At 41.8% G+C, this 60,948-nt stretch overlaps 2 protein-coding genes, 2 pseudogenes and 2 gene segments (V, D, J or C); all 6 read left to right on the plus strand.

Annotated features, from left to right (window-relative positions):
- Nucleotides 1–11,438: 11,438 nt before the first annotated feature.
- Nucleotides 11,439–13,248, plus strand: LOC129865125 (Ig kappa-b4 chain C region-like). The segment is given in 2 exon segments: nt 11,439–11,742; nt 12,662–13,248. Coding segments are annotated over 2 exon segments (402 nt in total).
- An 11,817-nt stretch (nt 13,249–25,065) lies between these two features.
- Nucleotides 25,066–27,043, plus strand: LOC129864796 (Ig kappa-b4 chain C region-like). The segment is given in 2 exon segments: nt 25,066–25,176; nt 26,471–27,043. Coding segments are annotated over 2 exon segments (402 nt in total).
- Nucleotides 27,044–30,968: 3,925 nt separating this feature from the next.
- Nucleotides 30,969–32,842, plus strand: LOC129865127 (tetraspanin-7-like). The gene has a single exon (XM_055937621.1). The coding sequence runs from the start codon at nt 31,710–31,712 to the stop codon at nt 32,796–32,798; it is 1,089 nt and encodes a 362-aa protein (XP_055793596.1). The 5' UTR covers nt 30,969–31,709; the 3' UTR covers nt 32,799–32,842.
- A 2,878-nt stretch (nt 32,843–35,720) lies between these two features.
- On the plus strand, nt 35,721–43,349 carry LOC129865126 (protein adenylyltransferase SelO-1, mitochondrial-like; annotated as a pseudogene).
- Nucleotides 43,350–44,129: 780 nt separating this feature from the next.
- On the plus strand, nt 44,130–47,051 carry LOC129864797 (angiopoietin-related protein 5-like). The gene is made up of 7 exons (XM_055937086.1): nt 44,130–44,302; nt 44,930–45,008; nt 45,103–45,130; nt 45,210–45,301; nt 45,517–45,634; nt 45,836–46,021; nt 46,257–47,051. The coding sequence occupies exons 2-7, from the start codon at nt 44,943–44,945 to the stop codon at nt 46,556–46,558; spliced, it is 792 nt and encodes a 263-aa protein (XP_055793061.1). The 5' UTR covers nt 44,130–44,302; nt 44,930–44,942; the 3' UTR covers nt 46,559–47,051.
- Nucleotides 47,052–56,794: 9,743 nt separating this feature from the next.
- Nucleotides 56,795–60,189, plus strand: LOC129864798 (angiopoietin-related protein 5-like; annotated as a pseudogene).
- The last annotated feature ends 759 nt before the right edge of the window (nt 60,190–60,948 follow it).

Genomic DNA, 60,948 nt, shown 5'->3' on the forward strand with positions numbered 1-60,948 from the left:
CATGGGAAGTTGGCTCAGGTCTCCTACCTGACTTAGCCACACTCCCTGTGTACCTCCAAGAAATTTTTGGGGCTGCCTCTCGTCCCAGCCGCACTGCCATGCTGCCTCCTCATACCAACGCCGCTCAACTTTCGCTGCCTCCAGCTCTGCCTTGGGGCGACGATATTCCCCAGCCTGTGCCCAGGGTCCCTTTCCGTCCAGAATCTCCTCCCATGTCCATGAGTCCTGAGATTTCTGCTGCTGCCCGTTATCACGCTGCTTGGTCCTTGGTTGGTGGGTGGTTCTGTAACGACTCTCCTCTTCTTCTGACGAGGAGTAAGATATTTCGGACCAATGTGCAGCGTGGTAAGTGTCCATTTTAATATATAAAACTGAACACTACAAAGATACAAAATAACAAAGTGAATGAACAAACGAAAATCGAAACAGTCCCGTATGGTGCAAACACAGACACAGGAAACAACCACCCACAAAACACAATGAAAAACAGGCTACCTAAATATGGCTCCCAATCAGAGACAACGACTGACACCTGCCTCTGATTGGGAACCATACTAGGCCAAACACATAGAAATATAACCATAGAACAAAACATAGAAAAACATAGAATGCCCACCCCAACTCACGCCCTGACCAAACTAAAATAAAGACATAAAAAGGAACTAAGGTCAGAACGTGACAACTACTATCAGTCACTATCGTATTATACTAGTACTTCAGTACTATCAGTCCCTTTTGTATTATACTAGTACTTCGTCTATAACCACAGTAAAACAAGTCCTATATTGACATAACCTGAAAGGCCGCTCAGCAAGAAAGAAGCCACTGCTCCAAAACCGCCATAAAAAAGCAAGACTACGGTTTGCAACTGCACATGTGGACAAAGATGACCTCCCAATATCAGGTTTCACCTGAGAGAATACATCGTCAATCATAATGGGGAACAATAAAGGACTAATGACACTTCCCTGGGGGTACCATTATCTACCTCATAGCTTTCTGACATAGAGCTCCCCAACCTCATTTGTATTGATCGCCCAAAAAGAAAATCCTTTATCCAGTTAAAAACCTTTCCTCCAACCCCCATGTTATCCAGCTCGATAAGTAGGACCTTGAAGGACTAGTAGGGTCTTTCCCTGGTTTCCGTATTGGCACCACTACCGCCTGCTTCAAAATTCCAGGCGGTTTCTCTTCCTGCCACACCTAATTGTAAAGGCCTAATTCTTTCCCCATTGCAGTGTCACTGAGATGAGCCATCATGATGTAACACATCTCATCCTTCCCAGGAGATGTTACCCCAGCTTTAGCTAATGCTCTCTTCATCTCAGCCAATGTAAAAGGGCCATTCAATGTATCCCCCACCATTTATCTCTGATCCAGGACCCCCGAATGTTCTCCTCTGACCCTCTTTCTCCCACGCTGCCCCTCTTCTGTCAGATTATTTGAGCTGTGCACCTTCACAAATGCCTGGGCTAACATCTCTGCCTTCTCCATATCTCTCACTGCAACAATCTCCACACTTTTCAGCACAGGGAGATCCCAATCTCTTCTGATCACACTCATCCTCTTAATCATCCCCCATACCTCTCCCACAGGAGTGATCCTGCCTATGTTACCACATAGCCGCCACCAATACTCCCTCTTAGCTGTCCCAATGCTCCTCCTTACTACTGCTTGTGCGTGTTTATACTGTATCAGGTGTTGGTAATTATGGAACCTTTTCAACATTCAGAAAGCCCAATTCCTTCTCTTCACTGCTTCTCTGCACTCTTCATTCCACCAGGGGACTGCGTTACCCTTTCTCCCCCTGTACACAAAGGAATCACCTGCCTTGCAGCCCCTACTATTGCTCCTCTTACTCCGTCATTGACTGTTTCTATATCTGAATTGAGATCTACCTGAGACAGCTCCTGTTCTCTCAACTTCTGAAACAGACCCCACTCCGCTTTCCCAAATATCCATCTCCTCAATCCATTTCTTACTGATTTTTTCTCCCTCAATCCTACAGTACACACGACAGGACAGTGACCACCTCCCAACTACATCTGCCTGCCATTGAACTTGAGATTAAAGTAAGATCCAGAGCAGATTCAATTCCAGTTACTGGGTCAATCCGGGTTCCCCGTCCATCATTAAGACTCACAAGCCCTTTCTCATGTAGTAGTTACTTCAACATTTGTCCATTTACATCAGTCCGTAACCCTCCCCAGAGCGCACTATGAGCATTAAAAAAAACAACTACATTACCCATCTCCTATCTTTACCTTCTACATTCCCAACGGCCAGCAACTCTTGTTTCTTACACGGGTTGTAAAATTTCACTATTACCATATTCCCCCCTCCCAACCACACCTCAACCACTACATACTCTGGTTCAACTCCCTCTCCCACAAGCTTATATGGGATCCCCCGCATTATAAAGGTAGCACACCCTCATCCTCCCCCTGCCACCCTATCTCTATGGACTGCAACATAACCCTGTAATGCAAAGGTCAGAGTAGGTTTTAGCCATGTCTCCTGGAGACATATCACACCAGGTTTGGCTGGTAACTCCTCAATAAACTTTTTAAACTCTTATCCATTAGCCATCAGACTTCTGGCATTCCATTGAAGGATTAACACCATTATGAAAATGAACCAATACATTATTCTGTCTGGACTAATTCTCAATCTTATTGAGGTCATCCTGTACATTTTCCCATGTCAGTCCTGTGATCCCATGATACCTCACTGCCTGCTTCACTCTGATCTGTATCTTCTTAGTCTTTGAATGCAATTTTTCTGCGCAATTGATTGCTTCTGTCACAAATGTAACATTTCTCAAATTTACTACCATTCTTGTGTTCTCCCCCATTCTGCTCCTTACTTCACGCCCAACCTGCATCCCAATCTGCCTTGAAATACCTGCTGTATTAGGAGCCTCGATTGTTTCTGTCTGAACTACCTTCACTTCTTCTGCATACAAGATTTTTCGCTCACTCCTCACCTCCCGCACTTCCACCTGTCTTTTCACCACTGAACAACCCCCATATGCCACACCATGGGCTCCCCCACAATTACAGCATATTAACTGGGCCCCGTCTCCACATTCCCCATATGTATGTTCTCCCCTACCTTCTTCCCATCTCGTGTCATCTGGAGGCGCTATGCTATGTTAACAATTTCTGGAACTCCTGTAATAACTCCCTTCACCCACTTTCGTCCAGTTTGATCCGGCATGCTACTATCAACCAAACGTTTACATACCTGCTTGAGTTTGAACGCCTTCTCAAACTGTTTAACATTGAAACACACCACCACCAAACTTCCATCACAAATAACTTTTAGCAGACTCAACCTCTCCTACTTTACTCTCCAAATCCCTAGTCAATGTGATCAGACTCACCGCCGTGACTCCACCTAGGTCCTTACATTTCATCAACACCTTGAACTCCACTTCTCTCAGTACAACACTGAGAACCGAACCTCTCTCATCACTACTGTCGTGGAAATTCTAACACAGGGACACTCAAAGTCAATCTTAAATTAATCATTGTTTATTGTCAGCGCGCTGGAGAGATTCCAACCAACTCAATGCACTGTAGTACTCATGTCAATCAGGAGCTCTTCCTGGGCAGTCCCAACATTTGTCTTATACAGTTGAAGTCGGAAGTTTACATACACCTTAGCCAAATGCATTTAAACTCAGTTTTTCACAATTCCTGACATTTAATCCTAGTAAAAATTCCCTGTCTTGGGTCAGTTAGGATCACCACTTCATTTTAAGAATGTGAAATGTCAGAATAATAGTAGAGAGATTGATTTATTTCAGCTTTTATTTCTTTCGTCACATTCCCAGTCGGTCAGAAGTTTACATACACTCAATTCGTTTTTGGTAGCATTGCCTTTAAAATTGATTACCTTGGGGCAAACGTTTTGGGTAGCCTTCCACAAGCTTCCCACAATACGTTGGGTGAATTTTGGCCAATTCCTCCTGACAGAGCTGGTGTAACTGAGTCAGGTTTGTAGGCCTCCTTGCTAGCGCATGCTTTTTCAGTTCTGCCCACAAATTTTCTGTAGGATTGAGGTCAGGGCTTTGTGATGGCCACTCCAATACCTTGACTTTGTTGTCCTTAAGCCATTTTTCCAGAACTTTGGAAGCATGCTTGGGGTCATTGTCCATTTGGAAGACCCATTTGCAACCAAGCTTTAACTTCCTGACTGATGTCTTGAGATGCTGCTTCAATATATCCACATAACAAGATGATGCTGCCACCCCCGTGCTTCACAGTTGGGATGGTGTTCTTCGACTTGCAACCGACCCCCTTTTTTCTCCAAACAAAATGATGGTCATTATGGCCAAACAGTTCTATTTTTGTTTCATCAGACAAGAAGACATTTCTCCAAAAAAGTACGATCTTTGTGCCCATGTGCAGTTGCAAACTGTAGTCTGGCTTTTATATGGCGGTTTTGGAGCAGTGGCTTCTTCCTTGCTGAGGGGCCTTTCAGGTTATGTCGATATAGGACTCGTTTTACTGTGGATATAGATACTTTGTACCTGTTCCTTGCCAAAACTATAGTTTGTTAACAAGAAACTTGTGGAGTGGTTGAAAAACGAGTTATAATGACAACCTAAGTGTATGTAAACTTCTGACTTCAACTGTATACGGCTATACACAGACAAGTTATATTTGCATGATTTTGCATAATGAATTCATCATTAATGTTTTGTTTAATTCATGTGACCGACCAATACTGGTTCATAACATGTGACAGACCAGTACCTCACTAGGTTTCTTCTCTCTAATCTGAGACCTTGAACCTGAGATATTCTTCCTTCTCGTTTTTAAAACAAGGTCTGGGCATACTGCCAAATTGCAGCTAATGATAGTGAGGATTCATTCAGTCAGCCACTTGCATGAACACAGAAATTGGTTTATAGAACAGCACATAAATAGAACACAGAAATTAGTTTTTGGGAAATTTGTGCCCACGTCTCGGACCGATAGCGACCAACAAAAAATCTTCCTGGTTTGAGTTCATGCAGTCTTTCCATTGGAGAGATCTGTGTGAGCAGCAGCATTTTAAAGGTTGAGGCTGATTGTCCAGCAGCGTTGCAGTTCTTGACACAAAATCCACATCTCAATTGTCTCAAGGCTTAAAAATCCATCTTTAACCTGTGTTAATCTTCACTGATTGAAGTGGATTTAACAAGCGACATCATTAAGGGATCATAGCTTTCACCTGGATTCACCTGGTCAGTTCTATGTCATGGAAAAAGCAGGTGTTCTTAATGTTTAGTATACTCAGTGTGTATACTTGTGTCTGTTGCTTACTGTTCATGGTAATTAGGGTGGCAGGTAGCCTAGCGGTTAAGAGCATTGGGCAGGTAACCAAAAGGTTGGTGGTTTGAATCTCCGAGCTGACTAGGTGAAATAATCTTTTGATGTGCCCTTGAACAAGACACTTAACCATAATTGCTCTAGGGTTGCCCTCAGTAATGGCTGATCCCTGGCTAAGAGTACCATATACAAAAAATATATTTTACGATTCACCTGTGCATAATACACACTTTTACATATGTGAATTAAGACAAATGTAAACACCCACCAAACAATTTAATATTGTAAATACTGGACTGTTGGACTTACACTGTGAGAAGAGGGGCTCCAACGTGCAAGACTAATATTCGGCCATTCCTCTGTTCCTGAGTTCAGCTCCCTCCCTCCTCTTCTGTGTTTCTGATCAGACACACTGGGACTTTGTAGAACATAATTACAATGCATGAAACTCAGCATCTCTTCTACATCTTAAGAATACAATATCTAAATGGTCTGAAGTAAGGATGTCTGTTTTGAAAGATTTTAACCTTTTGGTAGATAAATGGTTAATGGTTCTCCATGAGATACTCAATAAAAAATGAGTACAAATGCAATAAGGAACACATGGGATAATGACTGAATATGACCTAACAGCTTAGAGTTATTAGAACTAGGTATAGTTGTTCAGCTCTACTACACACTGTGTCATTGTACTGGATCATCTCCTCCCCTCAGCACCTGCAGTAGGTCCCAGCTGTAGCAGTACAGTCACTGTGCAGTCTGACTGAGGAAGGTTTTTGTACGGCTCTGTAGCACTGTGTGAACCAGCGAATGCTACCAGGATAGTGTAAACTCTGACAGTAGTAATCTCCTGCATCTTCAGCCTGGACTTCACTGATGGTCAGTGTGAAGTCACTCCCAGATCCACTACCACTGAATCTAGATGGAGTCCCAGACTGAAGCGTTGTAGCAGAGTAAATAAGGAGTTTAGGAGCTCCTCCAGGTTTCTGTTGATACCAGGCTAGATAGTAACCACCATGCACATCACTGCTGGTTTTACAGTCAAGAGTGACTGCCTGTCTTGGGAGAACAGCTTTCACTGTAGGAGTTTGAGTCACAGTGTACTGTCCTCTGGATTCTGAAACAGAGAATAAAAACATTTATATAAATGAAATATTACATTTAGTAATGAATAATTATGAATAGAAATAGTAACATTGATATACATGTTGAGGGTGTAGATTTAATACATTTTCAATAATAAATTCCAAAAACTGTAACCTTGAAAGCAGAAAGCAAGTGTCCAGATGAATATGGTGATAAAAGTCATGGTTGTTGTGGGTTCTGTTGTCATGAAGAACAGCTCTGTCATGAAGTGTTAAACTCACAGGGATATAAACACTCTTAGAGCATTGAAGCATGTGCTGCCAATGCAAAGTGTCCAATCTATGCAAACAGGGGTGTACTCATTCCCGCGACTGTGTTGCAAAACGTTTCTTAAACGGAAACGAACAAAACGAAACAGGGATGGACCTATCTGAATTTTTCCAATTGAAACTCTCATTTTGCTCTGTTTGCTTCCATTTGTCAAACAAAAATACAGGATGTGACCACTACAATACCAATGTCCAAGCAAGGCACAAATTGGGATATCAAGAATAGTTAAATGGTCAATAATAAAATAATAACAAAAACAGACAACTTAAAGAAAAAGTTGAATTAAGAATTATATTATTCACAGTTACACCACATTAGAAATGGACTTGAGTTACATCCATTATGACCTCTAAAGTCCATTTAACAAAGCAATAAAGTATCCGTTTGGTTCTTAAATGGTAAAGGGTTTCTGTAATGAATACACTTCCCCAGAGGTATATTCACTAGGAACCTAACCGGAACCTAACTGTCACGATCGTCTAAGTGAGGAGACCAAAGCGCAGCGTGATGTGAATCCATCTTCCTTTTAATAAACGAAGAACACTTAAACAAACTATACAAAATAACGTGACGCTAATGAAAACGAGTGCAGACATGCAACATCAACATAGAAAATAACCCACAAACTAAACTGGAAAATGGCAACCTAAATAGGATCCCTAATCAGAGACAACGATCAACAGCTGCCTCTGATTGGGAACCAATCTAGGCCACCATAGACCTACATAAGCCTAGACTAACTACACACACCTAGACATACATAAACCCTATACAATACCAAAACCCCATAGATATATAAAAACCCTAGACAAGAAAATAAAACATGCCACCCTCGTCACACCCTGACCTAACCAAAATAATAAAGAAAACAAAGATAACTAAGGTCAGGGCGTGACACTAACGGAAGCAAACAGTAGCAAACGGAACAAAACTGGGAGGGACCTAGCTGAATTTGTCCAATAGAAACTCTTGTATTCATTTCAAATATTTTTCCAATGCAAAAGTTTTGCTACAGCGCACAACTAATAAATACGCCCCAGACTTTCTTAGTCCCACAGAGACAGTGTAATTGAAGAGATCTGTGTGAGCAGGAGCATTTCTAAGCGGTGGGGCTGATTGCCCAGCCAATCATGGCCTTGATTGGTAAACAAGCCTCAGCAGGGCTCAATTAAAGGCTGGGAAGGTGCTGGAATGTTCTAGCAGTGTATGGGACGAGAGACGTTTTGGTTTGACTGCACCACAGGTAATTTCAGGGCAGTGTTTCCCAAAACTATCTTGAAGTCCCCCCAGACAGTCAACTTGGAGTATTTGATGTGTTCCAAAACTATCACAGCGGATTCAAATGGTCCCCTAATCAGCAAGCCCCTCACTAGGAAAAGCAGTTGTAGTATTTCTGGAATAAAATCAAATATGTGGACTTCCTCAAATACTTAAGGAGAAGTTTGGGAAACACTGTGTTAAGGATTAGGGGTTATAATCATGTTATACCTTCTCAATAAATAAAGTAGATTTTTTGCTTGAAATTCACAACCTGACAGAAGAATCTCACAGAGACTGGAGGTTTGATTCTGAAATGTTGTGAGACATTATTAGTGTACATAGATGGATTCCTTTCAACATATTGTGTAACATATTTCAGGTTGTCCATAAGAAAAATGGGAGAACTTTTTATGTAATCTGGACATATGGGTGTTATCACATGATTTAACAGGGAATAAATTGACATTATTGTCAGCATCACCTGTGTATTTACCTCAGTGTATTTTAGTTCACTCTGTGTTTCATGTCACTGTCTCTTCCCCTTCAGCACCCGCAGTAGGTCCCAGCTGTAGTAGTACAGTCACTGTGCAGTCTGACTGAGGGAGGGTTTTGTACAGCTCTCTATCACTGTGTGAACACTCCACCACTGTGTAAACTCTGACAGTAGTAATCTCCTGCAGCTTCAGCCTGGACTCTACTGATGGTCAGAGTGAAGTCTGTAGTTGTAATTATCAGCATATAATCCACTGTAGAATGTAATTATCTTCATTCTACAGTGGATTATACTCATAACCCAGAACTTTCAGTCCATACTGCAATATACTAGTACTTCAGTACTATCAGTCCCTATTGTATTATACTAGTACGTCAGTACTATCAGTCTCAATTGTATTACACTTGTACTTCAGTACTATCAGTCCCTATTGTATTACACTAGTATTTCAGTACTATCAGTCGCTATTGTATTATACTAGTACTTCAGTACTATCAGTCGCTATTGTATTATACTAGTACTTCAGTACTATCAGTCCCTTTTGTATTATACTAGTACTTCAGTACTATCAGTCCCTATTGTATTATACTACTACTTCAGTTCTATCAGTCGCTGTTGTATTATACTAGTACTTCAGTACTATCAGTACTTATTGTATTATGCTAGTACTTTAGTACTATCAGTCCCTATTGTATTATACTAGTACTTCAGTAATATCAGTCGCTATTGTATTATACTAGTACTTCAATACTATCAGTTTCTATTGTATTATACTAGTACGTCAGTACTATCAGTCCCTATTGTATTATACTAGTACTTCAGTACTATCAGGCTGGTAACAGATATGCCACCATGCAATTAATTACAGATAAAATGGGTATAATACTTTATGTAGATACTGTATGTAGTGTAAATGTGTCTTATGTTTGAGTCCAGCATCATGTCTCATTCACAGATCTAACAGTCACTAACCTGCTCATTAAAAGAGTGAATATAATGTTAGAAGATCACATCCATTTAAATCAGACATTTGGTTGAGGTCCAAATGAGGACTTGTTTTGGGGGGCTGAAGTGATTGTAACTTTGAAGTAATGTTGAGGTCATAGCACTTGTTTTACTGTAGATTTTGCTTTGCATATGGACAGGAATTGTGTTTCAACACTTTAAATAACTTTATATACACTTAAAGGCCATGACAAAACTATAAGTCATAACCATGATGATGATGGTCATGTGATCTGAATGATTGCTTTCTAACCATATTGTCACAGTTGACCTCTAGTGACCAGTGTTCCATGTTACTGTCTCTTCCCCCTCAGCACCTGCAGTAGGTCCCAGCTGTAGCAGTACATTTACTGTGCAGTCTGACTGAGGGAGGTTTTTGTACGGCTCTGTATCACTGTGTGAACACATTCCCACTGTGGTAACTCTGACAGTAATAATCTCCTGCATCTTCAGCCTGGACTCCACTGATGGTCAGAGTGAAGTCAGTCCCAGATCCACTGCCACTGAATCTAGATGGCGTACCAGACTGAAGTGTTGTAGTATAGTAAATAAGGAGCTTAAAAGCTCCTCCAGGTTTCTGTTGGTACCAGGCTACACAAGGGGTACTACAAGCAGGAGGTTTGTTAAATCTACATCTTAATGTAACTGTGTCTCCATGATGTAAGGCTTTCATTTCAGGAGTCTGAGTCACAGTTATCTGTCCTCTGGATTCTGAAAAACAGAATACAAATATTTAAATGAATGAAATTGTATATACAGTAATGAATAATTCTGAATATAAATAGTAACATTGATATAGTGGTTGGTATAGATTTTATTATTTTTCAACAATAAATCCTGAAAATGTTACCCTTGAAGCAGAGAGCAAGTGTCCAGATGAAGATGGTGATAAAAGTCATGGTTGTTGTGGGTTCTGTTGTCATGAAGGACAGCTCTCAGTCATGAAGTGTTAAACTCACAGGGCTATAAATACTACCAGAGCACTGAAGCGTGTGCTGTCTATGCAAAGTGTCCAGATCCATTATGCAAATTATTTGTAAAATCTATTTCAATTTCCAAGTCGGTTCCCATCATTACAATATATTTTGTCCTGCATTAGCTATCTTTAATAACATCAAACAGCAACTGTTAACTCTGATAACTGATCCATGGTCATTTTTATGTCACACCACAATTATATTTTGATTCTGATGATGATCAGATATAATGAACTGTCTGTTTACTCATGCTTGGTCTCTCATGTAAGTTCCTCTAATCAGTTAGTGAACACTTCTCTAAACTAAAGCTGGTAGGATTCCTCTGGTAGTGTTGTCTGTCCTCTGTGACTTTACCACCACTGTTAAATGTGAGATCAACATGTTTAATAAAGGAATATACAACATGATCACTATCACTACTGCTGCTGCTGTTGTCTTTTATATGGACAATATGGAGGAATACTAGCAACACTGATCTAATGCTGGACTGTACCTCCAGACTAGGAGAACCTGGTACACAGAGGAAGGAAAACAATACTAATATCTGGATTTAAGACACAATTCATATTTTTATTATCTAGAAATGTTATTATGAAGTGTTTGTTCTACCTGGAAGATGTTAAAGTGTATTTGTGTTGATTATGATTCTGTATCTTCACTGTAACAGCTGCAGCATCACAACACAGAGAGGTTTTTGTACCAGCAGTAATAGGGATTGTATCACTGTGGTGGACTTTTGGTAGCGGCACCAGACTTGATGTTGGAAGTAAGTAAACAAAAAAAATCTACATTTTATTCACCTTTTGATGTTGTGTTTCAAGTTCTCTATTAATTTTGCCTCGATATTGAGGATAAAAATAATAATGCATTTTTTTTTTAATACACAAAGCCTACACGTACTATGGCCAATTTGAATACAAAAGTTATTACATCTAATCAAATTTGACCAATATTTTCTAAAGATGAAAGTGATTAGCCTGCATCTTAGATTAGTTGTATGAATAAACATACTGCACCTTGTAGGAAATATATAGTAAACAGTAGGTTTCTGCTCAATGTTAAGGGAAACGAAATAAAAAACACTTTATATAAAATTGAATAGATTAAATCATTTCTAAAAAGTATTCATACCATAGTAGAGTTAATTATTTGAGCCACAGTCTAAAGAAATTAAGAGTGCCAAACATGCAGGAGGTTTTTGTACGAGCAGCAATAGGGATTTTATCACTGTGGTACACTTTTGGTAGCGGCACCAGACTCGATGTTGGAAGTAAGTAACAAGTTCTTTGATATTTATTTCAGATAATTTTTGGGGGTATTTTTTTTGTGAAACTTCGTCTCTATGAAAATTTTGCTTTATTACATATTTTACTTTAAAAAATATATATTTTTTCTATTACTTTTGACGAAGCCTTCTTTCAAATTAAATGTTATTTAATTAAAACGTTCAAATGTAGGTGTCTAGTTAAATGTGTGGTTTGATGGATTGCAGAGGATAGTTCTAGTATGATATCTATTTAATAATATGGAATATAGTTGTTGCATTGTGTATTGCTGTTTGTGTGCGATTTTTTATTTATATTTTTATTATCTTTAACTCAAATATTTTTGGTTAAATGTAGCTTTTGACTGAGCCTTCTTTCAAATAAATATTTATTGAATCAAAATGATAAATTGTAGGTTTAATTGTATGTCTGAATTGTATAATTGCAGAATATCCCTCCTAATTCTGGTATAATAACTAATAGTATTGTATATAGTATTCATCATTGTTGCATTGTGTTCATGGTAGACTTCATTGTTAGTGTGAAGACAAAGGGTCTCAGTTATGGTTGTAACTGACTTCATAATCCAACATGGATGATATGTGATGAAAATACTATGAATATGAGCAGGCTGTTCTGATCAGATCCATTCCTGAACAATATCTGTATAACATGTATAACTGACACCATATGACTAGTAACTCTAGTTATTTAAACACTTTCTACTTGTTTGGTTCATAAATCTGTTTTGTATCATATTACTTTAGGTTTTTCTCCACATCTTTTAAACAATCTAACTTTTATATTCATATTTAGAGGGCATTTCCAATTTACTTTATTTTGTTGTGTACTTTGCTGAAGAGAATCTCATACTGTAGCTGTACTTGATGTAGTTACTTATTTGATGGGTTCTGTTTGTTCCAGGTAACAGTTCCCCCACCCTCACCGTCCTGCCCCCCTCTAGTGAGGAGCTGTCCAGTACAACAACAGCCACACTGACGTGTCTGGCCAACAACGGTTTCCCCTCAGACTGGACCATGAACTGGAAAGTGGACGGGACCAGCAAGAAGCAGGAGGCTAATCCCGGGGTCCTGGAGAAGGATGGCCTGTACAGCTGGAGCAGCACCCTGACTCTCACTGGCCAGGAGTGGACCAAGGCAGGAGAGGTGACCTGTGAAGCCCAGCAGAAATCCCAGACTCCAGTCAGCAAGACCCTGAGGAGGGCTGACTGTTCTGTGTAGAACCCCTCAGTCACACCCCTGTGGAGAGAGGCTGCTGGTTCCTCTGCTTTGACTCTGTTCTGAGATCAGATGTTCTCTGTCTTATTGATCACTGACATGTAGACTAACAGAGGGCTTTGCTTGAGTTCATGTGTCAATCCTCTCTGTAGACTGAGGTTGTATCAGTGTTAGATGTGATGTGTTCTGTTATATTACTATTAGATACTGTAGGAATGATTGCTTTGATGCTTTGATGAATAGATGAAAATAAAGATTTCCCTTTGGAACACATATTTCTGTTGTCTTTTTTAATAATTAGACTACAGTCTTAAATGTTGTTGAATGGTATAGACATATATTAATAAAGCCTGATTCACAGTTTCTTTGAAAACTATCAGACCTAAATGTCACTGCTTAGTTATTTATGTTCTCACTTGAAACCACATCATCTTCAACCAGCAAATCAAATCAAATGAAATGTTACTAGTCACATGCGCCAAATACAACAGATGTAGACCATACAGAGAAATGCTTACTTACGAGAGCCCTAACCAACAACGCAGTCTAAAGAAAATATGGATAAGAATAAGAGATAAAAACTAACAAGTAATTAAAGAGCAGCAGTAAAACAACAATAGCTAGACTATATACAGGGGGGAACCGATACAGAGTCAATGTGCGGTGGCACCGGTTAGTTGAGGTAATATGTATATGTTGGTAGAGTTATTAAAGTGACTATGCATAGATGACAACAGAGAGTAGTGGTGGTGTAAAGAGGGGGAGAGGGGGGGCAATGCAAATAGTCTGGGTAGCCATTTGACTAGATGTTCAGGAGTCTAATGGCTTGGGGGTAGAAGCTGTTAAGAAGCCTCTTGGACCTAGACTTGGCTCTCCGGTACATCTTGCCATGCGGTAGCAGAGAGAACAGTCTATGACTAGGTTGGCTGGAGTTTTTTAGGGCCTTTTTAGGGCCTTCCTATGACACCACCTGGTATAGAGGTCCTGGATGGCAGAAAGCTTGGCCCCAGACAACAGATGTAGACCTTACAGAGAAATGCTTACTTACGAGAGCCCTAACCAACAACACAGCTTTACAAAATATGGATAAGAATAAGAGATAAAAGTAACAAGTAATTAAAGAGCAGCAGTAAAATAACAATAGTGAGACTATATACAGGGGGGAACCGATACAGAGTCACAAGGGGGAACCGATTCAGACCTTCTCCCTATTGGTTGTCTCGTCATTGTTGGTGATCACTGTTGTGTCGTCGGAAAACTTAATTTATAGTGTTGGAGTCATGCTTGGCCATGCAGTCATGGGTGAACCGGGAGTACAGGAGGTGACTGAGCACGCAACCCTGAGGGTTCCCCGTGTTGAGAATCAGCGTGACAGATGTGTTGTTACCTACCCTTACCACCTGGGGGCTGACCGTCAGGTTGTCCAGGATCCAGTTGCAAAGGGAGGTGTTTATTCCCATGGTCCTTAGCTTATTGATGCGCTTTGAGGGCACTATGGTGTTGAAAGATGAGCTGTAGTCAATGAATAGCATTCTCACATAAGTGTTCCTTTTGTCCAGGTGGGAAAGGGCAGTGGGGAGTGCAATAGAGATTGCATCATCTCTGGATCTGTTGGAGCGGTATGCAAATTGGAGTGGGTCTCGGGTTGCTGAGATGATGGTGTAGATGTGAGCCATGACCAGCCTTTCAAAGCAATTCATGGCTATAGACGTGAGTGCTACGAGTTGGTAGTCATTTAGGCAGGTTACCTTAGTGTTCTTGGGCACAGGCACTATGGTGGTCTGCTTGAAACATGTTGGTATTACAGACTCCGACAGGAAGAGGTTGAAAGTGTCAGTGAAGACACTTGCCAGTTGGTCAGTGCATGCTCGCAGTACACGTCCTGGTAATCCGTCTGGCCCTGCGGCCTTTAAAATGTTGACCTGTTTAAAGGTCTTACTCACATCGTTTGCAGAGAGCGTGATCACACAGGCTTCCATGACAGTTGGTGCTCTCATGCATGTTTCAATGTTATTTGCCTCGAAGCGAGCATAGAAGTTATTTAGCTCATCTGGTAGGCTCGTGTCACTGTGCAGCTCTCGGCTGTGCTTCCATTTGTAGTCTGTAATGGTTTGCAAGTCCTGCCACATCCAACTAGCGTCAGAGCAGGTGTAGTACGATTCGATCTTAGTCCTGTATTGACGCTTTGCCTGTTTGATGGTTTGTCAGATGGCATAGCGGGATTTCTTATAAGCTTCCGGGTTAGAGTCCTGCTCCTTGAAAGCGGCAGCTCTAGCCTTTAGCTCAGTGCGGATGCTGCCTGTAATCGATGGCTTCTGGTAGGGGTATGTACGTGCGGTCACTGTGGGGATGACGTCATCGATGCACTTATTGATGAAGCCAATGACTGATGTGATGTACTCCTCAATGCCATCGGAGGAATCCTGGAACATATTCCAGTCTGTGCCAGCAAACAGTCCTGTAGCTTAGAATCTGCTTCATCTGACCACTTTTGTATTGATCTAGTCACTGGTGCTTCCTGCTTTAATTGTAGCTTGTAAGCAGGAATCAGGAGGATAGAATTATGGTCAGATTTGCCAAATGGAGGGCGAGAGAGAGCTTTGCATGCGTCTCTGTGTGTGGAGTAAAGATGGTCCAGAGTTCTTTTTCTACTTGTTGCACATTTAACAGGAGAGGTGTAGATACTACAATGTTAAATGATTAACAGGAGAGGTGTAGATACTACAATGTTAAATTATTAACAGGAGAGGTCTAGATACTACAATGTTAGCTATTAACAGGAGAGGTCTAGATACTACAATGTTAACAGATTAACAGGAGAGGTGTAGATACTGCAATGTTAAATTATTAACAGGAGAGGTCTAGATACTACAATGTTAGCTATTACCAGGAGAGGTCTAGATACTACAATGTTAACAGATTAACGGGGGTCCCGTGTGGCTCAGTTGGTAGAGCATGGCGCTTGCAACGCCAGGGTTGTGGGTTCGATTCCCACGGGGGGCCAGTACAAAAAAAGTATGAATGTATGTACTTGTAAGTCGCTCTGGATAAGAGCGTCTGCTAAATGACTTAAATGTAAATGTAAACAGGAGAGGTGTAGATACTACAATGTTAAATTATTAACAGGAGAGGTCTAGATACTACAATGTTAAATTATTAACAGGAGAGGTCTAGATACCACAATGTTAACAGGAGAGGTCTAGATACTACAATGCAAACAGATTAACAGGAGAGGTCTAGATACTACAATGTTAAATTATTAACAGGAGAGGTCTAGATACTACAATGTTAAATTATTAACAGGAGAGGTCTAGATACTACAATGTTAAATTATTAACAGGAGAGGTCTAGATACTACAATGTTAAATTATTAACAGGAGAGGTCTAGATACTACAATGTTAACAGGAGAGGTCTAGATACTACAATGTTAAATTATTAACAGGAGAGGTCTACATACTACAATGTTAACAGATTAACAGGAGAGGTGTAGATACTACAATGTTAAATTATTAACAGGAGAGGTCTAGATACTACAATGTTAAATTATTAACAGGAGAGGTCTAGATACCACAATGTTAACAGGAGAGGTCTAGATACTACAATGCAAACAGATTAACAGGAGAGGTCTAGATACTACAATGTTAAATTATTAACAGGAGAGGTCTAGATACTACAATGTTAAATTATTAACAGGAGAGGTCTAGATACTACAATGTTAAATTATTAACAGGAGAGGTCTAGATACTACAATGTTTACATTTACATTTTACATTTAAGTCATTTAGCAGACGCTCTTATCCAGAGCGACTTACAAATTGGTGCATTCACCTAATGACATCCAGTGGAACAGCCACTTTACAATAGTGCATCTAAATCTTTTAAGGGGGGGGGGGGGCAGAAGGATTGCTTTATCCTATCCTAGGTATTCCTAATTCCTAATGTTAAATTATTAACAGGAGAGGTCTAGATACTACAATGTTAACAGGAGAGGTCTAGATACTACAATGCAAACAGATTAACAGGAGAGGTCTAGATACCACAATGTTAACAGGAGAGGTCTAGATACTACAATGCAAACAGATTAACAGGAGAGGTCTAGATACCACAATGTTAACAGGAGAGGTCTAGATACTACAATGCTAACAGATTAACAGGAGAGGTCTAGATACTACAATGCTAACAGATTAACAGGAGAGGTCTAGATACTACAATGCTAACAGATTAACAGGAGAGGTGTAGATACTACAATGTTAACAGATTAACAGGAGAGGTGTAGATACTACAATGTTAAATTATTAACAGGAGAGGTCTAGATATTACAATGCTAACAGATTAACAGGAGAGGTCTAGATACTACAATGTTAACAGATTAACAGGAGAGGTCTAGATACTACAATGTTAACAGATTAACAGGAGAGGTGTAGATACTACAATGTTAAATTATTAACAGGAGAGGTCTAGATACTACAATGTTAACAGATTAACAGGAGAGGTGTAGATACTACAATGTTAAATTATTAACAGGAGAGGTCTAGATACTACAATGTTAACAGATTAACAGGAGAGGTGTAGATACTACAATGTTAAATTATTAACAGGAGAGGTGTAGATACTACAATGTTAGCTATTTACAGGAGAGGTGTAGATACTACAATGTTAACAGATTAACAGGAGAGGTCTAGATAGTACAATGTTTAAAGTATAACAGGACAGGTTTAGCCGCATGTAGAACCTGTCTAGCCCCGGGGTTCCGCTAGCAGAACTCCTCCCACATTCCACTGAAAAGGCAGAGCGCGAAATTCAATTTTTTTTTTTTTGAAATATTTAACTTTCACACATTAACAAGTCCAATACAGCAAATGAAAGATAAACATCTTGTGAATCCAGTCAACATGTCCGATTTTTAAAACGTTTTACAGCGAAACACCACGTATATTTATGTTAGCTGACCACCAAATACAAAAAAGCAGACATTTTTCACAGCACAGGTAGCTTGCACATAACCAACCAAACTAACCAAGAACCAATCAAACTAACCAAGAAACAACTTCATCAGATGACAGTCTTATAACATGTTATACAATAAATCTATGTTTCGTTCGAAAAATGTGCATATTTGAGGTATAAATCAGTTTTACATTGCAGCTACCATCACAGCTACCATCAGAAATAGCACCGAAGCAGCCAGAGTAATTATAGAGACCAACGTGAAATACCTAAATACTCATCATAAAATATTTCTGAAAAATGCATGGTGTACAGCAAATGAAAGACAAACATCTTGTGAATCCAGCCAATATTTCCGATTTTTTAAGTGTTTTACAGCGAAAACACAATATAGCATTATATTAGCTTACTACAATAGCCTACCACACAACCGCATTCATTCATTCAAGGCACGTTAGCGATAGCAATAGGCACGTTAGCGATAGCGAATAAACCAGCAAAAGATATTAATTTTTTCACTAACCTTCATAAACTTCATCAGATGACAGTCCTATAACATCATATTACACAATACATATATGGTTTGTTCGAAAATGTGCATATTTAGAGCTGAAATCCGTGGTTATACATTGTGAAAACTTAGCATCTTTTTCCCATAATGTCCGGATATATTTCTGACACTCACCTATTCTGACCAAATAACTATTCATAAACTTTACTAAAAAATACATGTTGTATAGGAAATGATAGATACACTAGCTCTTAATGCAATCGCCGTGTTAGAATTCTAAAAATAACTTCATTACGACATGCAGCTTACGTTATAGCGAGAGAGCGCCCAAAAGCTGGGCGCAAACTAAAAGTAAACATGTTCGACAGATATATGAAATAACATCATAAATGGGTCCTACTTTTGATGATCTTCCATCAGAACGTTGTACAAGGGGTCCTCGTTGTTTGGTTTTAGAATGGCCTTTTTCCCTCTCGAATGAGCAAGCAAACCTAGCCAAGTGGCACTAAGCTGTCCATCGTCACCAAACGCAAAGTACGCAACACGCCTAAACTCCCGAAAAAAATTCAATAATTGGATAAAACTATATTGAAAAAACATACTTTACGATGATATTATCACATTTATCAAATAAAATCAAAGCCGGAGATATTAGACGTCTATAGCGAATGCTTTTCAGAAGCCAATACTGATGACCTTTATGCGCTTCTTGAACAAAGGAATTTGGGGGTCATGTCATTCCAAGCTCTCTCTTTTGACCATAGAAATACCTAGAAACCCCATTTCACCTCTCACAGCCTATTGACATCTAGTGGAAGGCGTATGAAGTGCATGTATAGTCATAAATTTCAAGCAAAATGATAGGGAGGCCCTGGAACAGAGCCTCGATTTCAGATTTTTCACTTTCTGACAGGAAGTTTGCTGCTAAATGAGTTCTGTTTTACTCACAGATATAATTCAAACGGTTTTAGAAACTTGAGAGTGTTTTCTATCCAATAGTAATAATAATATGCATATTGTACGAGCAAGAATAGAGTACGAGGCCGTTTAAATTGGGCACGATTTTTCCCCAAAGTGAAAATAGCGCCCTCTATCCTCAACAGGTTTTAATATCTTTGGAACATTTTTTGACCATGCTTGATTTATAGACTCATAAAGACAGTAAGCTAATGTTATTGAAAATTTGATAGATATCTTGGACTTTCACTGATGTGATCACACCTACATTAAGCTATGTTTGTTTTACAAGATCCACATTTTTCACCAGTATCACATCTTCAAGAAAGTCAAAGAGTATTTTCTACCAGAGTGAACATCTGGTGACAGTGCTGCTCTATTCTGGGACAAGCAGAACCACCCAGCCCTGTGTATGCAAATCTCAGTTTCACTCCCACAGCTACCAGTCTAGCAGTTGAACAGTTTCACTGTCTGAAATACCCTGGACTGGGCCAGATGTGAGGGAGTGACTGGTTTTAACCTCTATGGTGGATGCAGGAAGGGAGACATAACATATATGCCACCATGTAATTAATGACAGATAAAATGGTTATTCTACTTCATGAAGATAGTTTATGTACAAGTAGTTTACATGTATCTCATGTTGAATCCAGCATCAGGTCTCATTCACAGAGCTAACAGTACGTAACCTACTCATGAAAAAAGTTAATATGCTGCTGTTGATGATCACATCCATTGAATTTCCACAGCTGGTTGTAAGGTCCATTTGTGGATTTTTTGAGGGCATGGGAGCCTGAAGTGATTGTAACTTTAAAGTAATGTTCAATTACGTGAATAAAAAGGGCATAAATACAATGCTATTATTGTTAGGCGTGTGTAGTGGAGGCGAAGTCAGGTGCAGGAGAGCAGTGTAGAAAACAGGCACACTTTAATACCGTTCAGAAATACAGCACAATAAAACATATACGTGCAAAAATGTTGGAAAATAACTAAAGTAATGCGCCTGAACAAACCACGTAACAATAAACAATTACACACAAATACATGATGGGAAACAGAGGGTTAAATACAAGTAGATTGATTGGGGAAATGAAAACCAGGTGTGTATGGAACAAGACAAGACCAATGGACATATGAAAAATGGAGCGGCGATGGCTAGAAAGCCGGTGACATTGATCGCCGAACGCCGCCCGAACAAGGAGAGGAGCCGACTTCGGCGAAAGTCGTGACAATTATTGGTTATTGGTTGTTTTTTTAGCAAGACAAAACTACAATGAATAATGGAGATTGTTTTTTAAAAGTCATATATCATGTAACTTCTGAACATATATAACTTTCTATTTATTAGTGTTATGGTAATATGCTATGGTAACATATTGATATCCATGGAAAAGAGGAATACCAGTCAGTTTCCACCTTCCAGTAATCATTGGCACGGCCAGCCCGCTCATTAGGCAGGATTAGGCGGCCACCTATGGCGTTAGATTGAAGAGTCCGGCATTTTCTGGGCTAAACTGACCAGTACACACATATAGCAACACATAAAATCTCACATAATTCTGCCCAAAAACAATGATCATTTCTCTCAACCAGTGGCATATGGGCTTTTTAGGTGAGCGCTGATGCAGCCCTATGATATATAAATAAAATTACTACGTAGGCAAGTCAGTTAAGAACAAATCATTTTTACGATGACGGCCTATCCCAGATGACGCTGGGCCAATTGTGCGCCGCCCTATGGGACTCCCGATCACCACCGTTTGTGATTCAGCCCGGGATCGAACCAGCATCTGTAGTGACGTCTCTAGCATTGAGATGCAGTGCCTTAGAGCACTGCGCCACTCGGTAGCCCAACTGATCTAAAAGGGAGATCTCCAGAGCCGGCTGCTCTCTGGAACTACCACAGTGGTGTCTGACTGAGGGAGGTTTTTGTACGACTCTGTATCACTGTGTGAACACCCAGACACTGTTGGGGTAGTGTAAACTCTGACAGTATTAATCTCCTGCATCTTCAGCCTGGACTCCACTGATGGTCAGAGTGAAGTCACTCCCAGATCCACTGCCACTGAATCTAGATGGAGTCCAAGACTGAAGGGTTTTAGACCAGTATATTAGGTATTTAGGAGCTCCTCCAGGTTTCTGTTGATAACAGGCCATCCCCTTTCCATAGATGTCACTGTATACAGCACTGCAGGTCTTACAGCTGAAAATGAATGAGTGACCCACTGAAACAGTTTTCACTGCAAGAGTCTGAGTCACAATGACCTGGCCTCTGGACTCTGAACCAGAGATGGCATGTCGAATTAGCATTAAACTGTTCATTTATTTGTCCATATAGATTATTATCTTAAACTGTAATAAGGTTATATAGCCTAATATTGCAATGATTTGCATCATTTTCTGTCAAATATATTACCTTGGAGACACAGGGAAAATATACATATGAAGACGGTGATTAAAGTCATGGTTGCTGTGGGTTCTGTTGTCATGAAGAACAGCTCTCAGTCATGAAGTGTTAAACTCACAGGACTATAAACACTCCCAGAGCATTGAAGCATGTGCTGCTAATGCAAAGTGTCCTATATATGAGGGCTCACAATTGACCCAGCGTCGTCAGCGTTTGGCCGGGGTAGGCCGTCATTGTAAATAAGAATTTGCTCTTAACTGATTTGCCTTGTTAAATAAAGATTAAATAAAAAAATAAAATATGTAAATAGTCGTCCTGGACAGTCAAACTGATGTGATGTAGAAACCTGATAGCTATGTAATGACTGACAAGGTTTATGATATAAGTGCTGAATGGGGACTGATATATTGATTATAGACATCTATAAATGGAGCATAATGTTATTACTGTGTTATTAGAGCAGATAGTATCTGCTTTATGTCTCTCTCCAGTGGTCAGGCTTAGTAACTGCAGTCTGTGTGTGGACTATGATGCTGCAGACTGACTCTGATCTAAAGGGGAGATCTCCAGAGCTCTGACGTCTCCAGTCTCCTGCTTCACCTGCTGCTCTCTGGAACTACCACAGTGGTGTGAAGGAGGATGTATGGGTAATGTTTAGGGGCTTTAATGTATGTTTTTGAATCATGTTGATTAATTTCTAGCTATTCAAAACACAAGTCATCTTTAGGGGTTTGGATCATTGCACATCATCTCTATTCAGATTGGTTGATGGTTTTCCTTGAGTTACTCAACAGAGTCAACATGTAGTTAATAGTCAGGAGAAACATTTAGTGATCAGTTATGATCTAAGGTCTTCTAGACATAGCTCTAGTTTGACTCTATTGTTGTTCAGCTCTACTACACACTGTGTCATTGTACTGGATCATCTCCTCCCCTCAGCACCTGCAGTAGGTCCCAGCTGTAGCAGTACAGTCACTGTGCAGTCTGACTGAGGAAGGTTTTTGTACGGCTCTGTATCACTGTGTGAACTCTCCACTACTGTGGAAACTCTGACAGTAGTAATCTCCTGCATCTTCAGCCTGGACTCTACTGATGGTCAGAGTGAAGTCACTCCCAGATCCACTACCACTGAATCTAGATGGAGTCCCAGACTGAAGTTTTGTAGCACGGTAAATAAGGAGTTTAGGAGCTCCTCCAGGTTTCTGTAGGTACCAGGCTAGATAGTCATTGTTGTGAACATTAGTGCTGGTTTTACAGTTCAGAGAGATTGTCTGTTCTGGGACAACAGCTTTCACTGCCGGAGTCTGTGTCACAACATACTGTCCTCTGGCTTCTGAAAAATATAGTAAAAACATTTATAAGAATGAAATGTTACATATAGTAATGAATAGTTCTGAATAGAAATATTAACGTTGATATACTGTTCATGTATACTCTGTAGATGTAATTAATTTTCAACAATAAATTCCAAAAACTGTAACCTTGAAAGCAGAAAACAAGTGTCCAGATGAATATGATGATAAAAGTCATGGTTGTTGTGGGTTCTGTTGTCATGAAGGACAGCTCTCAGTCATGAAGTGTTAAACTCACAGGACTATAAATACTTACAGAGCACTGAAGCATGTGCTGTCTATGCAAAGTATCCAGATCCATTATGCAAATTAATTTGTAAAATCTATTTTAATTTCCAAGTCGGTTCCCATTATTAAAATATATTTTGTCCTGCATTAGCTATCTTTAATAACATCAAACAGCAACTGTTAACTCTGATAACTGATCCATGGTCATTTTTATGTCACACCACAATTATATTTTGATTCTGATGATGATTAGATATAATGAACTGTCTGTTCACTCATGCTTGGTCTCTCATGTAAGTTCCTCTTATCAGTTAGTGAACACTTCTCTAAACTAAAGCTGGTAGGATTCCTCTGGTAGTGTTGTGTGTCCTCTGTGACTTTAACATGTTTAATAAAGGAATATACAACATGATCACTATCACTACTGCTGCTGCTGTTGTCTTTCATATAGACAATATGGAGGAAAACTATCACACTGATCTAATGCTGGACTGTACCTCCAGACTAGGAGAACACCTGACACACAGAGGAAGGAAAAATGACTCATATCTGGATTTAAGACACAATTCATATTTTTATTACCTAGAAACAGCTTATATGAAGTATTTGTTCTACCTGGAAGATGTTAAAGTGTATTTGTGTTGATTATGATTCTATATGAGTGATCTTCACTGTAACAGCTGCAGCATCACAACACAGAGAGGTTTTTGTACAAGCAGTAATAGGGATTGTATCACTGTGGTGGACTTTTGGTAGCGGCACCAGACTTGATGTTGGAAGTAAGTAAACAAAAAAAATCTACATTTTATTCACCTTTTGATGTTGTGTTTCAAGTTCTCTATTAATTTTGCCTCGATATTAAGGATAAAAATAATAATGCATTTTTTTTTTTAAATACACAAGACCTACACGTACTATGGCCAATTTGAATACAAAAGTTATTACATCTAATCAAATTTGACCAATATTTTCTAAAGATGAAAGTGATTAGCCTGCATCTTAGATTAGTTGTATGAATAAACATACTGCACCTTGTACGAAATATATAGTAAACAGTAGGTTTCTGCTCAATGTTAAGGGAAACGAAATAAAAAACACTTTATTTAAAATTGAATAGATTAAATAATTTCTGAAAAGTATTCATACCATAGTAGAGTTAATTATTTGAGCCACAGTCTAAAGAAATTCAGCTTCCCCAATATTCAGGAGGTTTTTGTACCGGCAGTAATAGTGATTGTATCACTGTGGTGGACTTTTGGTAGCGGTACCAGACTTGATGTTGGAAGTAAGTAAAGAACAAAATTAACTATTTATTCACATTTTGATGTTGTGTTTCAATATCTCTATACGTTTTGCCTCGATATTGAGGATTTTTCAACTTAACTTTTTTAAATGATTTGAACAAAATACACAAGGCCTACACATACTATGGCTAATTTGAATATGAATGTTATTACGTCTAATCAAATCTGACCTGCTTTTAAACTATGAAAGTGATTAGCCTACATTTTAGATTAGTTGTATGAATAAACGTGCTGCACCTACAGTAGTAGGAAATGTACAAGAAAAAGTCCGGGTTGATAATGTTAAGGAAATCAAAACGAAAAACACTTTATTTCTAATTGAGTAGATTAAATCATTTCTGAAATGTATTCATACTATAGCAGAGTTAATTATTTGAACCACAGTCTAAAGAAATTAAGAGTGCCAAACATGCAGGAGGTTTTTGTACGAGCAGCAATAGGGATTTTATCACTGTGGTACACTTTTGGTAGCGGCACCAGACTCGATGTTGGAAGTAAGTAACAAGCTCTGATATTTCTTTCAGATAATTATGGGGGGTATTTTTTTTGTGAAACTTCGTCTCTGTAACGACTCCCACCGAAGGTGGCCCCCCTTCCTGTTCGGGTGGCGCTCGGCGGTCGTCGTCACCGGCCTACTAGCTGCTACTGACTTTTCCTCCCCCTCCCTTTTTGTTTAGTGGTTACACCTGTATTGTGGTTAGGGTGATTTGTGAGGCTTTATGTGTGCGGGATTGTTGTGTGTACAGTTTGTACATTCTTGTGTGTCACGGTACGTGTACGTTGGTTCTTGTGATTTTCGTGTTTCTCACTTTTTTGTGGTGGAGCATTACTTTTAGAGTAGCGTCGTGTTTTCTCCCGTGTGGGGAATTAAATTTGGAACGCTACTCTGAACTCTCTGTCTCCTGCGTTTGACTCCTTCATCCACTACACCCCGGGCATTACAGTCTCTAGGAAAATGTTGCTTTTTTACATATTTTACTTAAAAATATATATTTTTTCTATTACTTTTGACGAAGCCTTTCAAATTAAATGTTATTTAATTAAAACGTTCAAATGTAGGTGTCTAGTTAAATGTGTGGTTTGATGGATTGCAGAGGATAGTTCTAGTATGATAACTATTTAATAATATGGAATATAGTTGTTGCATTGTGTATTACTTGGTGTGCGATTTTTTATTTATATTTTTATTATCTTTAACTCAAATATTTTTGGTTAAATGTAGCTTTTGACTGAGCCTTCTTTCAAATAAATATTTATTGAATCAAAATGATAAATTGTAGGTTTAATTGTATGTCTGAATTGTATAATTGCAGAATATCACTCCTAATTCTGGTATAATAACTAATAGTATTGTATATAGTATTCATCATTGTTGCATAGTATTCATGGTAGACTTCACTGTTAGTGTGAAGACAAAGGGTCTCAGTTATGGTTGGAACTGACTTCATAATCCAACATGGATGATATGTGATGAAAATACTATGAATATGAGCAGGCTGTTCTGATCAAATCCATTCCTGAACAATATCTGTATAACATGTATAACTGACACCATATGACTAGTAACTCTAGTCATTTAAACACTTTCTACTTGTTTGGTTCATAAATCTGTTTTGTATCATATTACTTTAGGTTTTTCTCCACATCTTTTAAACAATCTAACTTTTATATTCATATTTAGAGGGCATTTCCAATTTACTTTATTTGTTGTGTCCTTTGCTGAAGGTAATCTCTTACTGTAGCTGTACTTGATGTTGTTCCTTAGTTGATGTGTTCTGTTTGTTCCAGGTAACAGTGCCCCCACCCTCACCGTCCTGCCCCCCTCTAGTGAGGAGCTGTCCAGTACAACAACAGCCACACTGACGTGTCTGGCCAACAAGGGTTTCCCCTCAGACTGGACCATGAACTGGAAAGTGGACGGGACCAGCAAGAAGCAGGAGGCTAATCCCGGGGTCCTGGAGAAGGATGGCCTGTACAGCTGGAGCAGCACCCTGACTCTCACTGGCCAGGAGTGGACCAAGGCAGGAGAGGTGACCTGTGAAGCCCAGCAGAAATCCCAGACTCCAGTCACCAAGACCCTGAAGAGGGCTGACTGTTCTGGGTAGAACCCCTCAGTCACACACCCCTGTGGAGAGAGGCTGCTGGTTCCTCTGCTTTGACTCTGTTCTGAGATCAGATGTTCTCTGTCTCATTGATCACTGACATGTAGACTAACAGAGGGCTTTGCTTGAGTTCATGTGTCAATCCTCTCTGTAGACTGAGATTGAATCAGTGTTAGATTTGATGAGTTCTGTTTTATTACTATTAGATACTGTAGGAATGTTTGCTTTGATGAAAATAAAGATTTCTCTTTGGAACAAATATTTTAATTGTCTCTTTCAATAACCCCAAATAGACATTAATTTTAAATATTGTTGAATGATATAGCAATATATTCATAAAGCCGGATTCACAGCTTCTATGAAACTTTCAGATCTAAACCTCATTGATTAGTTATTTATGTTCTAACCAAATTGTCATCAACCAGTAGTTCATACTAACACAATATACTACTATTTTCACAGGAGAGGTCTAGATACTACAATGTTAACAAATTAACTTCTTATGGCTGGGGGCAGTATTGAGTAGCTTGGATAAATAAGGTTCCCAGAGGTTCCCAGAGTAAACTGCCTGCTACTCAGTCCCAGAAGCTAAGATATGCATATTACTAGTATATTTGGATAGGAAACACTCTGAAGTTTCTAAAACTGTTTGAATGATGTCTGTGAGTATAACAGAACTCATATGGCATACAAATACCTGAGACAAAATCCAACCAGGAAGTGGGGAAATCTGAGGTTTGTAGTTTTTCAACTCTTTTCCTATCGAATACACAGTGTCTATGGGGTCATATTGCACTTCCTAGGGCTTCCACTAGATGTCAAGAGCCTTTAGAACCTTGTTTGATGCTTCTACTGTGAAGGAGGGGGGAATGAGAGGGGATTGAGTCAGAGGTCTGTCAGAGTGCCATTAGCTGACCACGCGCGTTCACGTGAATGTTACCTTGCTTTCCATTGCATTTCTAAAGACAAAGGAATTCTCCGGTGGAACATTTTTGAAGATTTATGTTAAAAACATCCTAAAGATTGATTCTATACTTCGTTTGACATGTTTCTACAGACTGTAACGGAACTTTTTGACTTTGTCTGCTCGCGCGTCAAGAATTTAGATTACTGTGCTAAACGCGCTAACAAAAAGGAGGTATTTGGACATAGATTCTGAACTTTATCGAACAAATCAAACATTTATTGTGGAACTGGGATTCCTGGGAGTGCATTCTGATGAAGATCATCAAAGGTAAGTGAATATTTATAATGCTATTTCTGACTTCTGTTGACTACACGTGGCGGATATCTGGTTGGCTTGTTTTGGTCTCTGAGCAATGTACTCAGATTATTGCATGGTGTGCTTTTTCGGTAAAGCTTTTTTGAAATCTAACAGCGGTTGCATTAGGAGAAGTTTATCGAAAGTTCCATGCATAACACTTGTATTTTCTTCAACATTTATGATGACTATTTCTGTAAATTGATGTGGCTCTCTGCAAAATCACCGGATGTTTTTGGAACTACTGAACATAACACGCCAATGTATACTAAGATTTTTTTATATAAATATGAACTTTATCAAACAAAATATACATGTATTGTGTAACATGAAGTCCTATGAGTGTCATCTGATGAAGATCATCAAAGGTTAGTGATTAATTTATCTCTATTTCTGCTTTTTGTGACTCCTCTTTTTGGCTGGAAAAATGGCTAGGTTTTTCTGTCACTAGGTGCTTACCTAACATAATCGTTTGTGGAGCTTTCGTCGTAAAGCCTATTTGAAATCGGACACTGTGGTGGGATTAACAAGAAGTGTATCTTTAAAAGGGTGTAAAATACTTGTATGTTCAAGGGATTTTCTGTTGTTTGAATTTGGCGCCCTGCACTTTCACTGGCTGTTGTCATATCGATCCCGTTAGCGGGATCTCAGGCCAAATTAACAGGAGAGGTCTAGATACTACAATGTTACCAGATTAACAGGAGAGGTCTAGATACTACAATGTTAACAGGAGAGGTCTAGATACTACAATGTTACCAAATTAACAGGAGAGGTCTAGATACTACAATGTTAACAGGAGAGGTCTAGATACTACAATGTTACCAAATTAACAGGAGAGGTCTAGGTACTACAATGTTAACAGGAGAGGTCTAGCCGCATGTAGTAGATGGTACATCTAATACATCTTTCCTGGAACAGTTAACATGTTTGATTTATAGACTTGGTCTAATGCTATTGAACATTTGATCGATATGTCGGACTCTCACTAATGTGATCATTCCTGTATTTTGCTTCATTGCAATACTTTTAATGTTATGTGGACAAATGTATAACATCTCAAGATAGAGTCTTCTCTACCCCCAACCCTCTGGGAATAGAGTGAACATCTGGTGACAGTGCTGCTCTATTCTGGGACAAGCAGAACCACCCAGCCCTGTGTATGTAAATCTCAGTTTCACTCCCACAGCTACCAGTCTACCAGTTGACCAGTTTCACTGCCTGAAATACCCTGAACTGGGCCAGATGGGGAGAGAAGGGGTGGAGATGACTCAATTAAATGAATGGATGATTAAACTGTTAACCAATTTCAGTCACATTGTGGTGGCTATTATAGAAACGATACTCAGCACTGCTAAAAATAGCCAGGAATCAAAGTTTATCGAACTAAACTCTTTTCCCTAGGTTAACAAGAGGTGAATACTTCTACTGGAATTCTGATTCCTTTGCAAATGCTGCCCTCTACTGTGGTTTTCTGTGGCCTTTGTCCTATTTTTTTGTCCCTTTTTTCAACCATATTTATCATAAGCCCGGGCTGTCTATTCAGACACAAGTTAAACGTGACAAACACTAACTGACACATGGTGTGAGTTGTCAAGACGATGGAATAGGAGGAATCTCATGGCATGGATGTTACCATACATATGGACAATATTCCAGGCTTGGTTCGCACAGAGCCTTCCTCGCCCCCACCTCACTGGTGGAACGCACTAGTTAAATGGCCCTCCAAGGTATGCCCCTCTCCCCTGCCCCTCCCCCCTGATGGACGGTTGTCCTTTTCAAACGACGCCTTCATTGTGCAAATGTGTTTAATTTAGCGGAAGGGGCTTTAATGAACCCTGATTGTTGTATGTGTGTGTGTGTCGCAGATGGAGGATGGGAATGACCAATGTTTGAGAGGGATGCACTCTGTCCAGCCGGGGACAACGGGTTACCATTTAACAGCACCTGAGAGAAGGAGATATCTTCGGTCCATGAATTGGGAGACTATATTTAGCATTCAGAATCTATTTGGTGCAGATACCGTAGCCTGTTTCACCTCTTCCACGACTAAACACAATAAACCAATGCTATTTCTGGAAAATATGTATAAAACTTTGGTGTCAGTGCCATTTGCAGCAAACTATCAGAGGGGGAAATATATGAATGTGTCCAGGAAGCTCAAGATGGAGGATATACCATGATATAGTTGTGGGGCTATGACATCAAACTGAGACCTTCACCTTGTTTAATGGTTCCATGTTGTTAATGGCGGTCAGGCCATTAAGCCCATTACCCCCAACAAACTCTTTAGCTGTATTTGGATTCCCATTGACTATCAAAATCAACTCCGGTCTAATTCCAATTAAAACATTGTACACAAAATGGCTGAAGAGTATCGCAAGGGTAGAGGGGATCCAAAAGGGACTGTTGTTGTAATCTCTTTGTAAATTACTCAGATATTACCAAAAATAGAAGCTAGCATGACAAACTAACTGAAGCTATAGCATGCTAGCTAACCAAATACGTTGTCAAGTTTATTTTGGTCTCATGATGACAGCGGAGGCTGCTGAGGGGAGAACGGCTCATAATGATGGGTGAAATAGAGTTAATGGAATGGTATCAAAAACATGATACCATTCCAGCCATTATTATGAGACGTCCTCCCTTAATCCCTTAAGCAGCCTCCACTGCATGGACGACAGTTTCTCCCTTTGTACGTTTGTTTGGAAGAATTACAGCAATCGGCTCAATTTACATTCAAAAGCTAACTTTGGTAATGATCACTAATGTCTATGGGAAAGCTAGGGGACATGCCTCTCCTTCGACGCCATATCATTCTCTACCAACTGAGCCACACGGGACCTCTAATTTGCATGGATTTTGCAGGATATTATGGGATTGATAGTCAACAAAACAATTATATAGCCTATGTAAGGACGTGTAACCAGTTGTATTTCGTTATCTAATACAGTTTATCAGATTCAGAGCACTCATCTAGTACATTTCCAGTTGCGTTAGTTTATATTGCCATCCAATCCCATTCCAAGTGCCATAAAGTACAGTAGTCCATACAGGTCCTGGAATGATATTGGTTCATAAAATGCTTGTCGACCACTTGCCTTATCTCAGCAGAATATAATACATGTGAGTGCATGTGTCCTTATTGGGATGATATTCACAAAATACAGGACATACCAGAATAGGGGACTTTCTTGCCGGCTTGTTGATGCTACAAATCGACCAGAGTGGGTACTAAAATCCTGACAAGTGACTCCTCCGCACCGAGAGAGGGGGTGCCTGGGTGGTTTCTGAGTCCAAGCCATCATAAACACCTCTGCCCCTGGCCATAGAGCGAGAGGATGCAGCACTCGCCATAGTGACATGGAACTCTGGTGACCACGCAGGTGGAAGCAATGCCCGAAATTAACAGATAAATGAGACAGAAAGAGGCAGGCTGCGGATGCAGATAACACCACGACACGACGCCTCCGTCAACAAGATTTACTGTGAAGTGTGGCTACGGAGGAGGGTGTGTGGGGAAGGTGGGTTAACAGCCAGTCGTAAAGAACCGGGGGAGGGGTTGCCTCATAGGGAGAAACAAGGGAGAACGGGAGGAGAGAAAGAAAAAGAGAGAGAAAGAGAGAGTGAGCAAGAAAGGGACGTAGATAAAGCCTGAACCGGCATCATGAGCTGTGCACTGCCCTACGACTCCTTGCCCGCTCGGCTGAGCCCCAGGCGAGCGGTGAACTGGGAACGTGAGCAGCTAGCGGCGCGGAGGCTCTCCTCTCCCAGAGGGCTGAGCCTCCTCAACCCTTCTACTGGGCTTCGGCGGCACTCGGCACTCCCCGGGTACATGCTCTCGTCCTTCCAGGAGCAGCAACACCAGGAGCACCAGGAACAGCTGCAGCAACAGCGCCCCTCATTGTCCCTGTGCTCCGAGGCCTCCATGGCGCCCCCTGCTCCCCGCGTGGGTGGACCCCTGCCCTGCTGCCGGCCAGTGGGCGTCATGCCCCTGCTGCGCCTGGCCCTGCTGGCCTTCAGCTGCCTCTTTTGGGCAGCCGGTCTGGCCATCTTCACCTTGGGCGTGTGGGCCCAGGTTTCGCTGGCCGACTACATGCTGCTGTCGGCCAACCGCTACCCCAATGCCCCGCTCATCCTTCTGGCCACGGGGGCCACCGTCACAGCCTGGGGCTTCCTGGGCTGTCTGGGAGTGGCCGCCAACCTACCCTTTGTTCTGCGGGCATACGGCTTCATCCAGTTGGCGGCACTGATGGCAGGGCTAGCCGCCGGCCTCTCGGGCCTGTTTTACCGCGAGGACATCGCCGGAGGGTTCCGTAGCGGACTGCAGCAGGCAGTGGCGGGCTATGGCGAAGATGAGGGCCGCTCCAACGCTCTGGATAGCCTGCAGAGGGCACTAGAGTGCTGTGGGGCCGAGGGCTGGCGTGATTGGCTGACCTCCGACTGGGCCAATCAGGACGCAGCCTTCTCGCCCATGGGCAACGGCTCCTCTGTGTCGCTACCCGACAGCTGCTGCATGCAACGCAAGGGCTGCAGAAACCGACCCTTGCCAGCAGTGGGCAGTGAAGGGGTGGCGGTTGCTGGGATCCATCCCCACGGATGTTTCCGGAAGGTGTTCAGTTTCGTCAATGATAACGTCTTCCACATTGCTGCCACCGTGCTGGGGCTAGCCTTCACCCAGATAGGTGGCATCGCCCTGGCCTGTCTACTAGCTAACCGCCTGCAACCAAGACTACACCGACCAGTCGCACACTAATAAAGAGAGTGGGCAATACTGGACCTTGACTAGGGATCAACCAATCGCAGAGTTATACCATTTGACCTGTACAAGGCCTCTAACTTCACATTTGGGATTTTGTGTAGAAGAGGAAAATGGAGGACATATATTTTTACTCTGTCACTACTTTAATCCAAGAACGAGGTTAGCTGTGACATACCTGCTCCTTTTCATATCCACTCAACATCTCTTTCTCCGACCAACAATCCTGAGGTATTTACTGTATAAGATCGACCATTGACTGACTGTAAATATTCTGCCTGCTGTTCATGAACATGCCCCTTTAACAAATGTGAACACTGTACATATACTGTAATATACATGTGTGAAATGACTGGTTAACAAGATTTGCAGTTAAACAAAGTGTTATTTTATTATGTGCTATTTTGGCAGTCATAATAACTCATTTGGTTGTTTCTTGTAAATAATCCGGCACAGAGAAATGTAATATTTACTGTTATACTTGAACAGCATGATTGTTATGATCAGACCATACACTCTTAGAAAAAAGGGTTCCAAAAGGGTTCTTCGGCTGTCCCCATAGGAAAATCCTTTTTGGTTCCGGGTAGAACTCTTTTTGGTTCCAGATAGAACCCTTCTGGGTTCAATGTAGAACCCTCTGTGGAACAGGGTTCTACATGGAACCAGAACGGGTTCTTCTAAGTGTTCTCCTATGGGGACAGCCGAAGAAACCTTTTAGGTTCTAGGTAGCACCTTTTTTTTCTAAGAGTGTATTGACTATACCATTTTCCGTTTTGTGATATTTGTCTTGTATATCAATATTTGACAGTCAGGTTGACCATTATGGAATATGTCTAATGTCCAAATTGCTACAGCAGACACACCCTAGGTCTAGTTCCTTGTATACATTTGTATTACTTTAAGTGTTTGTGCAGTTATATTTTGTGATACATACTCATCTTATGATGATACAATCCCAACATTCTGTGATAAATAGTCAGGTTAAGCTTTTGAAAAGACCAGATACATATCTGTACCTCCATGTGGAGTATTATGATGGGAAAGTATCATCCTTTTCTGGTCTCGGTTTGCAAGTTCCTGTGGCAATAATACTTTGTTATATTTAGCGCATACACCAATTCAACTACACACCAATTCTGTAATGGTCCCAAAGCATTGGCATGACACGGATATAGTGCATTGGTTGGGCTGTCACATAAGCATGAAGCAGTACTGGACAGCCTGAAAAATCATCATTACCTCTGTGATTCCTTTTGTACAACTATCGCAATTCCTCACAAGGTGCATTGTTGTTCATCAAACTGCAATAAGAATGGCAGTTGACATTGATTTTATGTTGAATATGATTGATAATTATAATCAATGGCATTGAAATAAATCAACGTGAGGATAATTTCATGGTCAAGTAACTCAGACCTATGGAAGTCTATCATACAAAAAGTAAGAATCTATATAGACAGGAATTAAATAGGGATTGTGTAGGCGGGGGAACTGTTTTCAAAATGTCTTGTTCCCCTAATCATTTTTAATAGACATCTATTCCCATTATAGGTTGTTTCAACTTCCTCCTAATTTATGTCTTGTGTACAGCCCAATGGATCAATACATTCGCTAATGTGATCTCACAATCACCATTTATCCTCTACCCTCCAATACTCACTGTGCATTTGGTTCTCCTTCTCTTGTAATTGTGTTGTGTGTGTGTTGTGTTCCACGTATTATAACTAAGCTGTAAGGCCGAGGGGGGTTGTGGTATATGGACAATATATCATGGCTAAGGGCTGTTCTTATGCATGACGCTACGCGGAGTGCCTGGACACAGACCTTAGCCGTGTTATATTGGCCATATACCACAAACCCCTGAGGTGCCTTATTGCTATTATAAACTGGTTACCAAGTAATTAGAGCAGTAAAAATACATGTTTTATGACACCCGTGTCAGCCAATCAGCATTCAAGGCTCAAACCACCCAGTTTATAATGTGTAACATCTATTCTAATGCTTATCAGTGACGGTGAACCTGACACACAGACATTACCTCATGACTGATGAACAAAAGACTTGTGTCATACCTCGTAACAGAGAATGGGTGTACTTCAGTCTGTTGGTTGTCCTTGACATGCGAGGCACAAACACATGACACCCCTGTACTACTCATGTTGACGTGGCCATAATCTGATACACACAACTTGTGTATATAAAAATATATTCACTGGAAAGCACATTTCACAAAAATACTCAAAGGAAAGGACGAGGGTGAGTTCCTTACCGTAATGAACTACACTCCAAAGACAAAACGATCTTCTGAGTGAATCTTTGAAAACAATAGTGTGTGTTGATGTTTCTGCAACTCTTTATAAACCATCTGTCGTGTATATCCTTTATGTATTTTGTGACGGTATACAGTATATGACTTGCTGTTGTATACATTTAAACTATGGGAATATGCATGAAAGTGGCCAATTGTCTCAAATGCCTATACTGTAAAAAAAAATCCAACTAAGCCTTTATGATTAAAATTCCATAGTCATATCCCACCATTTTGCCCAAAAACTAATCCAGGGAGTCCTTCCCCAGTGTATCCTCTTTAAAGATATAAACTGCCAATTGTATCTCCAGCTTCACAGATTGGCAGGCACAGCGCTTCCATCTGCATTTTAAAAGCCTTGGATGCTAGCTGGGTTTATTTTATGACCAGGACCAGTGCTGGAACTGAACCCAAGTATTAAATCTTCTGCATGGGGAATGGTCGATTCTGCCTGGGCCTCTCTGGCCAGACACAGTCACAGTGTTGAATTATGGATACCTGTATGACATCTCATTTCAACCCAAGACAGGGGTGATAAGATCTCCTGCACAAGGAAGCAATAATATGCCCTGGTCTATATTATTGGCAATTAACCACACACACATACACAACGTGACACACACACACACACACACACACACATAGCCAGGCATACCTTACTTACACACACACACTTTGAAAGCTCACTGTACAATAATACTTTCTTTGAGTATTGTAGCCCACTCCATCGGGCAATTAACATTCCCAATTTGGTTCAACCAAGGCAAAATAGACTAGAGGGATGTCACGTGACCATAATGACAACATTCAAGTGAGTCAAATTGAGACTTTAAAGACTTTCTATGTAGGCTGGTTTTGAATAGTGCACTAATAAACTCCACTCACTGTTTTGCACCATGATCCAGTCAGTGTGAGAGTTGTCATAGGCTAAATCTATGAGTGGATTATAGAGCACTTGTTTTGTGCCGGGCACGACTAACTGGCCGACTCGACCTCTGTTGACCACTATAGTGGTCACTGTCGGCATGGACTCGGAGGGCTGTGCATCCTCATCTCTCGAGCGCCTACCTTTCAACAATGTCGCGCTGAAAAAACTTCCACTTGACTCCTCCGAAGAACCAGGGTCACGAACGGTGAGCGGAGCATGCTTCTCCCGCGTCCAGCCACAACCTCTTGTCAACCCCACTTTCGTGGCAGTATCCGGACCAGCACTCGCTCTGCTTGGGCTAGATGAGGAGGAAATATTTCACGACTTGCTTGGTCCAGAATATTTGAGCGGTTCTAAAGTTTTACCGGGCTCGGAGCCGGCTGCGCATTGTTACTGCGGTCATCAGTTTGGACTATTTGCTGGACAGCTGGGTGATGGGGCGGTGTGTTACCTTGGCGAAGTGGAAGCACATGCGGACCAAATCGGTTCCATGCAGCGTGACAACCCATGTGGGCGATGGGAAATACAGGTGAAGGGTGCAGGTGTCACACCTTACTCCAGGTAACAGCTTTTATTTTTGCCCTGCGTTTTGAATAGTCTAGCTGCCTAGGCCTAATAGGTTTTCAAGGAAGGCCCGCGTTTTTGTATAAACCTATCACAACCGACAATTAGCCTACGATAGGCCTAAAATGGCAACTTCACAAACTTTAACAGTATTATGATTTACAGCCTAGGCTCTATACTTAATTTTAGGAGGTTAATGTTCGTTGTATGCACTCTTCCTTTTGCACTCTTTGTTAGTAATTCACTAGACCTATATAGATATACTAGATATAGATATATATATATATAGGGTTATGTTCCAGAATGTTCGTCCGTGCAAAGGCACACAATAGGCATTTGCTGACTCAATGGATCTGGCATCCCAGCCAAGTCTCCCATGTCAAGATTAGAGCCATGTGATACAATTGCACAACAGCTACAGAGCTGCTTAAGAGATCAACTTCTTGGCACACTTCAACACCTGCATTGCTAAACAATGCACAGGCATCTGAATTGTGTCAGGCCCACCTAGTGATTGGTACTACTGCTTGAGTAGGTCTACTTCTATTTGATTTGTACCAATTTGAATGCACACAAGACTTGTGCTCAAAGAATAAAACTCTTATGAATTTCAGATAGCTATCACTCATAATTGATTCTGGGACCAACACACCTTTTGGTCACACTTTACCTTCGTTTCACAGCTATCATGTGCATGTAGCCACGTAGAATCACAATTTCTTTACATCGTTACATGTAGGCCTAACTACTCTGTAAAAATAGGCCTAACTACACTGTAAAAATAACTAATTTCAAACAGAAGTTGGGCAGTACTGTACCTGGCAAGAGGACCATTTATAATCTTATCCTTATTATTATTCCTAATCCATATAATGGTTGTACTCCTCCTTTCTCATCCTCTCTCTTCTCTCGTCCCACCAGAGAGTCTGACGGACGGAAGGTCCTTCGTTCCAGCATCCGGGAGTTCCTGTGCAGCGAGGCCATGGCCGCTCTGGGCATCCCCACCACGCGTGCCGCCTCTCTGGTGACATCGGACCTCTATGTCAACAGAGACCCCCTCAACAATGGCCGGCGCCGTCCGGAGAGGTGTTCAGTGGTCCTGCGCATCGCCCCCTCCTTCATCAGGTGAACGGTTATTGGTGGTTCCCCTCTTCCTCTCAATTACAATATGTATCAATGGCCTCCTTTCCTTGTCTCCTTTCCTTCATGATGACCACAGTAGGAAGGTGAATGGATGGATTTTACAATATTTTTCTCCCTTGTCAAGTTCTCAGTGGTAGAGAGAGGACGTCATTGGAATATGATGATTTGGCCATATTATATTACTGTGATATCTTTCTTACTGTATGTGGGGTACCAGGGTCATAGGTGAAAGAAAACAAGGAAAATTATTAATTTAACAGCATCGGGATGTAGCTGACCGGCTGATTGACTGGCTGACTGGATGACTGGCTTACTGAATGACTAGCTGACTGACTGGCTGGCTGACTAGCTGACTAGCCATGAACTCTGCTTTTGTTACTGATTGCTGACTTGCTTGTGCAGGTTCGGGTCCTTTGAGATCTTTCAGTCTCGGGATGAGTTTTCAGGCCGACAGGGTCCCAGTCCAGGGCGCCACGACATTCGGGCTCAGCTAGTGGACTACGTCATCGACACCTTTTACCCTGACATCCAACGAAGCCACGGCAACCGCAAAGAGAGGAACACAGCATTTTTCAAAGAGGTATGGCCTACACTGAAACTTCAGATTCAACGTGAGGTGCCTGTAGCACTATACGACAACTGTACTACCCTTTGTATTTGTACTCTTATGATAAATATGAGATTGTTACTTATTATCAATATGAACAACGGTACCAGATGGACATTGCTAATATTCTAAAATGATTCTCTAGCACTGTACATAAACTATACAGGGTGAATACATTTCACCTTAAGTACACACTGTGACAAAATTACATTAATTTGCAGACCTGCTCTGTGGCTCCCCCTTGTGTTCCCAGGTGACAGTGCGGACGGCTCGTCTGGTGGCCCAGTGGCAATGTGTTGGCTTCTGTCATGGTGTCCTCAACACAGACAACATGAGCATATTGGGACTTACTGTGGATTACGGCCCCTTTGGCTTCATAGACAGGTACATCTGCCTCACTTGCCCTTTCAACAGGAACTTCAAGATCCTATTGACATCAAAACATATTCATTCAGGAAACGGATACTTGTATCACGCGTGCTGTGCATAACTCACAAAATAACTTATAGGCAAGCTGAATATACAGTATTATGAGGTAGGAAGAACACTGAGTTAAAATGTGTTATTATACATTTTTGCTAACAAAATGCAATTTGTGCAGTTATATACGGTACATAATCGACTAATCATAAGGGCTTATTGGTAAACACTCCATATCTCTACCCATCTTCCAGATTCGACCCAGAGTTTGTGTGCAACGCGTCGGACCGGAGGGGGCGCTACTCATACCAAGCCCAGCCGTCCGTGTGCCGTTGGAACCTGGCTCGTCTGGCTGAGGCCCTGGGCTCTGAGCTCCATGCATCCCAGGCAGGGACCATCCTTGATGAGTTCATGCCCCTCTATGAGACCCTTTACCTGGCCAACATGAGGAAGAAGCTGGGCCTACTGAGGCGGAAGGAACCAGAGGACCAGGAGCTTGTCTCTGAGCTGCTGCAGCTCATGCACAACACAGGTATGGCGAGAGGGATGGAACAAACTGTGCAGAAAACAGGCATAATGTACCTGTATGAACAGAGGGGACTAACTCTGCACAACACGTTATTTGAACCAGCAACCAAACATTTAAAGTCCCCCCTCTCTCTCTCTCTCACAGGAGCAGACTTCACCAACACCTTCCGCTTGCTGAGTGGAGTGTCCTGCCCTGTGGCGGGGGAGGGGAAGGGGGCCAAGGGCGGCCCGGTGGTGGACCTCATCCTGGAGCAGTGCGTCTCCCTGGAGGAGCTTAAGGTGGCCAACAAGCCCACCATGGAGCCCCGGTGAGGGGGGGTACAGTGGTGTGGCCCACCTGGAGGCTAGACCTCCATCACATGAAACCTAAATATGATCTTTAGTGATCAGAAACTCTGTTTTAATTCACAGTTCACAGGATTGGAAATGCAAGATGTACACATGTAATGCTCTACAACATGCATTGAGGTTAACTTAGAAGGGATTGACTTCAACAATTCTGCCACCAACCAATCCACTGTGATCCCCTCATTTTCATTCACACACAAACCACAAATGACTGGGCTATACAGTAGGTAAACCTAACAAATGTTCTCAGAAATGTTCCTAATCACATGTTTGAAAGATGTTGTGGTTCCTAATATCATCTTTCGTTGTGTTCCCTTGATGTGCAATCAGCGATTTGGAGAAAAATCATACAAGGATAATCTGTAAGTTATAGCTGTTTTAGTGCAGAATGACTTGTTTAAGGTTACTATACATTTGTATTATCTGTGGTTAAGTAGGTAGCTAGCAATATTAGCTACACATGCTAATGTAAGTGTCAGATATAGCACCTCAGTGTATGTATTCATATAGTTATCACTAAGTAATTAGCTAACTATATATATATATATATATTGCCCATTCTCCTAGCTAATGTTTTCAATCTAGCCCCTTAGTCTCCGTTTTTACCTCTCTCTTGACTCCCTCTATGCACACAGTGAGCTGGCTATGGTCCTCTCTATGGCCCAGACCAACCCAGCCATGTTTGGCCTGGTGGCAGACCGACCAGAGGTGGCCCATCAGCTGGAGAAGATCGGCAGGCTGAAGGAGCTGCTGAGCACCAATCAGGACGAGCTGAAGGCAAAGCAGAGAGAGGATTGGCTACGCTGGATCAGTCAGTACAGGTTGGTTAGTTAGGGGATGCCGGATCGAGGATCCTACTCAATCAAAACCACTTACTTGGTTATTGATGAAAGAAATAGCATGCTTCCTGCATACCAAAGCATATGAATTGATCCATACTTTCTTGGTAGTGTTTCACACCAGTGGTGGCTGGTGGCACTTTAAATTGGGAGGATGGGCTCATAGTAATGGCTGGAACAGCATAGATGGAATGGACTCAAACACCTGGTTTCTATGTGTTTTATTCCATTCGCTCCATTCTATTAATTATTATGGGCTGTCCTCCCCTCACCAGCCTCCTCTGTTTCACGCTGTAATCATGGTTTACATCACCCCCCGTGTGTGTATGATGACCCAGGAAGCGGTTGGTGAAGGAGTGTGATGGAGCGAGGGAGGTGTGTACCATAGAGGAAGAGAGGATCCGTGTGATGGACAACACCAACCCACGTGTGGTGCTCCGCAACTACATTGCCCAGAATGCAATACAGGCTGCTGAAAATGGAGACTTCTCAGAGGTATAGAATTGACATGTTGTATCTACTTAATACACTGTAGCTATCAACACATGGTGAATATTTTTGTTGTTGCACTTTCTGTTTGTTGTTATATTACAGTATACAGTGAGCTCAAAGTATTGGGACAGTGACACATTGCTAGGAATATTCCATGCTAGGAATATGGGAACAAATACTAAACTCATACTACACATTTAAGTGAATTTGTTCCAATACTTTTGGCCCCAAAAATGGACTATGTACAAAAAGTGCTGTAATTTCTAAACGGTCACCCAATATGGATGAAAATAATCTGATTACTTTTGGATTACTTCTTTGGTTAGCCAGCATCTGCCTCTTCAGTTTATGCTGCAGATATCTTTAGGCAAGTGCTGGCTCAGCTGCCTTATGCATCTTCTTGATGAAATGGCATCACTGCTAAAAGGTCAGCTGCACTGTCAAGTTCCAAGGAAAGCATTCAACACTCATTCTTTGGTTGTGCAATGTTAATTTGAATGTTTGACCCAGCTATGAATGTCTGTCCCACACACAAATGTCTGACCCATAACAGTCTACTATGATAAATACGTCAATAGACAGATGTAACAGATCCAGGAGTAATCAGATTATTTCATGAGTTTGATGATCAATTGTGCAAATACTTTGAATGTGGACTATTCTAAGTTTGCAAAACACGTAGATCTATCTGAAAAGCAGACGGGTAGATTTGAGTGTACTCATTTCTACTGAAACTGGAAGTTTAGCTGAGTAAGCAGCTGATTTGTTATGTGTCATTCCAGTACTTGGAAATGAACAGAATGGAGCAATGTTGACTAACCAAAAAAAATCCTTTTGACCCAAAGATCCTGATGAAATTTTGGATGATTCAGTTTTCAGTAAGTGTAAGTAAGTCTGATGATTTTAGTTTTTTTTTTAAAGGAGAGAACTTGGCCGTGTGAGATTTAAAATAGATTAGAACGGCTGGGAAAAGCTTCCATTCCCTCTGAAAGGTGACTTCCGGGTTGTCTAACGGCAGGTAGCCTAGCAGTTAAGAATGTTGTGCTAGTAATCGAAAGGTCGCTGGTTATAATCCACGAGCCAACTGGGTGAAAAACCTGATTTGCCCTTGAGCAAGGCATTTGACCCTATTATGCTCCTGTAAATCACTCTGGATAAGAGCTTCTGCTTAAAATGTAAAAACCTGCTACTTCAGTGTGCTTGAGTCAAACACATGCAGCTCACATCTTGATATTAGTTGAAGTAATCCAAAATGTAATCAGCTTTTTAAGACTAACTGTAATCCGATAATTATTTTAAAAAATTGTAATCTGGGTTGATTAGTTACTTAATTTTTGTAGTCTAATTACGTCATCACTGTTACATGTAATCCGTTAGTACCCAACCCTGTATATCATTGCTCATTATGTTAAATCAACTCTTGTTCAATCTCTCAGGTCCGCAGAGTTCTAAAAGTTCTAGAGAACCCCTACTCTGCCCATCCTGAGTCAGAACTACCTGGTGGGCCTAAAACATTTGGAGAGAGGTACCAGAAAGGGATGGAGAAAGACAAAGAGGGAAGGAAGGACGAGGGGAGGACAGATGGAAACCAAAATTGTGTCCCATATGACAGCAAGCCTCCTGTGTGGGCACGAGAGATCTGTGTCACCTGATCGTCATAGTGCCTCCCTGACCCCAAAACTCAACTGACAGTGGAGAAAGATGTAGATGGTGTTCTAGGTCCATTCCGCTTTTCAATGATGGAACCCTGCTCTTTGTTCTGAGTCAGTTGGGTTAATGTCAAGGGAGGTAGTTCAGAGTGTATACTTCAGAGTGCTCCTGGATGTCAATCAGTAGAATAAACTGATGGTGAATGAAGACTCAGGTAATCAGTCAGTGACCTGTCTGTGTTGGAGAGACCAGGGGCACCCTGACTGTGTGTCTATGCACACACACACACACACACTTGAATTTTGCATGTATTTAGATTATTTCACACACACCATGTAGTGTATGCATGATTAAAGAGATATAATCAAATAAACTCATACATTCAGAAACATAATCATTCATCATCTTACTAACACCTGCAAATGGTCTTCATCTTAGAACAGTGGTTAAAAACTATCTAGACACAATCTCTTGAATCCATAAATAAAATAATGTATATCTTAATAATACATCTTAATACAAGAGGCAAGGTTTCACACAATGTTATGTTCATGTATATTATGTGATGTGTTGAAAGTGAGAAAAAAGGCTTTAAAATTAGTTCTGAACTTCGATGTGCATTTAAAAAATATGTATGCAAATTTTTATGTACAGCAGGTTTGGAATTGCTTATTGATAACTTGCTGTACCATGTTACTCTGTCAAAACAGCAAACATTTTAATAAACCTATCACTACTGTATCTTTAAATTCTTCTGGATTTGATTGCAATGGACTTTTTCACATGTCTTTTCAGAATGTAGATGGTGTTGTACGTTTGTTTCATATGGATAGTACATACAGAACAGTACTCAGTACGCAGCCAATGTGCCACATTTTATTATCCTCACTTGGAGTGTTATCATAAGATGGCTTGATTTGACTGTCCTGATTGCTACAACCAACCCACAAGATACAGTCTAACACATGTACTGTGGTAGAGTGAACCTAGAGCTATGGCCATAGTCTTGTTACATAAATCAGGTACAGTACTACAGGTGGTTCCTGGTTTTATTCATTTTAATCCTGTAGTTCTCCAATTCAATGGTTGTTCTTACCTGGACCAGAGGGTGGTTAGAAAACTAGTAGTAGTTAGAAAACAATTCCTTTTGAATAGGATATATCTAAAGACATTTAAGAGATAAACACACATGGATTTGGTAACTTTTATTATCCGTACTTCTATTTGATTTCTTGTTCATTGGACTGTGCTGTGTGTATTCCTGGCTGTTCGTAATTTCCTGTAAAGTCCACTATTGGAATGTCAAGAGTGTTTGCTTTGGAGCTGGGGCTCTAAGTAACAGGGATCGCCCACAATAACATTAGCACAAGCACGGTGTGGGGGAGTGTTTTTCCGCAACAACACTATGGGCAAGTTCATTTTGCATGGCCCTGTGCCCCGGTTGGGAGGAGTTTTCACATTTTAGAACCTTCCATTGGTCCTTAAGTGAAATCTCCCTGTCTGTTAGCCCTGTCTGTGATACTTAGAGGCATCTGACATCGCTAAACTGGAAACGTGGAGTCAGAGTGTGTACAGTAGGCGGTGCTTGAGTCAATAAATAAATAGGCTTACAAGAAATCCTCTCTAAACTGACTGGTCGTAGACAATACACCATAAAGGAATACACGGGCAGAGGTAGGTTCTCTCTACATATGTGAATCACCTGATGACAATTTCAAATTTGCGATTATAATAACTTGCATGATATTTATCCTGTGTGAAATGTCTAATGATGTCAGCATAACAAAAAAACATCTATATTTTTTCCTTTTCCCTTATTTGGGAACATGTATGGTGTTTACTGTTCTGTTAATGGAGTGGATATGGTGATGTTTCAAGTTCTCTCCAAATGGTTGAGTTTTCTAACACAAAAGTACAGTAGCTCTGGCTCAGAATGTCTGTTTCTCAATTTTTGGTTTTCTACATAATCACTACATGTTAGAGGAGACAGAAAAAGTAATTGACTTGCATGAATGGCCTACAACAAATGCTTGCTTGTGTAGGGGACCAGTGTGGTTTCAGATGTGGACAGGTTACCGATGCCACAATAATCATACTAACACACACCGAATACTACTAAGAGATAGATAATATCCTTAGACAAAGATCTATGTTTGACATGACTTTTCTGTTTAAGACCTGTAAAGGATGCAATTTAGGAAACATTGCATTTTTACAACGTTGGGTCACACAGGGATAATAAGGAAACAGCAGAAGAAAAAGTAACTAAAATGACATTTCATCTCTCTCTCTGTCTCTCAGAAAATTTGACAAAATGTGGAATAGGATATTTTTTTGTGGACTGGTTGTCTGTCTCATCTGCCTCACTGACCAGACTCAGGTAAATATACAGTCAGTCAGCACTGATAAACAGAGAAACATGTTATTCCTTTAAACCTGGGAGTAATCATTACTTATCTACTGGTTTTGTACAGGGCCAGAAAAAAACTTTAGTTGTTCAAGGTAAGTGTTTTTTAAACCACTTCCATTGGAAAGACAAGAGTTAATGTGCTGTATGTTTATGTGTGTTTGCTTGTTTCAGGGACAGATTGCACACAGATCAAAACTCTCTCCCCTCGAGCCACCAGTGGAGTGTATGTCATTCAGCCTGCAGGAGTCAGATCCCCCTTTAAGGTATGGAAACATCTAAATATTTATGCCAGGTACTATATCATTTGGTTACACAGCCACACAGGGGCAGTAAAGCTTAGCTATGGAATGTTGAAGGTGTCGCCAGGCTTGCCAGGCTTGCCAGAGTTACTGAAGTTCTACAGAGTTCCATTCTTGGACCGTTTTTGTTCACAAAAAAACTATTTGTTGATTCAAAAGTACATTGATGTTGTATACAGGTGTATTGTGAGATGCTGGTGGACGGAGGCTGGACAGTCTTTCAGAGGCGTACCGGGGCAGAGGTTATTTTCAACAGGAAGTGGGCAGTGTACAAACAAGGCTTTGGGCATCTACGGAGTAATGAAGGGTCACTCTGAGCACCTCACATTTCACCAGCAACTGATACTATAAAATGTGTACTTTGCTGAGCCAATGTTGGCTAAATTTAAATGAATTTATGTCTATAATAATGTTTACCTCTAAGGCAATTTATAGAGGTTTCTCTATACTGTCCGTTTTTCTCTTCTCAATTCAGTTCTCTTCCCTGTTGTTTCCTAGAGGACCACTGGCTGGGTCTGAGTAAGGTGTTTGCTCTAACAAAGGGCAGGGGGCGAAGTTCGACCATGAGGGTCGACCTGTGGGACTTTGAAGGGAGCACTGCCTTTGCTGAGTACAGTGACTTCCGTCTGGGCACGGAGAAGGAGGCCTATAAGCTGAACGTTGGAGCCTACAGGGGCAACGCAGGTAACTGTGATTTCAACAGCACAAGGTGACAGTGGTCATATTATTTACTTCTGTGTTATAGTTATTTCACATTTGGTGGCAGCAATGGGACCATTACACATCACATATATGTCATATGATACTGTATGTATGCTGGGTTGATATTTATAAATGGTGTATGCTTTGAAAGTCAATACAATCAAGAGTGAAGTAGAACTGATGCACTCTCTCTTCATCACTCCCGGTCTCTCCGTAGGTGACGCCATCCGTGGGAAATACGCCGGCATTGACCAAAATGGCTTTGGCTTCAGCACAAACGACAAGGACAATGATGGCTGCTCGCCCTGCATCTTTGGCGACATCGCCGAGAACACGTGCAGCTTCTCGGAGGGAGGAGGAGGGTGGTGGTACAGTCGCTGTGGTTCTGCCAGCCTAAACGGAGACTGGCACCCCGCCGGCGAACACATCGGCTGGGCCTCCGGCCTCCACTGGGAGACCTGGAAAGGACCTGCCCCATACTCGGCCCGAGCGAGCCGCATGATGATTAAGTCTGTGTGAGGCCATGTCTCAATACATCTGAAATGGTTTCCTAGGCCTGTCTCCTTTGCTTTATGACCACCGGTCTGCGCCACGTTAGTGGGCATGAGTAGAGGAAACCATTGAAATAACTGGAACACACACAGCTATGTGTTCCATGGAGTGATGCCTGCATATTGTGCCATATTGCTTAGCTTGAATGGTCTGTTTATTTGGGTCTGTTGTGCAATCAACACACTGTATTTGTTTTTCCCATTCGCTTTGTTGTATTATATCATGGTGCATAAATCAGAGCCAACATGTAAGTGACAGAAATAGAAAATATCATTTTTTTTACCCTCTAAAGTCTACCATGAGTTATGTTTTCAGTGAAGAGAAAATACCTTGTAAAAGTTTTATTTGTTACACTGCAACAATTCTGCATCCAACTTCTGAAGTTTCATCACATAGTTTGACAATTTATATTGTAGAATGTTGATATTGCACGCATATTTAAATAAAATACATTTTTGAACATTTGTTTAGCACAAACATTCAATAATGTTCAGAAACAATTAATTTTGCTTGAATTCACACATTCAAAGCTCTGTGTTTATAGAGAAATAGAAGTTGTACTTATTGCATATTAAATCATTCATGGTTTCTCATCATACAGTAAATAGGTTTGTTGTTCTCCTACCCTAGAAGCCTGGTTTCTAGCTTTCATTGATTAAGGATCTTTAACTTTGTTAAACGTTGCTACATTTAAAAAAAATATGGTGACATCATTTAAGACCTTTAAGGTTGCAGTGACACATCCATAACCGGAGCGGAAACCAGATTGCATACCAGAGAGAATACTATAGACATCAAGAAAGCCAGTTAGTTGATTATTGACAAGTTTTTCCAACACTTTTGATAAACAGGGCAAAATAAAAATAGACCTATAACAGTTAGGATCAGCTTGATCTCCCCCTTTAAATAAAGGACAAACCATGGCTGCCTTCCAAGCAATGGGAACCTCCCCAGAAAGGAGAGACACACGGCTCCTGCCGCAGGACGATGCTGACCAGGAGGACGACCCCAGGGACGAGGTGCGGGTCAATCCAGACAGCAAGGTGGAAATCACGGATGATGTTGGGATCCAGAATGTCCTCCACCGGAACCCAACACCGCTCCTCGGGGGCCATATCTCTCCCAGTCCACCAGATACTAGAGCCGACCCCCACGGCGCAGGGAGTCCAGCAGAGATCTGACAGCATATGCCGGACTACCCTCAATGTCCGGGGGGTGGGGGTGGGCTGTCGTGGAGGACAGCATCAGCTAGGGGACCAGGAACCACCGGCCTGAGAAGGGAGACATGAAACGAGGGTGAGATACGGTAGTGACTGGGCAGTTGTAACCTATATGTCACCTCGTTGACCCTCCGGAGAACCTTGAACGGCCCAACAAAACAGGCTCAGTTTCTTGCAGGGCAAGCGGAGTGGGAGGTTCCTGGTAGAGAGCCAGATGCGATCCCCAGGGTGGAACACAGGGGTCTCATTGCGGTGGCAGTCTGCCTGTTCTTTTTGACGACGGACGCCGCGCTGGAGTCTCACGTGAGCGTCTCTCCACGCTTCTGCGCGCCACAACCACTCGTCAACTGCAGGAGCTTAAGTCTGGCGGGGAGTCCACGAGGCTAGGGCCGGCTGAAAACCCAGAACACACTGGAAGAGGGGTCAACCCAGTGGAGGAGTGACGCAGCGAGTTCTGGGCAAACTCTGCCCATGGAAGAAATCGTGCCCACTCACCCTGCCGGTCCTGACAGTGACTCCTCAGGGAAGTGAGGCTGACCGTGACCTTCTCCATGAAGGCCCTCCATACTTGTGATGTGAATTCGGAGCCACGGTCAGAGACGATGTCTTCCGGAAGGCCATAATGCCGGAAGACCTGCTGGAAGAGTGCCTCAGTGACCTGGAGAGCAGTGGGGAAACCAGGAAGAGGGATTAAACAACATGACTTAGAAAATCTATCCACTACCACCAGAATGGTGCTGAAACCGTCAGAGAGGAGATCGGTTACAAAGTCAATGGATAGATGAGACTAGGGTCGCTGAGGCATGGGAAGCGGCAGGAGCATCCCTGCTGGTGCATTCCGGGGGGACTTGGTTAAGGCACATATGGAACAGGAGTTAACATAATGAGTTACTTCCTGCGCCAGTACTTCTCAGCGATGGAGTGGATAGTGCGAGAAATACCTGGATGTCCAGCGACAACAGCTGTGTGTGCCTAGGTCAGCAGTCGATCCCTTGTCCCTGTGGGAACGTAGATGCGCTCTGGAGGACAGTTCAGGGCTGTGGGCTCCCTCTCTGTGTCCCAGGCCACTGGACCTACGACTTGGGAGGATGGGATTATAGGTGCACTCTGGACAGGACCCTATCCCGAATCGTAGATACAGGACAAGGCATCGGCCTTGATGTTCTTGGAACCTGGGCGATAGGTAAGCGTGAAGTCGAACCTGGTGAAGAAAAGTGCCCAGTCTGTGATTCTCATCCTTTACCATGAAATGATATGGTTATGGCGTTGAAGCCAAGGGAGACCGAGAATTATCTTGTGAACTGGTGATGAAGAAGAGGATAGTTTCCTGATGAGTGGACTACACGGACTAAACGGTGAGGGTGAGTGGTTGAGTGATGTGGGTGACGGTTCTGGACCCAAGAGGCCGACTATCCAGGTCTTAAATCGGGAAAGGAGAGGAGAGCGGATATGAGTTGATGTTAAGAGAGGAGGCAAGGGTCTGGTCAATAAAGTTCCCAGCGGCACCGGAATCCACTAACGCTGTTGACAGTACATGAGGGACAGTCAGCTAGTGTAATGACACCAAAAAGGGCCTGATGAAGATGGAATACTCACTCCTGCCCTAGGTGCTGGAGCCTCACATGACCATCTCTCTGCTCTTGTGGATCCCAAATTTGGACATGCCAGACACCTCTGGACCTCATGCCCTCCTTGTCCACAGTACAGACAGCACCCCAGCTGTATCCGTCTGTGCACTCCGCAGCGGGGAGACGAGTGAACCCTACCTCCACGGGTTCTGGCTCTGATCCCGAGTATTCACTGAGGGAGGGAGAGAAATGATGAGAGGACCGGCGCTCCAGAAGTAGGTTATCCAGACGGATGGCCATTGCAATGAGTGCCTCCAAGGTGAGATTGTCGTCTTGACAGGCCAGTTCCGTCTGGACCTCTTCACACAAACCTCTTCTAAACAGCGTGCGAAGTGCCGGCTCATTCCACCTACTGGATGCTGCTATAGTCCGAAAGGTGAACGAGTACTCAGCAGCCGTCTGATTCCCCTTCCGGAATTGCAGTAGCCGCTCACTTCCGTCTCTGCCCTCCGGGGAATTATCAAAAATACATTTAAAACAGAGCCATGAACCCTTCATGAATCCAGCTCCTCCTCTCCTCGCTCCCAGACAGCCGTCACCCATTCCAACGCCCGCCCAGTCAGCAGAGAAATTACCGTGGACCTCTCTGTGGTGGGAGCTCCCCTCTGGTGTGATAAGTTGAGGGAGCACTGAAGTAGGAAGCCACGGTATTTGGATGGTGTACCATCATATTTATCCGGGAGGTATCGCTGACTTGAGAGGTTTGATGAATGGGCTGATGTACTGGCTCGACTGGTATCCTCCGCTGGATGAAGGCAACGCCCCCCGGGTGTGTTTGAGATGTTGCACACTGAAGAACCTCCTCCATAGCCAATCCCAGCCGGTCATGGTGTTGATGTAAAAGAGAAACCTGTTCATTGACCGTCTGAGAGAGATTTAAATTTTCTGCTGCTTCCATGGTTTGAGTTGGTATTCTGTAACGATGACGCAGTGAGTCGAGGTGCAGGAAAAACATTCAATAAACAACAAACATGAAACAAGATAGCGTAACAGTGGCGAGATGCGTGAAAACAGGAATAACACTAACTTGAGGAATGAACAAAGGAAAGGGACCTATAATGAGGTCCAGGTGTGAATCATAATGAGGTCCAGGTGTGAATCATAATGAGTGCCAGGTGCGCGTAATGATGATTCCCAGGATCGGTGGTTATTATTTCCACGATGTCTCACGCCGGAGGGCAGGAGCAGGAGTAGATGTGACAGTCCGAGGCGGTTTGGTATAATTAAGCAATAAGGCCCGGTCTAATGCACTAATTAAGTATCAGCTAAGGGCTGTTCTTAAGCACAACGCAAGGCGGAGTGCCTGGATACAGCCCCTAGCCGTGGTATATTGGTCATATACCACAAACCCCCGAGGTACCTTATTGCTATTTAAAACTGGCTACCAACATAATTATAGCAGTAAAAATAAATGTTTTGTCATACACTTGTCTTACACTTACCACGGCTGTCAGCCAATCAGAATTCAGGGCTTGAACCACCCAGTTCCTAATGGTCAACATACCACAGCTAAGGGCTGTTCTTAGGCACGACGGAAAGCGGAATGGTTAGACGGTGCAACAGTTCAACACCCCAGGAGTAAATGTCAGTTGGCTTTTCACAGACAAGCATTCAGAGGTCCAGACAGCAGGTCCAAGAGAGAGAGAGAGACAGGGTTGAAACAGCAGGCCCGGGACAAGGTAACACCTCTGGTAAAACAGGTCAGGGTTCCATAGCCGCAGGTAGAAACACTAGAACTAGATTGGCAGCACTACAAGGGGGACTGGGGACAGGGACAGACTGGAGTCATCAGGCCAGGTAGTCCTGGGCCTCAGGTTCTCCAGGATGGGGGAGGGGGGACATAAAGAGAGAGAGGAGACTTAAAGGGAGTCAGCCTAAGATCACACAGTACAGCAGATAGGACAGACTGACCCGAGCCCACCGCCACATAGGGTAGCATAGATACTGGAGACTGAGACAGAGGGGGTTGGGGGACAGAGGGGGTTGTGGCCCCGTACAATGTTACCCCTGGACAGGGCCAGTCAGGCAGGATATAATCCCACCTATTTACCGAAAGCACAGACCCACAAGGGATATCAACAGACCACTAACTTACTACCCTGAGACATGGTCAGGTATAGCTCACAAAATATCTCCCCCACCGTATGAGCAGAGGAGCCAGTGAGTTATCCCCCGTAATAGGATCAGAGGCAGAGAATCCCAGTGGAGAGTCAGCCAGGCAGAGACAGAAAGGGTGGTGCATCACTCCAGTGCCTTATTGCCGTTCACCTTTGCACCTCTCGGCCAGACTATGCTCAATAATAGGACTTACTAAAGAGAAGAGTCTTCAGTAAAGCCTTAAAGGTTGAGACAGAGTCTGCGTCTTTCACATAGATCGGCAGACCATTCCATAAAGAGGAGCTCTATAGGAGAAAGCCCTGACTCCAGCTGTTTGCTTAGAAATTCTAGGAACAATAAGGAGTTCTGCATCTTGTGACTAAACTTTGGTATTTCACATAAACAAACAAAAAAGATTTTGCATTAATGACTCTGTGGTGGAAGTGTTCAACACCAAATAGTGCTCATCAAAGATTCTGAACATAAAACATGTGGCATTAAAAGTGAAATTCGAGTTTTGTAAATATACCACTTACATTTCATAAATGTGCCAAAGTGATTGAAAAAAACATATATATATACTGAGTGTACAAAATATTGAGAAATATTGAGTTGCACCCCCCTTTTGCCCTCAGAACATGCCTCCATTCGTTAGGGTATGGACTCTAGAAAGAGTTGAAAGTGTTCCACAGGGATTCTGGCCCATGTTGACTCCAATGCTTCTCACAGTTGTGTCAAGTTGGCTGGATGTCCTTTGGGTGTTGGACCATTGTTGATACACACGGGAAACTGTTGAGTGTGAAAAACCCAGCAGCATTGCAGATCCTGACACACTGAAACTGATGCGCCTCGCACGTACTACCATACCACGTTCAAAAGGCCCTTAAATATTTTGTCTTGGACATTCACCCTCTGAATGGCACACATACACAATCCATGTCTCCAGGCTTAAAAATCATTATTTAACCTGTCTCCTCCCCTTCATCTACACTGATTGAAGTTGATTTAGTAGGTGACATCAATCAGGCATCATAGCTTTCAACTGGATTCACGTGGTTGGTCTATGTCAAGGAAAAAGCATGTGTTCCTAATGTTTTTATAATCAGTGTATATTGTAGCAATCCTCGCTATATGAGGCATGTTACAATTCCCACCATGTGAGTTAACCCTATTGGCGTGATGCGTAAGGTGTTTGCAGGGATTGATATGAAGGTTTGAATCACTTGACCGAAAATATAAATAAGCTATTTACATGCAGACATTTTATATAGAGTACTGCAAGCCTTTCACCTACACATAGGGGAGAAACCAGAACGATCAGTTGTGGAATTCTTTGTATTTTAGTGGTCAGTAAAAAATTAAAATTAAAAATGGGGAGGAACGAGAAAGATCAGTTTTAGACTGGAATTGTTTGCAGTTTGGTTGTTTTTTTTTGTTTTTTTTAAATCGCCTGCCCAGTGAGGCAACCTCAGAGTAGGCTCAACTAGTACGACAGTACGACAGTACACTTCCCGCAGACAATAGGGCAACCCTTAGTGTCAATCCCTGTTTCACATCCCTGCCCTGCTGTTCACTACAATATCTTAAATGACAGCGTTTTTAATGAATTTGATTATATAATCTTGAAGCCCATTCAAAACAGCATGGGAAAGGATACTGAAGTAAAGCATAAGCAGCTGTCACTTTCACAGCGAATATAAATCCCTGATTACACATGAAGGCGATATCATGGCGACGTTAGCTGGCTACACGCATGCACAGAATCACCTGATCAGTGTCACGTCCTGACCAGAGTTCTTATGTGTTTTGCTTGTTTAGTGTTGGTCAGGACGTGAGCTGGGTGGGAATTCTATGTTGTGTGTCTAGTTAGTCTGTTTCTGTGTCCAGCCTAATATGGTTCTCAATCAGAGACAGCTGTCAATCGTTGTCCCTGATTGAGAATCATATATAGGTGGCTTGTTTTGTGTTGGGGATTGTGGGTGGTTGTTTCCTGTCTCTGTGTTTGTGTTCTGCACCAGATAGGACTGTAACGGTTAGTTTGTTTTGTCATTTTGTATAGTGTCTTGTTTTGTGTGAATTAAATCATGGAAAATTACCACGCTGCACATTGTTCCTCAGATCCTTCTCGCCTCTCCTCGTCTGAGGAGGAGGACGACTTAGACTGCCGTTACAATCAGGTCTAACTGTCGTGTAACTTCTCCCTTAACCATAGCCCTAACCTTAAAGAGTGACTCCCTTTAAAAAGACACAAATCCCTTTAAAAGCGGCCTATGTGGCATCAATATGAGTCAGAAACAGTTATTTTAGTGTCAAAATTCACTTATAATTTTGGTCAAGTCGGAGTTTGGAACATCAGTGCGTCATAACAGCTAAATTAACATTGGGTTTCAATTTAAAAATGTCCATTTGCCCACTAACATGGGGTGAACAGTTGTGGTGATTGCTCTCTACCCAATAGCATAGACAGTGAGACAGAACTGCCGAGCATCTACGACTCTGTTTTCATAAGACAACACATTGCACAATTTTTTACTTGAGAAAAACTGCCCCAAACACCTTAGTTATAATGCAAAAAATAATTACAGATTTATTTTAGATTTATTCTGGGGATTTTTAGGAAGTGAAATAGGCTACAGTGTCTCATAGTGGACAAAAATCATTAACCAAATGCAGAATCAGTCAGGAAACACCTCCAAGATTGAAATCTTGTTTTTCTAATGAGCTACAGAAAAACACATGTGCCAATGGCACTTTAACCAAGTTGAAGCATTGGCTTAACTTCACCTGGGTTGTTGTGAAATTGAATCATCATTTTGATAAGCTAATGTCATTATTTTGACAAGGCAAGTAAATTCTTGTCATAATTCAACATTCCAAAATCCAACATTTGCGACTGTTGGATAAACGTCTAGTATCGTAGTGAGTTGATAGTAAATATACTGTTTGTGACAACTGTCAGTGACACAAGCAACAATAAAGGCAAACATACTTAGAAAAGGGAGTACTTTCCCTGGACCACAATTGAAGGACGTTGACTTAAAATGACTTGCCATTAACTATCTTCAGATTATGGGTCAGCTGGTCTGGAGAAGCTCTGGTCATGCAGCTGTAGGTGAGGTCTACCTCTCCAGTGCTCAGAAGGGTATCCTACGAAGCAAGCTACATCTACTCAGGGTTTTCTAAAGCTAACCAGCTTCAGTTAGCTTCATGTTCCAGCTCAGGGTTAATCCGTACTACAACCTCTAGCAGACTTGTAACTCCGCTTGCATGTCGCACACGGCTGGTCACACACCAAAATCTTCATTGAGACAACGTTAAAACATAAATCCATGGGCAAGTCTGCCACATTTTAATTTGTACTGAAATCAAAGTGAAAGAAAAAGTTACCACCCTGCATACCACTGCTGGCTTGCTTCTGAAGCTAAGCAGGGTTGGTCCTGGTCAGTCCCTGGATGGGAGACCAGATGCTGCTGGAAGTGGTGTTGGAGGGCCAGTAGGAGGCACTCTTTCCTCTGGTCTAAAAAAATATCCCAATGCCCCAGGGCAGTGATTGGGGACACTGCCCTGTGTAGGGTGCCGTCTTTCGGATGGGACGTTAAACGGGTGTCCTGACTCTCTGAGGTCATTAAAGATCCCATGGCACTTATCGTAAGAGTAGGGGTGTTAACCCCGGTGTCCTGGCTAAATTCCCAATCTGGCCCTCAAACCATCATGGTCACCTAATAATCCCCAGTTTACAATTGGCTCATTCATCCCCCTCCTCTCCCCTGTAACTATTCCCCAGGTCGTTGCTGCAAATGAGAACGTGTTCTCAGTCAACTTACCTGGTAAAATAACGGTAAAATAAAATAAATAAATAAAATAAAATCTTGCAAATTCTGCAAGCTATGGTATGAAATAGTATTTTAGAAGTGCTGTCTTTATTGTATTACTTATCGTTAATGGTCGACTTGTGAGTTTATCAATGCACAAGCACCTTTCTCCTAGCTAGTTTAAATTGCATTATGTCATTACTAAATGTGTAATGTGATATATTTAAGAGGAGTTAGCCTGCCCCGGAGCAGGCTACTTCTGAAGGATTTGTTGCAATAGAAATTTACCTGGCTAAAAGGTGAGCCACTTTTGTAAGACCAGTTTTTCAGAGTTGCAGAGTTACCTCGCTACCACCTCGAACCTGCTTCGTAGGGTTACCCATCTGGTCACCTCTGAGCCTGTGTTTGGCAGGGTGTGTCAAGACAAAAAAAAATTGGGGTCCTGATACCTCCACTATGGGTTCAATGCATCGAAACCAATGACATCTTTCTGCTCCAGCAAGCATTACTCATGTCAGAGTTTTTGCAGACCAGAGTCACAGAGGAGCCATCCCATTCCAGAACATCGGTGTTGGACACTGAGGATAAATCTGAGGGAAGAGCATCCACAGAACAGTGTTAGAGGGAACTGATTGGTCTACAGCATAAACTGAGGAGTGTCCAAAAGTAATCAGATTACCAAAAGTACGTTACTCATTTTGCGTAATCCAATGGATTATGTTACTAATTACTTATTGTCATGTATTCTGACCGTGACCAATGGTTGCGGTAAAGAAACACATGCACAGATCATGATAAGGATCTTTCCAGGGGATCCACGGGGGTGGGACAGGGACGGAACGGGGGTTACCTACGGCTCCGCACCCTCAACCTAAATAAATAGGTTTACAGGAAACCCTCTCTGAATGAACTTTAAACTGACTGGGAGTAGACCATAGACCGTAACGGAATACACAGGAGTAGGTAGGTTCTCTACATTTATTAGTCACATGCAGGCATATTTCTAATTTGTGATTATAATAATTTACATAATATGTATCCTATGTGAAATGTCTAACTAGTATTTAACTGTTTAATTTCGGCCTAATTGGGTCAAACTGAATTGCAAGGGTACATGTATGGTGACCACTATGTTGTGAGTGGAGTGGAAATGGTGAAGTTTCAGGTTCTCTGTGATAATGTTGTGATATTTGACACTAGTTTGCTAAGATAAGTTAGACATTAATATCAGTCTTTTTAGCCATTTCAAAAAGATGATAATATTTTTTATTGTAATCCCATCAAAATTATGTGATATCAATGATATCCATTAAAAGGAAAAAGCTGAAAATAAAATGACATTCTCATCGCTCCCTCTCTCTGTCTCGCTGTTCCTCTCGCTCTCATCACTCCCCCCCCTCTCTCTCATCACTCTCCCCCCTCTCTTTCTCCCCCTCTCTCAGAAAATTTGACAAAATGTGGAATAGGATATTTTTTTGTGGACTGGTTGTCTGTCTCATCTGCCTCACTGACCAGACTCAGGTAAATATACAGTCAGTCAGCACTGATAAACAGAGAAACATGTTATTCCCTTTAAACCTGGGAGTAATCATTACTTATCTACTGGTTTTGTACAGGGCCAGAAAACACCTTTAGTTGTTCAAGGTAAATGTAACACTTATTTGTTTTACTTACATGAAAACACAAGAGACAACCATTCTTAACCTAACCCCTGTCTTTTTCAATATGTTATTGTGTATGTGCATGTGTGTTTGCTTGTTTCAGGGACAGATTGCACACAGATCAAAACTCTCTCCCCTCGAGCCACCAGTGGAGTTTATGTCATTCAGCCTGCAGGAGTCACATCGCCCTTTAAGGTATGGAAACATCAAAATATTTAAGCCAGGTACTATATCTACTAGGGATGCACAATATATTGGTGAGCATATCGGAATCGGCCGATATTAACTAAAAATGCCAACATCGGCCCAATGTCTTGTTTAACGCCGACGTGCAAAACCGATGTCAAAGCTGACGTGCATACCTATATAATGTAGGTAGATGACGTAATGACGCCACGAAAAATACAGCGCTACACAGAACAAAAGCAGAAAAATACTAAACGCACACTTCCAACAACTAAACAAGTTCAAGTCCAGCAGTCATTTGAAAGAGTAAGAACATTTCAGCGAGACAACTCAAAGGCGAAATCCATTAACGCCAAGATAATGGTTTCATTGCCCTTGACAATCAACCGTCCTCTGTCGTGGATGATGTTGGCTTTCACTGACTGGTCGAGCGCCTGTACACACTATTTTTCAGATGTTGCCCTACCGGAGTTACACAGTTTTGTTGAAATGTGCATCTGTGAGCTACTTGCTATGGGCGTCACAACTGACATTTGGACCAGCCATGTCAGCCCCATGAGCATGCTGAGTCTGACAGCACAGTGGGTTGACGAGGATTTCGTACTGAGGAAAGCCGTATTGCATGTTCAAGAATGTGCTGGTTCTCATACCGCTGTTGCCATTTCAATGGCATTTGAGAACATGTTTGAAACATGAACACTCCTAGCGCCATTCGAACAACTGACTCGATAAATTAGCTAATCAACTGCGTCTGCAGAAGACGTGATACCCTCTGTATTGAAACGCCTGCTCAACTAAACTGCCGACACAGACCGTGGGGTTAAAACTTACAAAAGTACTCAAGGCTATGAACAAGCGATTTGGTGGCATTCTCTCTGAGCCTCTTTACTGTGTCACCACCATGCTCAATGCTAGGTACAAGGACCGCTACTTCGATCCAGACCAGAAACAGGGTTTATGTGAAATGTTATATACACAACAGGACAAGATGGAAACGGACACAGTGACAGTGCGCACAGAGGAAGAGAGGCCATGGACAGACAGAGCTGAAACTTCACTGCTTGACATGTATGATGAAATCCTGGTTGAGAATGAAACAACTGAACATATTAACCATGAAAGAGCACAGCAAGGAAGTAAAGAAAATAGGTTTGATTATGTTTTACTGGTAATGATGACATACGTAAATGCCAACAAAATAACTTTTTGGTCAGTGTGGTGTGGTGTGTGTGTGTGTGTGTGTGTAACCTTTATTTAACTTGGCAAGTCAGTTAAAAACACATTTTTATTTACAATGATGGCCTACTCCGGCCAAATCCATACGACGCTAGGCCAATTGTGCGCCGCCCTATGGGACTCCCAATCACGGCCGGATGTGATACAGCCTGGATTCGAACCAGTGACTGTAGTGACGCCTCTTGCACTGAGATGCAGTGCCTTAGACCGCTGCATCCATGTGTGTGTGTGTGTGTGTGTGTTAACTATTTAACTGTACTAGAATGCTTAAAAGGCCGCTAAAATTTTAAATACAATTATAAATATTTAAACAAAACAACTTGTCAAAAACATAGTTGATTCAAAAGTACATTGATATTGTATTCAGGTGTTTTGTGAAATGCTTGCGGACGGAGGCTGGACAGTCTTTCAGAGGCGCTCTGTGGCAGAGGTTCTTTTCAACAGGAAGTGGGCCAAGTACGAATAAGTAACTTTGAAGGGAGCACTGCCTTCGCTGAGTACAGTGACTTCCGTCTGGCCACGGAGAAGGAGGCCTATAAGCTGAACGTTGGAGCCTACAGGGGCAACGCAGGTAACTGTGATTTCAACAGCACAAGGTGACAGTGGTCATATTATTTACTTCTGTGTTATAGTTATTTCACATTTGGTGGCAGCAATGGGACCTCTACACATCACATATATGTCATATATGTATTCTGGGTTGATATTCTTAAATGGTGTATCCTTTGGAAGTCAATACAATCAAGAGTGAAGTAGAACTGATGTACTCTCTCTTCATCACTCCCTGTCTCTCCGTAGGTGACGCCATCCGTGGGAAATCTGCCGGCATTGACCAAAATGGCTTTGGCTTCAGCACAAACGACAAGGACAATGATGGCTGCTCGCCCTGCATCTTTGGCGACATCGCCGAGAACACGTGCAGCTTCTCGGAGGGAGGAGGAGGGTGGTGGTACAGCCGCTGTGGTTCTGCCAGCCTGAACGGAGACTGGCACACCGCCGGCAAACACATCAGCTGGGCCTCCGGCCTCCACTGGGAGAGCTGGAAAGGACCTGCCCCATACTCGGCCCGAGCGAGCCGCATGATGTTCAAGGCTGTGTGGAAGAAGATTATTAGAGCAAACTAATACGAAAACGAATCATGAAAACTATTTCGTAAACTGAAATAAAACAATTAACAAGGCAAGGTTTGACAAACAAAACTATACTGAAACTTATCTTTAACTTACTAAAATAAAAACACTTGACCAGTTATGGTCTATAAGTCCAACATGGTCAGAGTCACCATGTTTTCAGTGAAGAGAAAATACCATGTGGAAGTTTTATTTGTTGCACTGCGACAATTCTGCATATCTAATGTGAACAGTTTAAAGTGTTTGACATAATTTATAGTCTGGAATGTTGACATTGCATGCGTTTTCAAATATAATTATCTTTAGAACATTTGTTAAGCACACACTTAGCCCATACTCAATAAAGTTCAGACACCATTATTTTGCCCTGTAAACATGCTTGAATTCACACATTCAAAGCTCTGTGTTTAAAGTGAAATAAAAAGTTGTACTTATTGCATATTAAATCATTCATGGTTTCTCATCATAGAGTAAATAGGTTGTTGTTCTCCTACCCTAGAAGCCTGGTTTCTAGCTTTCATTGAATCGGGATATTTAGCTTTGTTACACATTGCTACATTAATCCCAGGGCTCACTTGAAAAAGAGATCTCAATGTGACTGATCATGGTTAAATCAAGCATAAAAAGAATGAAGGCTTCAACTTTGATGAACAGATTACGATTAACAAATCAACATGCCCTGTTGTGCCTACTACAACTATTTGAACATGACGTAACATTTCAGATAAAGCAGAACAATTAGAAGAAAGTCTTCGTCAACAATTTAATTTCTGTTTCAAATAAATTAAGCCCACTTTGTCACCTGTAGGAGTCTCACTCAGCATTCCTGTGATTTCTTTACACACTGTCCTGAAGAAATAATTATGCACACACAAACAAAGAGGTATTGTAACAGGTATTGCTATTTTTATTATGATGCATTATATTGAGGTATTAACCCAGAATAACATCCAAATGGACTAACAGACTTGGAACATTCAAGTGGTCATGTCTTGTGTCTTTTGACTTACGTTCTTTCTTTCTCTCCTCTTTCTCTTTCTTCTGGAAGACTTTTCCATCCGGCTGCTCCTTCCATCGCACAGATGCACCTCCATCTGTCTGGGCGATCTCTGCCTGTATCTTAAAACAACATGGATGACAAATGCTGTATAAAGATGTGATCCACAGGAAATGATCTGATGGCCATTTCCTCATTTGTATAAGGGTTGTCACATGTCTGAGAGGTATTCTTTCACTCCATTGATTGGGCTACAGTACAACGCTGTAAAAGAGCCATAGCAAATCTATAGCAAAGATCCAAAGTTACTCCCTGAAACCTCTCCTCCCACCTGTGTGAGAATTTGCTCTTTCACCAGAGGGTCATTAAGGTCAACTCCTGGAGGTACTT

The sequence above is a fragment of the Salvelinus fontinalis genome, chromosome 11 (assembly GCF_029448725.1).
Source record: "Salvelinus fontinalis isolate EN_2023a chromosome 11, ASM2944872v1, whole genome shotgun sequence".
Lineage (NCBI taxonomy): Eukaryota > Metazoa > Chordata > Actinopteri > Salmoniformes > Salmonidae > Salvelinus > Salvelinus fontinalis.

Coding starts and splice junctions, on each gene's coding strand:
- LOC129865127 (XM_055937621.1), top strand. CDS start 31,710: ATGAGCTGTGCACTGCCCTACGACTCCTTGCCCGCTCGGCTGAGCCCC.
- LOC129864797 (XM_055937086.1), top strand. CDS start 44,943: ATGTGGAATAGGATATTTTTTTGTGGACTGGTTGTCTGTCTCATCTGC. Junction 45,009..45,102: donor GCCTCACTGACCAGACTCAG/GTAAATATACAG, acceptor GGTTTTGTACAG/GGCCAGAAAAAAACTTTAGT. Junction 45,131..45,209: donor AAAAACTTTAGTTGTTCAAG/GTAAGTGTTTTT, acceptor TGCTTGTTTCAG/GGACAGATTGCACACAGATC.